The sequence below is a fragment of the Heterodontus francisci genome, chromosome 20 (assembly GCF_036365525.1).
Source record: "Heterodontus francisci isolate sHetFra1 chromosome 20, sHetFra1.hap1, whole genome shotgun sequence".
Taxonomy (NCBI): Eukaryota; Metazoa; Chordata; class Chondrichthyes; order Heterodontiformes; family Heterodontidae; genus Heterodontus; species Heterodontus francisci.
The window spans coordinates 48,994,198-49,066,286 of NC_090390.1; positions in this window are offsets into that span (position 1 = coordinate 48,994,198).

Here is a 72,089-nt window from a genome sequence, read left to right on the forward strand (position 1 = left end):
CTGAACTGGAGTAGCCATATAAATACCGTGGCTACAAGAGCAGGTCAGAAGCTAGGAATCCTGTGGCGAGTAACTCATCTCCTGACTCCCCAAAGCCTGTCCATCATCTACAAGGCACAAGTCAGGAATGCGATGGAGTACTCTCCACTTGCCTGGATGGGTGCAGTTCCAACAACACTCAAGAAGCTTGACACCATCCAGGACAAGGCAGCCCACTTGATTGGCACCCCATCCACAAACATTCACTCCCTCCACCACCGACGCACAGTGGCAGCAGTGTGTACCATCTTCAAGATGTACTGCAGCAACGCACCAAGGCTCCTTAGGCAGCATCTTCCAAACCCGCGACCTCTGCCAACTAGAAGGACAAGGGCAGCAAATGCATGGGAACACCACCACCTGCAAGTTCCCCTACAGGTCACACACCATCCTGACTTGGAACTATATCGCCGTTCCCTCACTGTCACTGGGTCAAAATCCTGGAACTCCCTTCCTAACAGCACTGTGGGTGTCCCTACCTCACATGGACTGCAGCAGTTCAAGAAAGCAGCTCACCACCACCTTCTCAAGGGCAATTAGGGATAGGCAATAAACTCTGGCCTAACCAGCAATGCCCATGAATAAATTTTAAAAAAAATACAGAAGTGAGTTGCCTCATTACCCTTCCATTCCATTTTACATGCAATGTACATTTTACAGCAAAATTATATTTTGGTACATACAGCCCGAGGGGTTTTCCTTGGGTTCCAGTTCCTCGGTTCATAATGGTGGAAGAACCTTACCCAGTGGTCTTTCCCCATTGAGCCTTTGCGGCAGCTGCCCCAAGCTTTAGTGCGTCCCTCAGCACATAGTCCTGGACCTTGGAATGTGCCAGTCTGCAACATTCGGTCATGGACAACTCTTGCACTGGCAGACCAGCAAATTTCAGGCAGACCAAAGAGCGTCTTTCACCGCGTTGATGGTCCTCCAGCAGCAGCTGATGTTTATCTTGGTGTGTGTCCCTGGGAACAGTCCGTACAGCATAGACTCCTGTTTTACAGAGCTGCTCGGGATGAACCTCGACAAAAACCACTCCATCTCTTTCCACACCTGCTTTGCAAAGGCACATTCCAGAAGGAAGTGGGCAACAGTCTCTTCCCCACCACAGCCACTTTGAGGGCAGCATGCGGAAGTGGTGAGATTCCGAGCGTGCAGGAAGGATCTGACGGGGAGGGCCCTTCTCACCACCAGCCAAGCTACATCTTGGTGCTTGTTTGAAAGTTCTGGTGATGAGGCGTTCTGCCAAATGACTTTGGCAGTCTGCTCGGGAAATCCTCTGACAGGATCCACCATCTCCTTTTCCCATAGGGCCTTGAGGACACTCTGTGCAGACCACTGCCTGATGGATTGGTGGTCAAAGGTGTTTTTCCACAGAAACTTTTCCACAAAGGATAGGTGGTACGGCACGGTCCAACTGGATGGAGCGTTCTGTGGCAATGTGACCAGACCCATCTTTCGCAACACCAGGGACAGATAGAACCTCAGCATGTAGTGACATTTGGTGTTTGCGTACTGGGGCTCTACACACAGTTTGATGCAGCCACGCACAAAGGTGGTCATCAGGATGAGGGAGACGTTGGGTATGTTTTATCCACCTTTATCCAGAGGTTTGAACATCATGTCCCTCCGGAGCCGGTCCATGTTGGATCTCCAGATAAAGCGAAAAATGGCACGGGTGACCGCCACGGCGCAGGAGTGGGGTATGGGCCAGACCTGCACCACGTACAGCAACAACATGAGCACCTCGCACCCGATAACCAGGTTCTTACCCACAATGGAGAGAGAACGCTGCTCCCACATGCTCAGTTTATGGTGTACCATGGCTACTCGCTCTTTCCAGGTTTTGCCGCATGCCCCGACCCTTCTGAATCATATCCCCAGCACCTTCAGGTAGTCTGACCTGATGGTGAAGGGGATAAAGGATTGGTCGGCCCAGTTCCCAAAGAACATGGCCTCGCTCTTGCTGTGATTTACTTTGGCACCCGAGGCCAGTTTGAACTGGTCGCAGATGCTCATCAGTCTGCAAACAGACGGCGGATCCGAGCAGAAGACGGCGACGTCGTCCATGTACAGGGAGGCTTTGACCCAAGTGCCTCCGCTGCCTGGGATTGTCATCCCTTTTATGCCCACATCCTTCCGAATGGACTCAGCAAAAGATTCGATACAGCAAACAAACAAGACAGGAGAGAGAGGACAACCCAGTCTGACTCCAGATTGGATTGGGAAACTTTCTGATTCCCACCCATTGATTGAGACTGCGCTACTGATGTTTGTGTAGAGCTGTTTGATCCAATTTCAGATTCCGTCCCGAAACCCCATTTTGGACAGCACGTCCATCACGTAGGTGTGTGATATCTTGTCAAAAACCTTCTCCTGGTCCAAGCTGAGGAGGGAGGTGTCCACCCTCCTGTCCTGTGTATAGGCGATAGTCTCGCACTACTCAGGGATACGATCAGAGATCTTCCTGCCGGGTACAGTGCGGGTCTAAGTCAGGGTGAATCACCAACTCCAGAGCAGACTTGACCCGACTGGCGATGCCTTTGGACAGAATCTTGTAGTCTGCATTAAGCAGTGAGATGGGCCGCCAATTTCTGATTTCCGCCCTCTCACCCTTCCGCTTGTAGATGAGGGTGATGATGCCTTTCCTCATGGATTCTGCTGGCCAGAAGCATAGTCTCGTATACTTCTAGAAGGTCTGGGCTGATCCAGTCCCGCAGATCCGAATACAACTCAACCGGTAAGCCGTCACTTCTGAGAGTTTTACTCGTCTTGAAAGACCTGACAGCCTTTGTCAGCTCGTCCAGAGTTAACGGTTTGTCCAGTGTCTCCTGCATGCTGTCATCTAAGACCTCCGTGATAGATGACAGGAAGGACTGTGAGGCCGTACTGTCCCTGGGCTTCACATCGTACAGCCCAGCATAAAAGGATTGGCTAATCCTTAGTATGTCGGACTGCGAAGACATGGAGGCCTCCATGACAAAGAGCGAGGCCTGTTGGCTCTTCACCTCTTGGAGGTCCTCCTTGACCACGACCTCCATCAACTGCAGCTGGAGCAGATTTTTCATTCTTTTCTGGAGTCGGGACATTTCCCTCTGTCTCTCTCTCGCCCTCTGAACACCTTTGAAGATAAAGAACCTCTTGATGTTCACCTTGATCGCTTCCCACCAGTGCGTCGGAGACTCAAAGAGGGGTTTCACAGTTCTCCAACCTTTGTAATCCCGTTTGAGTTCCTCAATGTTCTCTGGGGTTAGCAGTGTAACATTCAGCTTCCATGTCCCCCTGCCAACCCGCTGGTCATCCAGTGAGTGACAGTCGGCCAGTAAGAGGCAGTGGTCAGAGAAGAACACTGACTTGATGTCGGTGCATCTGACCGTGACAGCACGGGACACAGAAAGGAAACCAATCCTGGAACAGGCAGACCCGTCCGGTCTTGACCTGGTGAATCTACACTGCACTCCGTCTGCAGGTTTGCTGAAGACGTCGTGCAGCTTGGCATCTTTTACTGTTTCCATTAGGAATCTGGACGTAGCGTCCAGTTTGCTGTCATCACTGCTGGATTGTCCAGCTGCGTTAATGATGCAGTTGAAGTAACCGCCAAGAATGACCGGCTTGGATGTCGCCAGCAGCAGTGGGAGCTGCTGGAGGACGGTCAGTTGCTCACTGCATTGAACCGGGGTGTACACGTTGATTAACCGGAGCGTAGCATTGCTGTACATTACATCTGCTACGAGGAGGCGACTGCTCACCACCTCCTTAACTTCGGAGAGGATGGAGTTGCCTCCCCGCAGCAGAATACTCAGGCCAGAGGAACTGGAATCATTTCCCCCTGATCAGATCGATGGCCCGTGGGACCACCATTGTGACCAGTGCCTGTAGGTGCTGAGGTGTGGTATTGTACACTCCTGCAGAAACAGCAGGTTGGCTTTGACCTTGCCGAGGTAGTCCAGGATTGAACCACATCGCGTCGTGGATTTAATGCCACGCATGTTAATAGAAGAAATCTTTATACCCATTGTTAAAGTTGGGTGTTGCTTACCACACCAGGTGACCTGTTAGTCCCAGTCCTTGGGTATGTTCCTGCATAACCATAGTGTTCACAAGCTGTTTCACATTTGTTGGGCTCAGAAACACCTCCTGGTTACTCATGGGGGGTTTGTTCCGCTGGGCTGACATCGGTGGGGGGTGGGTGGGCTCTCGTAGGCAGCAAGGCTTGGGCAGTCCTCTGCTGGTGGTGTCTTTCCACTCTGTTCCTCCTTCAAGACTTCACTGCTCCCAGCTTCCTGAAGCTGGAGTGCGCCAGATGCTTCACTGCTCTCAATCTCCCGGAGCTGGGGTGCACTGGGTTCGGCGCTTTGAGGTTGGGCCCATCACAGCTTCCAGTGCCCCGGAGCTGGGGGGGCTTTCTCTTCCAGCTCCTTTGAGTTCTGCCGCTTCTTTTGCAGGTGCCATCTTTCCGGCCCTTTCTCTTCCAATGAGGAGGAGCTGCCTTAGTCTGTCTCAAAACGGTAACCTCCTCTTGCCACTGGTTTGGGTGGCGACCTGTTTCTTTTTTGGAGACTTCTTTGTGGTTTTCCTTTTTACCGCTTGCCACTGACCAGTTTGTCCATCTGATGCCTCCTCCTCTATTGATTCTGTCTGTAGAGGAGGAGTTTGTTAGAGGGTAGGTGTTGGGTCGTTGGTTGCAGCTGTCTCCCCTTTCTTTTCCTTCTCAGATTGACTTTCCTCACTGCAGGGAGGGTTGCTTGTCTCCTTCCCAGCACCAGACGCGTTCACCGTTCCTTCTCCCGGCCTTGGACCTTGCTGCCTGCATAACTGAGGCAGCGTTTGGGGCAGGTTTTGTAGAGGTGGCCTGCCCCACCACACAAGTTGCAACACTTGCTCTGTTTACAGTCCTTGGTCTGATGGCTTTCCTTCTTGCAGTTCTTGCAGACGACTATGCTGCAGTTGGCCGCCACATGACCAGATTTGCCACAGGTACGACAAACTCTGGGCTGCCCCGTATAGACCAAGAAGCCTCAACTTCCCCCGATAGCGAAGCTGGAGGGAGGATGGTTCCATTGGCATTGCCCTTCAAGGTCACCTCGACATACCTGGAAAGGAAGGTGAGTACATTCACGAAAGGAACATGGGGGTTGTGGAGGTGGATTGTCAGCACCTGATCGCATTGCGACAGCAGCATGAAGAGTGGCTCCACTGTGAGGATTGACAGCGGTGCCTGGTTTCCCCTCTCCTTGAACACCTTCAGGAACTTGATGCATTCCACCACATTCTTGAATGTCACGTCGAAATATCCACTGCTGGGGAAGTCCTGCAGGCAGTAGATGTCTGTAGCTTGGAATCCACAGCAAGCAATAAAGATTTTCTTAATGAAGAAGGTACGGTCAACCGGTGCACCTCCTTCATTATCCTTCACCACCACCCGAACGCACTCCCTGGCCTGAAGCTCTAGAATTGATTACAGCCATTTTGCTCAAAACTCATCTGGAACAGGATCAAAGGCCATTGATCATGGTCTCTCTCCTGCCAGGCAAGATCAGCACCTGAAAATTATCCGGCATCAGGTTACCATCCCAAACTGAAAACCAAGCCCCTCTTGTCAGCCAAGTCCAAAGGATTACTTTCTGTGTAACATGATATTCATCCTACCTGCAGTTCATTCTAGAAAGGGAATATATGGATATCAAAGAATACAACAAAACTGTATTTATCCTAAAATTCACAATCGTTAGTTAAGAATACATTGCACACAATTGATGAATGACCACCAGGAATTCACTGCATTTTAATGAAGGTAGATCATTTAATATTTCTAAAACAAAATCAAATCCATGCTTTGGCTTATTATTCTTCATCACACAAAGAAACACAATTAATATAGCATGTTTAAATTAAATATTTCACACTTTTCACAAATAATTATTTAGTTCATTGAGTTTTAAAAAATATATATATAAATGATTGAATTCTATGATTTATGTGAAATATTCCAGTAAACATCAATGCATAATTTCCCAGGAAAATCCTCTCTTCCTGTCACTTAACATTGATAGCTGAACTACTTTTTATCACAACACTTGTAAAATCCCTTTTCATGTTCTGTGGACATTAATGAAGACTGTGTGCTGACTGATAAAATAACTGAATTTGCTCATCGGCCACTAATATGTAACAGACAGCAGGGGAAATAGATGATGTACAGTGCAAGACATTCCAGCTTTCACCATATATTTGGTGTTCAAGTGAATATTCTTTATATAATTTTAAGATAGAAATAGATCTGTGTGGCATTGTGGTCAGGAACATTGTGCAATTTTCTGCTTTTGATGACCTTATAAAGCATTAAAGCAATATCTTTGGATGTAAGCTCTCTTATTCTAGTAATGAAATCTATCTGTTACTATGAGGAATGGGAGGAATGTGACTATTGTCTCCATTTATTCCTTTCTTAATTTTGAACATACAGATAAAATAATATTAACCATCCAAATCCAAACAGGTCATGCATACATATGTGTAATGAATACTTACTGCCTTGCATACTTTCCTTGCAGTTTATTTCACATATTGCTTCTGTTATTCTTGAATGATTTTTGGAATAAATATATATTTATTTTATATCTGGATAACATTGGAATTACTTACTTGAAATAACCCAATGTTATAGCACAGGGAATATAATTTTGTAGTCTTAATCAGCTTGAAATAATTAATTACTATACTTGACATATTCCAGAATGGCCATCTTATCACATACAATCAATGCTTGTACGCAAAATTAGAATATTTATGGCACATTGTTGACTTGCAACTTGCCATTGCTACCTTGTCAATTCTTGTAACTGTTACGAATTTTGTAACTATATTGTATATAATAACTGACACCACAGACGTTAAAGATGGTAATACAGTTTCAGATTCAGTTGGCATTTAGAAACCACTCACACTTTACTTTCATGGTTGAGAAGCTCCTTGATTTCACTAGAGTCATTGAAATTTCCATCCATTATTCCATATGAAAGTTGTATAGAATATTACTGAGAATAAACCGTCTCACTTCCAACCTTGTTAATGAAAACAGGCCACAGAAATCTTAGCTAAATTGGTGCGGAAAAGTACACAGGAATATAATAAAACTTACAATCTTTCATGGCTTAAAAGATTTGTGTTCAATATTAAAACTGGTGCAAGTGTTTTAACTCAAAACTATTAGAGAACATGATTGCCTGTGACTTGGCTATGTACATGTGCTTTGTTCCAATTCAGTAGTTATGGACATCCATAAAAGATTTTGCTGACCATTTTCCCACTGAGCCCTGCTGATTGTCCTCTGAAGTGAATTAATTTCCCACCAAGATGTTATGGCTCCTGACTGAGTGGTCTGATATCCAGCTGAGAATGAATGCTTCTTTATCAAGATGTGGTTACTGAGATGCACTAAATCTGCATAAATAAAAGCACTTTACCAGCACGATTGGCTGATTTCTTGTGGTGCTGGAGTTATTCAATTAATCAACTACACAAGCTGTTGTTTTCGATTCTTATAAACAAATTGTTATTAAATGTATTATGTTCTGTTTACAGTGTCATTCCTAACATGGTCTGTCATCTGGTGAGCTTATATTCCTAAGAGAATGAGTAATGGAGGGTTATTTCTCCAAAATCTCAGAGTTCACACTAGTGCATTAAGAATATGATAGAGCTTGCTAAGCTCAAAAGATTTTTGATATCCATAATATTGATTACTTAAGTAACAGATGGTTTTTGTTTAAAATTAATTAACTGCATTTGAGGAAAGGATGGAACTTCTAAAACCACATTTCAACTGTCAGTTATTGACTTCTTTGGGATTGAATTTTCTTTTGGCTGTCTGTGCTGTTACTGTGTTTTCAGTGTCCACCATCCTTAGCTCGGGAGGGCTGTAAGTGAGGATTTAAGGTGCAAGGTTCTGCCTTTGTGTTTCCAATGGGGAACCTTGTCCCCATGGAGCACATTGTAGAAATTCATGCACGCACCTCACAGAATTTTTGAACCACTTTACATTAATGGTTAGAAGATCTTATGTAGCGCAGTCCTAAATTTCTGATACATGCTCTCAGCAAGCAAAGTTTCCAGCTGGGAGTGCGAAGTGTAAAAATTGTCCCTTTACTCAACATTTAAGCCACAAAGCATCATAGGTTGGATTATATCTTTGTATACTTCTTCGGACCAATTTACAAAATTATTTTTTCAAAGAACTGTTTAAATGTCTGCACCATTACGCAGTTACTTCATAGAAGGCTGCAAATTATTGTGCTTGTGTCATTTGAAAGTTAATGATAGGTAATTTTGAAGTGTCAGGTCCTTACTGTTTCGCTCATGCTATTAAAGAAACGTGGCTGCAGTGCACTACAGTGATGAAGTGTTAAGCCAGCTGAGTTTAGTATTGTTACTTAAAGGGGAAAACACTCAGGAAGCACATCTGCATTCCATTTCTAATGTCCATAAATTGGGTGTTGGAGCAAAGATATATACAATTTGTCTGTTGTAACTGGTGAACTGTTGCATTCTAGAGCTTCAAGATGGTGGGGTGAAATTGATCTTGGATAATAATGCAAAAGGGTATTTATGAATCAGCATCCATTTTGCATTGGAAAACATAAATCAGGTGGAGCTTAAAATGGACTGTAGATTTGCTTTTGTGTTATCGCATGAGATCAATTTCACCACAAGAAATATCTGTCTAATATTGGCTATTGTATTTGTACTACACAACTACTTGACTTAGCTATGGAATAATAGGAAAGGGCTACAACACTTGTCTGGTGTACCATGTAGCCCTACTGCTACACTATTCCTACTGTCCCAGATACAGATATCTAGATTGACCAAAGATTAGTTCTCTAAAGGCTGAAGTTTAGCAAGGAGGAAGTGACAAAGCCATGTTATCTCCAAAGGAAGACCTTCACGCAAGATATGAAATCTGTATGGTAGTACGAGTGGATATCAAGGCTGTTGTGTGTGTACACCTTTTAAGAGGTGTGGCTACAAGATCACTTTAGTCATGGAAGAGCTATGATGTAACACACCACGTGATTCTGAGTGTTTAGCAGTCTTGAAGAAACACCTGTACAGTGAACATCTCAATGTACTAGCTGCCATACTTCTTTTGGGCCTCCTTATCTCGAGAGACAATGGATACGCGCCTGGAGGTGGTCAGTGGTTTGTGAAGCAGCGCCTGGAGTGGCTATAAAGGCCAATTCTGGAGTGACAGGCTCTTCCACAGGTGCTGCAGAGAAATTTGTTTGTTGGGGCTGTTGCACAGTTGGCTCTCCCCTTGCGCCTCTGCCATACTATTACTCAATAAAGAACCCACAATATTGCATTACTGATCCCATATGGAGTGGTCAGTCTTTGTGTACAGTCTCTACGAACACAGAGGTTCAAGGAACATGCAACATGTCGGCTGCGGTGAGACTTCTGAAGACCCAGAGATGCAACATGTTAGCACCGCTGGATCTAGACACATTACAAGCTGATAATGGTGTTAGCATTCTGAAAAGAACACACTTCATTTACTCCTGCAATATCAGACCACATTGCAAGCCGTTTTTTTCTCTCGAGTCTACTCAGCAATGATCTGCATCTCCAACACTTCAACTCTTCCAGCCTTCTTACCTTGGAAGCAGTGAGGTCAGCAGCAACTGGGTAAGCTTCCTTTCACTGCGGGCTGTGAAGCTGGGTAGCTACAGGCTCCTGTTGACTGAATTAACTGAAGGATTCTGAGTTTGGTTTCTCATGTCGAGAGGAACTTGAGGAAGTCTGGGCGAGTTGAACATTGTACAGAGGTAACAGGCCCCATTACTTTTGCGAGGTGCACCAGCACAGCAGTGGGCTACCGGATGAGCAGAAAATAAGCATAGTTTTGATATGAGGAGCACCGCGATCCGTCGGTGGACAACGGAATGGGCGACAGTCAAGATACAGAATGGGGGAGAGTTTTTCATCATTGTTGCAGGGGAAGCACTGCAATTGCTATTTTTTGAGGGAAAATCTGCATTACAGTTTTGGGCCTTTGATTTTTCTTCATGCCAAATCCACCATGGGCAGGGCTAAGCCAAAAGCACAAGAATCTGGCAACAGCGCCACAATCTCCAAGCCTGTTGTTAAGAGACTGCTTCCGTTTCTTTTGTAAAATATGTCTTAAGGACTTATAGTTGAATTCTGGACATTGAGTCATATGGAGATTGCTGACCTTCGTGTTTTAAAAAACAAAAAGGGAAGATCAACAGAAGCTTGGCTGTTGGGCAGGTCTTACTGGAAAGTATCTGTTTGCAAATAACCCAGCAGGGGGGTTCTGCTTGTGACTCCGAAAGGATGTTTGCAAGGAAATGACAGACCACGATTTATAGATGTCAGAAGATTGCTGCTGAACAGGTTTAGTTTCATTTTGAACTGTTAAAAAAGCCAGTTGCTGTTTGGCCTGAAAAAAACCCCAGAAAGGAAGGAGTTTCTGTGTGCCTGCCCGGAGAAGACAGCTGAGATTGTTCTCGCTTTGAAGAATCACTGCATCTTTAAAGAATTCCTGCATCAAGTTGTACTGTTGCCTCCGGTATTTGAAGGCATTCTGTATGTTTGCAGAAACCATGCACCTTTGAAGGAACTTTGCATTGAATATGTGGGCATTGAAACCTTTGTTGCTGCACATCTGATGTAAGACCTATGTGAAGCCTTCTGTCGCTGCATCTCTGAGAAAGCCTGCCCAGACTGATCATCAACATCGCCTGGAAAGAACCATTGACAGCCACCTATTCGCCTTTGGGACACCTCACCAAAATATAGCTTCTCTTCAGTCTAAGTATTTTTTTATTCTTTCTATTTCTTTGTAACAGCTGTAAACAAAAATCCTTTTTATTCCCCAGTTAACCAGTTGTGTATGTGTGTGTGTGCGTGAGGGCGAGGATAATTAAGGGCTTTAATATTCCAATTCGTACATATGTTTACTTCCTTATTGGTTAAAACTTGGTTTATAATAAATGCATAAATTTGTTGTTTATTAAAGAAACCTGGTTGGTGTGCTTTATTCTGTGGAAAATTAGAGTATATGAATGACTGTTTTGGAAGTGGGAAAATTTAAACATATGTTGTGACCTGTGGAGAAGTGGGACTGAATTAACAGTGCACTCCTCCCGCCTTGATCATAACACTGTTCATTTGTGGTACTACAAGAAGTCTCCACAGCAAGACACAATGTCACAACCTCCAAACCAGTTCACCAGTGGAACTGCAACTCTTATTTCATTGCAGAAAACAGCACCACACCATCCAAGTTTGTTCAGAAGTGGTACTGAAGTCTTTCTATTATTTGCCTTCACAGCTTATCTTTTCTTCTCTAGGTGCAATGACACAGAGTCATTGCAATCATGGTAACACTTTCTCCTTCTATTAATTGGAAAGCATCTGACCTGCTTTCAGAATTTCTTCTTTTCAAGAGAGAATCAAGCTCAAAGATTTGGTGAACTCTAGAAGACCAATTGTTCCTCAAGCTCAATTTTTGAGTACATCAATTCCAATTCATGTCTTTCAGACAACAGTCTATTGAACCCATCGACCAGTTTGCCATTCATTGTCATGCCAAAGGCTGAGAGAGTGATTTTACTAACACTGAACTGGCAGATCGTATCATCGAACTTGTGATTGCATCTACACCAATGGAACTCTACCAAAAGGATCTTTTGGACAAACCCAAAGAGTACACAGTTGACGACTTATTGAAGGATGGCTGCAAATTTGAGTCCATCATTGCGGATCAACAAACCTTCAATCTCTCTGTGTTATAAATACCGCAGGTGGATTGAATAGGGATTCCAAATTCACATACAGGTTTCAGGCTCTTGCATTCAGCTAAAGCCTGTCCAGCACTTAACTCCATATGCAAAGCATGAAGTTCCAAAGGCCACTGGAAATGACAATGTCACTAAAACAAGACAGACACTGCGGGGAAGAGTCCTGAACACAAACAGTCGAACGGCAGGACATCTTCGCGCCCCACAAGCTTTGCAATTTTCCGTCATGATACAACCGATTCATTCACAAAGTTACAGGTGACACGAGCATGACTGATCCTGCAGATCAGAGTACAAGCACAAGTGAGTGAGTGGAACAATTATTTCATGTCATCAATGTGACCGAAGACATTGAATCGATTACTTAGTTAGAAACATTTGCATCCATTCGTATTTCATGTCCAGGAAAAGAGGGCACATATTTGCTCTGGACAAACGTGGACACGGGTACCTGTGCAAACATTCTGCCCCTATGCAAATTAAATTGCATGTATCCGGGTAAATGGTATGCCAAGATAACTCCGGCCAACACTCAGCTAACTGCTTATAATGGGCCCCCGATCCCATGTGTCGGATCCGTTACGATTAAATATTGTGACAATGATTCGGATTGGAAACTCCAACTTTTCTACATTGTTCCAATGACAGGAGTTGCTATCACTGGACTGCCAACATACAGTGACCTAGCCTGAAGTGATTTAAGACTTTAACCTCTTATAGGGACTAAAACAAATCAGGAGTACACCCCTATGAATCTCCTTTAATTAAGTTCAAACCAGACAAATTCATATAGACATTTATTTGGGCCCAAAGAATTTAACTAGCTTTCCCTCAAAGAAAACTAACAGAGAACATTACCATCTTTCGGATAGCCTATTTTTAATGGCTAAGTGATAAATATCCCAGATATTATAAGAGTCTTGGAAACTCTCTTCAATACGTATCTCTCCACCTAAATAGACACAGAGCTTTAGTTAGCTACCTGTTTTCATCTATTCTTCTATCTGATCCTCTGATCAATTTCATGAACTTGATCTGTTATTTCTTGTTTCAAATCTAATCATTGCTGTTGGGTCAAGGATTCAGAAAGCACAGAGGCAATAAAAGAACCGTGAGTAAGTGGCGTATGCATTTCAACACCACACATTAAATACTCGTGTTCTAGGGAACACTGTCCTTGATGCACAGATGGGCACATTATTTAGTGATAACTGTGCCTCCGGAATGATGGCAGCCCACTTATTCCCTCTGATTCTCAACAATTTGGTCAATAGCTTTTTTACTTCCTGGTTTTTACGTACCACCAGTCCCGCTGACTGCGGATGACGTGGTGTGCTGTGCTCTAACCCAATACCCCTTTGCACACAATAGTCTTTGAAAATCTTGATCAGAGTGTAGGACTTTGGTGCACCAGCTACAGTAATAATGTCAGTAACAGCATTGACAAGTGCAGTTTCCAAAACAGTGTTTGTGGGGACCAGCCAGCAGAAAGAAGTGCAGCCATCAACACAAACAAGAACATGTTTATTCCCCATTGATGGGAGTAGTAGTCCAAGGAAATGAACAAAAAATTTCTCCATTGATTTATTAGGCTTCACAGGAGCCAATGGTGGCAGTTTAATAAGTAATGATTTGTTGATCAAATTACATGGCTCACAATTTGCCACATATGTTTTACAGGCTTTAAGCATGCCTGGCCACCAATATAAAGGAGTCAATTTGCAGAATGTTGTTCAGGCGCCATTGTGTGCCTGACCTATACCCTCATGAGCTTCTTTTACAAGCTGTTCTAGTTTGTGACTCATGGGGACTTCCCGGACAACCTTGGGCAACATAACCAGTACAATACCAGTCGGGTCTCCGAATAGAAGTACTTTGATGGATATTCTTTTGGATTCTCTTTCGTCGGGTCTAATAGCTGAATCAGTTCCTCATCCTGATTAGCTGCCCGTTCTGCCCTTGTGATTACATTAACTATGGCAGGCCCCTCTCGAGGGGGTGACATGCAGACTGAATGTTTTGCCTGTCCATCTATAAGACTGTTGCCCTTTGAATGTACTGAATCACTGGTATGCCTGGGTACATGAATTACCTGACAATTATGTTTCTCCTTTCGCAAATGGAGAATATCTTCCCATAACGACTTGTGTTTTATGGGTTTACCTTTATGATTGGTAAAGCCTGTTTGCTCCCAGAACACAAGGTCTTGGTTGTAAGTCTGTTTACAATAGTCACTATCTGTACAAATTAATGTGGGCTTAATAGGGTCTGCCTTTTCTAAAGCATACCGTAATGCTGCAGCTTCAGCATACTGTGCGGTCTGTTGGCCAAGGGGTATGCACAGTAATTCTTCTGAATAGAAAGAATAAGAATCCTGAAAGGTACCTATTACTATCCCCATCCCAGCTGAGGATTGTTGAGATGTCCCTTTTTTTTAATCATCATTGATGACTCATCACAGTAAGTAACCTGATGATAATCCGTAAGTGGTTTCAGAGGTACTCGTTTAACTCCCTCCTCGGTATCATCATCTTTCATAACAGGGAGGTGTTCTAAGTCCATGTCTGAAGATAGAAATTTAAAAATTAGGGTAGGATCATTCAAAAAGGAGGCCCATTTGTTGTATCGGATTTGAGTGGCTCTTCTCTCATCAGAGGCCATTCGCAAAATTGATCTCAAATCTGGTATTTCAGTATACATTGTAATGGGGTGCATCCCTTGAAGGGATCATGCTTTAATGAGGCACAGAACTATCATCGTCATAACTCTTTCCTTATTATTGCACCGTCTTTTAACATTGGAAAAATTTATAAGAATGAAACTGAACTGGCACAATTTGATTTTCATTGTAAAAAACTGCAACTGCTACTTTAGGAGATGTTTTAACATGAAGATTAAGTGGGACCTGCAAGTCCCTTTGCTCCAAATCTATAGCCTTCTGTACATCTTGGCACAGTTGTTGCGATTTCAAGTAATCATCTGGGGAAAAATGAATGGGCCTTTTACTGTCTCACCTACTCTAGCATACAGAGGTGCTGGCAGCTCAGCAAAGGTTGGTGTAAATGATCTAGCAAAGTTCAGGAGTCCTAAACTTGCCTGCAGATTTTTCAAAGTTCGGGGATATTGAATTATATCTAGTTTCTCTTTCTGATCCTGAATAGGCTAGTCTGCTGGGTTTGTGCCAGCCTGCATCAAGAGAGGGAGGTTCCATATCTCCCTTGCCACATTGATTCTGATGACGCTATAGATAAGTGTAGTACTTATTTAGGAAGTGTACCAAAAAACCCTTGTCCCCCCCGCCCCTCCCCTCTAGGCAAGTGCGGTCTAGCTGTGCCTGAATATATTTCTGTCGGTCATCCTGGTCCATGGCTGCCTCCACAGGCCTGGACATGATCTTAAGGAAGTATTTAATATCAGGCTGTCCTATAATAAGAGGGCAAACCAAATCAGGTACTAAACCCACCTCCAGGGTGGCTGTAATACCATAAACAGTAACAGGAATTGCATAAAAGGCAATCCGCTGTGTCTTTCACTGTGTAAATCCCCCTAATGATAACTGATAAAGTGGGCTTCCCAAAGCTGACCACTGAGTCTTTATAGTTACAGGATCCATGACTGAGTAATCAGCTCCTGTATCAAAGAGTGCCTGTACCTGTTCAGCAGTGGGCAGTGTTGCCAGGGCATAGGGGAATTCGAGAGACCCTGACTGGGTGCCAGCCCTTCAATGTGGAGAGTCAGATGCTTCTTAGTCCTATCAGCCCTGCCGTGATTGCTGATGACTTTAATTGAAGCCCCTCCCTCTTAGGAGTCTCATGTTTTCCCGATCCTTAGGTGGTCTATCAGAAGTGTACAGTCACAACTATCGCCCCCTTGGGATGGATGCCGATCCTGTTGGGAGTCTTTCTGATCCCTGCCTCTGCCAACCCTGGAACCTCCCATTACTCTATGATAAGAACAGCCAGTGTAAAATTCATCCCCAGAGGGATCCCAGCTGACTCTGCTATCTCTATGAGGTATGATGCTCGACCATTCCCACCGTTTTGGGGAAATATGCCGTGTGCGCTCCTGGCGAGCTGGTGGTGTAAACCAACCAGAGCGCCCATCCGGTGGCCAAAAGGAACGAGTTTGTGAGCGACTGGAACAAGAGAGAGTCCCTGTTCTATTCTGTCCCTGTCAGTGTGAAACAGAGACATTGTCCATGTTACTTTTAACCTTAGGATCCAGTTGGACAACAGCCTTAGTATGGGGCAGACCCAGCAAGGCATGGTTCAAGCAGATAATGCATTCAACATTATCCCACCTCTGCTGGCCATCAGGATGAGCAGACAATGCCCTTCACAGGCTAGTCTAAGTGCAGAATTCTGATACTGATTAGCCAGAAAACCATAAACAATTTCCCAGCTGCCATGTGTAAGGTCGTTACCGAATCGATAGGCGGCTACCAAACCATTCGACTTAACAGTATTTTGAAGGATTTCTTTGATTGTGCCCATTCCATGCCCTCCCTGAGTTGTGATCAGGAGGTGGGAATATATTTGTATCCGGCTGTTGCACTTATTAATTGGGGGGGGCTCAATCAGTGTTTAACATCGTGAGGAGGAGCTGCCGTAAATGTGCAGCACTCCAGCCCTGACAACGTGTCAAGTCTATCAAGGTTGTTTAAAATCTACCTTGTTTTATCTTGGTTGCTGAAACCGGGCTTGCCACACATGGCATATGTAGAGTTAAGATTCACATTGCCTAGGGGTGTAATTTGACACTGCACTGGCTGTCCCACTGACAGAGGAAAGCCTGCAGCACCATGATCAGCAAAAGCCTGAACAAGGGCCTGTTTCATTTGAAGGTAATGTACCAGTAGCTGTCTATAATCCTCCTGCAAATTCTGATCACAAACCTTCCTGTGAGGAAGCCATCTAATCTGAAACCCATGGCCACCACGCATGGGACACAGCGAGAGCGGAGCCAGAGCACAAAGAGACCAGGAGAGAGAGCGGGAGTTCACTCAGTCAACGGGACACAGCGAGAGCGGAGCCGGAGCACAAAGAGACCGGGAGAGAGAGAGCGAGAGTTCACTCAGAGAGTGGGACACATCAAGAGCAGAGCCGCAGCACAAAGAGACCAGGGGAGGGAGGGAGGGAGAGAGAGAGAGAGAGGGAAGGAGGGAGGGAGGGAGGGAGTTGGGGGGGGGGGAGTTGGGGGGGGGGGAGAGAGAGAGCAAGAGGTCACTCAGAGAGCAGGACTTACCTTCCGGCAGCAGTCCAGGCGTGCCAGAGTTTTGAAAAAAAAATCAACAGTGACATCACAGGAAAGCTGCAAGGTGATTGGTTGGTGAGTAACAGCTGTTAGGGAATAACTCTAAATAGCTTGGTAAGTAACTAATAATATAGTAGGTAGTGTTATTTTTAGGGAATCAAGGTTCCTAGAGTAAATAATCTAATTTTTGTGCAATTTAAAGGAGCAAAAACAGAGCGGAAAAAAAAACAAAGAGTGACATCACAGGAAAACTGTAAGTTCATTGGTTGGTAAGTAACTGCAAATTTGAATTACCTATTCTAAGTTGATTTCAGATTGAAGGTGAATAGGAGAAATATTTTACAGATCAAAAACAAAAGACCAGTCGGAAATTTAAAAAAACAAATTAAAATCTAATTAAATAAAATAGAGCTGCAGGGCCAGGCGATGTGTTGTACCTGCATGATGTGGGAGCTGGTGAACCCCATTGTGGTTCCTAGTGACCACATCTGTAGCACATGCTGGCTGCTCGAGAAACTCCGGCTCAGAGTTGATGAGCTGGAGTCTGAGCTTCCGACACTGCGACACATCAGTGGGGGGTGGGGGGCGCGGGGAGAGTTACCTGGATGCTCTGTTTCAGGAGACAGTCACATTCCTTAGATTAACTACCTTGAATTCGGCCAGTGGTCAGGGACAGGATGAGTGCGGCAAGTAGAGGGATCCAGGAGGTAGTGTTGCAGGAGCCTCAGCCCTTGTTCTTGTACAACATGTTCGAGATTCTTGCTCCCTGTGTGGACAAGAGCAGGGACTGTAGGGAGGATGAGCAAACTGACCATAGCACTGTGGTACAGGGAGCCATTCAAGTGGGGGGAGAAAAGAGAAATGTAGTCATAATCGGGGATAGTATAGTTCGGGGCATAAACACTGTTCTCTGTGGCCAGGATCGAGAGTCCCGAAGGCTGTGTTGCCTACCTGGTGCCAGGGTTCAGGATATCTCATCTGGGCTGCAGAGGAACTTGGAGTGGGAGGGGAAAGATCCAGTTGTCGTGGTCGACGTTGGTACCAACGATATAGGTAGAACGAGGTTAGAGGTTCTGCTGAGGGAATATGAGCAGCTAGGGGCTAAATTAAAAAGTAGAACTAAAAAGGTAATAATCTCTGGATTGCTACCTGAGTCACGAGCTAATTGGCACAGGGTCAATAAGATTAAAAAGGTAAATGCGTGGCTCAAAGATTGGTGTGGGAGGAATGGATTCGAATTCATGGGACATTGGCACCAGTACTGGGGAAGGAGGGAGCTGTTCTGATGGGACAGGCTCCACCTGAATCATGCTGGGACCAGAGTCCTGGTGAATTGCATAACTAGGGCTGTAAATAGGGCTTTAAAATAAATAGCGGGGGGGGGGAGGGTTCAGTTGCATAGAAAATTAGGAAGTCAAAGTTGAAGGAGAGGGTAGGAGTGCAGATTAGTGATCAGGCTGATTATTACCAGAAAATATAAGATAGGGACAGAACGTGTGAATGCCATATTGCACCAAGGAATCATACAAGAGTAGGGAAATTTGATAACAAAACAAACTTAAAGGCTTTGTATCTGAATGCACGAAGCATTCGGAATAAAATAAATGAGTTAACAGCACAAATAGAGATGAATGGGTATGATTTAGTGGTGATTACTGAGACGTGGTTGCAGGGAAACCAGGTTTGGGAATTGAATTTCCAAGGGTACTCAGTATTTCGGAAGGATAGGCAGGAAAGAAAAGGAAGTGGTGTAGCTTTGTTAGTAAAGGAAGAGATTAGTGCTGTAATGAGAAATGATATAGGCACTGGAGATCAAGACATAGAATCAGTCTGGGTAGAATTAAGAAATAGCAAGGGAAAGAAGACCCTGGTGGGAGTAATCTATAGGTCCCCAAACAGTAGTTCCGCAGTTGGGCACAGTATAAACCAGGAAATACGGGAGGCTTGTAAGAAAGAAAATCATAGGTGATTTTCATATGCATATAGACTGGATTAATCATATTGGCAAGGGTAGCCTCGAGGGAGAGTTCATTGAATGTATTAGAGATTGTTTTTTGGAGCAATATGTTGTGGAACCAACCAGGGAGCAGGCTATTCTAGATTTGGTATTGTGTAATGAGGTGGAATTAATTAATGATCTCATAGTTAAGGATCCTCTAGGAAAGAGTGATCATAGCATGCTAGAATTTCAAATTCAGTTTGAGGGCGAGAAGCTGGAGTCCCACACTAGCGTTCTGGAGTTAAACAAAGGTAATTACATAGGCATGAGGACAGATTTGGCCCTAGTGGACTGGGTAGGAAGACTAAAAGTTAGGACAGTTGATGAGCAGTGGCAGATGTTTAAGGAGATATTCAATTTCTCCCAATTAAAATATATTTCAGAGAGGAAGAAAGATTGTAAGAGGGGGAAAAACATCCATGGCTAAGCAAGGAAGTTAAGGGTAACATAAAGACAAAAACTAAGGCATACCATATTGCAAAGGCCAGTGGCAGGCTGGAAGATTGGGAAACTTTAAAAGATCAACAAAGGGTTACTAAAAAAGTAATAAAAAGAGCCAAGGTAAATTATGAAAGAAAACTAGCGCAAAATATAAAAACGGATAGCAAAAGCTTCTCTAAGTATATAAAAGGGAAAAGAGTAGCTAAAGTGAATGTTGGTCCCTTGGAGGATGAGACTAGGGAGTTAATTGTGGGAAACACAGAAATGGCAGAGACACTAAATCAGTATTTTGCCTCAGTTTTTACGGTGGAGGACATTAGTACCATCCCAGTAGTAACAAGTAATGCAGAGCTTATAGAAAGGGAGGAACTTAGAACAATCATCATCACTAGGGAAAAAGCACTGAGCAAACTATTGGAATTGAAGGCAGACAAGTCCCCAGGGCCTGATGGCCTACATCCTAGGGTCTTAAATGAAGTGGCAGTGGAGATAGTGAATCCATTGGTTATAATATTCTAAAATTCCCTGTATATGGGAAAGGTTCCAGTGGATTGGAAAAATGCTAATATAATGCCCTTATTCAAAAAAGGATAGAGGCAGAAAGTAGGAAACTATAGACCAGTTAGTTTCACATCTGTGGTTGGGAAATTGTTAGAATCCATTATTAAGGAAGTAATAACAGGACATTTAGAAAGTCAAAATGCAATCCATCAGAGTCAGCATGGTTTTATGAAGGGTAAATCGTGTTTGACCAATTTGCTAGAGTTCTTCGAAGATGTAATGAGTAAAGTGGATAATGGGTATCCTGTAGATGTTGTATATCTGGACTTCCAGAAGGTGTTTGATAAGGTGACGCACAAAAGGTTAATACACAAGGTAAGATCACATGGGGTTAGGGGCAATTTATTAGCTTGGATAGAGGATTGGATAACCAACAGAAAACAGATTCGGAATAAATGGGTCCTTTTGTGGCTGGCAAGATGTAACTGGTGGGGTTCCACAGGGTTCGGTCCTCGGGCCCCAACTATTTACGATCTATATTAATGATTTGGATGCAGGGATAGAAGGTACTATAGCCAAATTTGCAGATGATACGAAAATAGGTGGGATAGTAAGTTGCAATAAAGAAATTAGAAATTTACAGATGGATATGGATAGGTCAGGTGAATGAGCCAAAATTTGGCAGATGGAGTTTAACGTGGATAATTGTGAGGTTATCCATTTTGCTCAGAAGAATAGAAAGACAAATTATTATCTAAATGGAGAGTAACTTCAGAATGCTTCAGTGCAGAGGGATCTGGGTGCCCTCGTGCATGAATCGCAGAAAACTAGTATGCAGGTACAGCAGGTAATAAGGAAGGAAAATGGAATTTTGGCATTTATTGCTAAAGGAATAGAGTATAAAAGCAGGAAAGTGTTGCTGCAACTGTACAAGGCATTAGTGAGACCGCACCTGGAGTATTGCGTACAGTTTTGGCCCCCTTTCTTGAGGAGGGATGTAGTTGCATTGGAGACAGTTCAGAGGAGGTTCACTAGATTGATTCCGGAGATGAGAGGTTTGTCTTATGAAGAGAGATTGAGCAGTTTAGGCCTTTACTCTCTAGAGTTTAGAAGAATGAGAGGAGATCTAATTGAGGTACATAAGATGATTAAGGGGATTGACAAAGTAGACGTAGAGAGGATGTTTCTGCTGGTGGGGCAATCTAGAACAAGAGGTCATAGTTTTAGAATATGGGGTAGCAGATTTAAATCAGAGATGAGGAGAAATTACTTCTCTCAAAGGGTCGTGAGTCTGTAGAATTCACTACCCCAGAGTACGGTGGATGCTGGGACATTGAGTAAATTCAAGGAGGAGATCGACAGATTTTTAATTAGTAATAGGTTGAAGGGTTATGGAGAATGGGCAAGAAAGTGGAGTTGAGGCCGAGATGAGATCAGCCATGATCATATTGAATGGCGGAGCAGGCTCGAGGGGCTGAATTGCCTACACCTGCTCTTAGTTCTTATGTTCTTATGTAGGGAGACCCAGGACCTATAATTCTACCATGGATACCCCACCCTGTCATGCACCAGTCATTAGGCCACCCAATTGTGGAGGCATGCACATCATCATTAAAGGAATCTTGTGGGTCTGTGGTATCAGTCTGATTATCACACTGGATATGTGCTATCCCTTCCTCCTGGGGGACAGCCACAATAGTACCATGAGCTCTAACTGAACCATTAGCATGAAGATTATCAATCTCAAAGACTACCACTCGATGTGCCTGAGGCAGCTGAATGGAATTCTGTAATCTACTAAAATAAGTTGATGGATCATCCAAGAGAAAAATTAAGCCAATCCCTTCTTCATTAGACATTATATCTCAACGGAACCTGAACTAGGAATTAAAATACATCAGAACTTTATCTCGACTAGGATTTAAAGTGAACTTTAAAGGAAATTTCCAAACCTCAGAAGTAGAATGAGGGAGTTCTGATTTAAGATCCACAAACCATGATCAAGAGTTTGCCATCTCTGGATTCTTAAATCGGGGTCTTAATACCACTGACAGTAAATCTTCCTTCCGTACTTACAAATCTAAAATAAACATTAAAGACTAACATATAAATACAGGATTCTATTAACAAGAAGACATGTTTTTGGGCGCCAACTGAAGTGATTTGAGACTTTAACCCCTTATAGGGATTAAACCAAATCAGGAGTACATCCCTATGAATCTCCTTTAATTAAGTTCAAACCATACAAATTCTTATAGGCATTTATTTGGCTCCAAAGAATTAAATTAGCTTGTCCTCAAAGAAAGAAAACAAACATAGAATATTGCCATCTTTCGGATAGCCTGTTTTTAATAATTATAGCTAAGTCATAAATATCCCAGATATTATAAGGGTTTGGGAAACTCTTCAATATGTATCTCTCCACTTAAATAGACACAGAGAGGGGGTTCTTGTAGTTGGATACAGAATGCTACATGAGACGATTTATTAACTTTTATATATTTATTAAAGAATTTAACATGCAATACACTTTTAAGTGGATAAGTATATCACAATATCAAATATTACTAAGACATGTAACACATAATCTTATTTCTAACATATAATCCAAAAGTTTAACCTTGCTAATGTTACAGCAAAATATCTTAGAATATCCATCAAAATTTAAAGTAAACCTTTACCTTAAATTCCCCGAGTACACCATGGGGTGAGAAGTATTGTTTGAGGAATTCAACTTCTAATTTTTTACTTCATATATCCTCATGTTTATACTGTTTCTAAGGTGTCATATGACCTTTTAGCATATAGGTGTTAACTTTCTGTGTGTTTTTCTTGCTTTCAAGATCCATATTTGGTAGTATAATTAACTAACATCTCCACTTAATGTTTTACTAGAATTCCCCTGCTCTTGAAGTTGTAAGCATTTATCTGGTCAAAATGTTTATAATTGTGTTTACTTAACCTCTTGTTCCTGTAAGTCCAATTTATTGATGTATTATCTATAATTGTGTTTTATGATAGGTTGAACCCTCTTTGTGGGTTAATCTGCCTACAGTTACCAATATGATCAATTAATTATATTTATAGCTACCTTTACTGATGTCACACAGGATATTACAATGTATGTGTTTATCTTCCAATTCCCTGGCAACAGAAGTTCTATTCTAACAGGGACTTTGAAATTTTTTAACTCTACCTTCTTAAAGGGGAATGTCAGGGAGTATTGACAACTGACCATTTATTCATCTTTAATTCTAAAAGGTATAATATATTAACTCTATCTAAATTCTACCTAATTAAGCCTATTATACCTATGTTCCATCACAAACATTGATCATCATCCACAGCATTGGGCAACACCAAGCACTATCTCCCTCCAGTCTTCACACTGTGTCTAGAAGGAGCCTTGCAGCGAAGAAGTGCAATGTAGGCTGTTGTTTCCCAGGTTTTCCAATGGTTTTCCAATTCTGTCCATACTATGGTCAGAAGATAGAAGCAAATTTCAACTTCTGCACATCCTGTGCTTTCAGAATGTCCAAGGGTGAGAATGAGGATGAGAACAGCCTGTTACAATAAACATACAGTGCCTCCAGTGTGAACTGTATCCAGTGCATGAAGTTAGAAATGTTCTTCTAGAACAATGCAAGAAAATGAAAGAAACACATGACAATCATGCTGGGAGTGAACTTCCCAAATCAACTATTGGTCAACAAATTACCATTCAAAATCCTACCACTAGAATTCTGCAACAGTATCCAAAGACAAACCAGAACAACATTCTTATGAAGTAACTACACATACTGGCGCTACATTGCTTCGTAACTGAGGTCAAATCAGAGCTGTTCATAATTCCAAGTCCCTGGAAGACTCCATTGCAACTCGTACAAGATCGAAGACTCTGGGCCGGATTTTGTTCCTAGCCCCATGTCAGGCTTTGTGGTGGTGGGGGCGGAGGGGTGGGGGAGTGGTGGAGGGCCGGAGAATCGGAGCGGCATTGCCTGCCATGGAACCCGATGCTGGGATTGCCAGGCCCGATCTTCCCAGCGACGGGGATATTCCGTGGCGTTCTCTCTGCTGCTCTGCGACAGAACCCGAGTTTATGGCATCAAGGAGCCTGAACAAAACTGAAGTCAATGACAATTAGGGGAAAATTCTGTTGGTTGGAGTCATACCTAGCACAAAGGAAGATAGTTGTGGTTGTTGGAGGTCAATCATCTCAGACCCAGGACATTACTGCAGGAGTTCATCAGGGTAGTGTCCTCGGCCAACCATCTTCAGCTGCTTCATCAATGACCTTCCCTCCATCATAAGGTCAGAAGTGGGGATGTTTGCTGATTATTGCACAATGTTCATCACCATTTGCGATTCCTCAGATGCTGAAGTAACCCATGTCCAGATGCAGCAAGAACGGAACAACAGTTTGGGCTGATAAGTGGCAAGTAACATTCACACCACACAAGTACCAGGCAATGAGCAGCTCAAACAAGAGAGAAACTAATCATCTCCCCTTGATGTTCAATGGCATTACCACCACTGAATCCCCCACTATCAACATCCTCGGGGTTACCATTGACCAGAAACTGAACTGGACCAGCCACATAAATACTGTGGCTGCAACAGCAGGTCAGAGGCTGGGAAATCTGCGGCGAGTAACTCACCTCCTGCCTCCCCAATGATTTTCCACCATCTCCAAGGCACAAGTCAGGAGTGTGATGGAATACTCTCCACTTGCGTGGATGGGTGCAGCTCCAACAACACTCAAGAAGCTCAACACCATCCAGGACAAAGCAGCCCGCTTGATTGGCACCCCATCTGCCATCTTCAACATTCACTCCCTTCGCCACTGATGCACAGTGGCAGCAGTGTATACCATCTACAAGATGCACTGCAGCAACTCACCAAGTCTCCTTCAAAAGCACCTTCCATACCCATGACCTCTATCACCTAGAAGGACAAGGGCAGCAGATGCATGGGAACAACACCACCTGCAAGTTCCCTTCCAAGCCACACACCATCCTGACATGGAACTATATCACCGTTCCTTCACTGTCGCTGTCTCAAAATCTTGGAAATCCCTTCCTAAGAGCACTGTGAGTGTACCTACACCCCAAGGACTGCTGCGGTTCAAGAAAGCAGCTCACCGTCACCTTCTCAAGGCCAATTTAGGGATGGGCAATATACGTTGGCTTAGCCAGCAATGCCCACATACCCCGAATGAATAAAAAAACTATTTTAAATACCTATCTGCATACATTACCATGTTATCCACCATGATCTTCCCATCTGTTCCCGATCTTCAGCATGACGTGCAACAATCATGTGCCTTCGTTTTCCCATTCAGAAGAAGTTGGTGCCACTGAGGAGGGGAAGAGGTCAGTTCCGGATTGTGTGTAAGGATAAGGGGAGTGGGGTGAAGGGGTCAACTCTTCATTATGTGTAAGGATAAGGGGGAATGAGCAACTCTGCATTATTTTGAAAATGGCAGCAGCACCTTCTCCAGCATCAGGTGATGCCATGAATTGCATCACCAATGCCGCCCCCGCCACGTGATTGGGGGGGCAGCCGCTGTCAATATGTTAAATGGCCGTCTGCCATGTAATCACGGTGACACGGGTCCTGTGCATGGCGGCCGCCATTTTCTGCACCCACTGGGCCAACAAAATCCAGCTCTATATCTCAGGCAGCATCTACACATTCTTCTTTCACAAAATCCAATTCATAAACATCTGTTCCAGCATCTGAGAACTGCTACCCTGGTTTGAAATCTGGCAGAGTTATCAAACCACCTTTCTGCTTTTGCAATTGATGTGCTTGCATATTCTTATTGTCCTTTTTGTATTATCTCATAATACTTTGTTGTACTTGTATATAGTTAACTTCTATATGTCTAAAAGAGGTGTTCAAATTTGTAAATAGGTTCCTCTTTTCTATTTGTGAAAAGGGGGCTGTTCTGTGTGTACACCTTTAAGAGGTGCGGCTACAAGGTCATGTTAGTCATGTAAGAGCTATGATGAAATACACCACGTGATTCTAAGTGTTTAGCATTCTTAAAGAAACACCTGTACATCTCAATGTCCAAGTGAACATCTCAATGTCCTAGCTGCTCTACGATTACTCAATTAAAGCACACACAATATTGTGTTACTGATCCCATCTGTAGTGGTCAGTCTTTGTTTACAGTCTCTACTAACACAGAGGTTCAAGGAACACGCAACGAAGGCTATCATGGCTTTCAAACTTCCAGGATCGCACTGGTGATGTGTAGTATCATCCAGTTTGCTACCCATAGATGCATGAAGGAGGTGAGAGATACATTGCTTAGTAAGGACAACAGAAGAGTAGAATCCCAAAGATATACAAGAGCGGGAGTTAACAGAGCCAATGAGGGAGTAGCTGCTGAAACACCAGTGCATCAAGTAATAATACAAGATGCATTCCAATGCACAGCCCTATTCCAAAAATCCCTTGACCACATCTACAAAATAAACTGCCCAAGATACCTTTTGCAACACTTTCCAGTGTAATTTCTCATCTACCGTCAGTTCCCATCTTGTACCTATTATGCTGGGACTAAATCTGGATAATCTCCTGTTGCAGTTTAGTATGAAGTTGTTCGCAAAGATGAGTTTCTTGCATCCTACTTGTGACAGGTGCTTGTCATACATAACAGTACAGTTGGCTTACTTTAGCAGATTTCTTCAGGTCTGATATGTTCTTCCTGATCCTGAACATATGGGAGGCAGCATTGACTCTTTCAGTGATTTTCTCCCAAGGCTGCTGTACTAAGCCCCTCTCGGGGTGAAGGGGATACTCTGTGTACTCTCCGTCCTTCTGTAACCTTGGCTTTCCTGCGGTTGAATTGTTGGCAAAATTGCAATAATAACATTAATCTGCGTTTCTCTGCACTATTTCACTATTTAAATGTCTCATTATAACCATAACATCTGCAATTGTGCTTTAATTAATATGGCTTCCCATTTGATGGCCTAGTGTGTTGGTGTTAAAGCACATTTTAGTGCAGCTACTAAACTCAGCAAGATCAGGTGGTCAGCAGTTTTATTTGTACAACTAAAAAACATAAGCTCAGTTAGCTCTTCAATATTGCACCAGTTGTAATTTCCAGGCAATGGTATGCTTGATGCACCAAATGCAAATCTGAATTTCTTTTCTTATTTATGCTTCTTGTTTGTACTGCACCTAAGGATGTGGTAACTCGTCGTGGAAGCAATAGGTCACCTGTAATGAAAAAGCAGTACTTTAAAAATGTTTTGTGGCAATCTGCGATGGGCCATTGGATCACAGGAGAATAGCGTGGAGGATAGGAAAAACTAAATTACTGTAGCAAAAAGCTAGAGTCAGGAACATATGGCACAGTGGTCTATTAACCTATATTCGCAACACCTTGCCTTACGCAAGAACAAAAATTGCAGTTCATCATTATGTGATAGTTGTGAAAACTGTAAATAAGCAGTCTTGATTACAATTAAAAGTGTGTATAATTGGAACACTGGCATTGAATGTAGATTGTGGTAGGAGGGTTGTTGTGGGGTATTTCAGCACATGTATTTCCCACATTACAACATTAACTACATTAAAAAATTACTTAATTGGCTGTGAAACACTTTGACACATTCTGTGGTCATGTAAAGCGCTGGAAAGATGTAAGGTGTTTCTTTTCTTTCTTTAAGATAGTGACGGAGGAATGTGGAAGAGTTGAGGATTTTTTGGGGGATGTGGGAATACTGGATTGAAGGGTGATGCAGATTTTCCTGTGCCGGGTCAGCACCAGGGAGAAAGCCACATGCAATTGGGTAGCTGGGAGTGGTGAGTAGTGGAAAAAGACCTGAAAAGGAAGTGGAGGAGCAGGAGAGGAGGGAGGATACCCAGGATGGAGTTGTCCTATTGTGGTAAGGGGAACAGTGACAGTGGGGAATGAATGATAGAGTTGTGGAGCAATGGGTTTTCCCCAACAGAGCCTTGGAGTAATCTGTATTATTTAAAGTAGAGACAAGTATTTATTTAAAATAATATAGCTTTCATAATCTATTGTGGGAGGGAAACCCTTTAATATTAATCACCCCGACTGCTGCTGACCAACTATGCTATAACCATATCCTATCTTATGGTGATGCAACTGGATTTTTATCTAGTTTCAAAGTCAACTATGGGAGCTTCATTGTGATGGTAGGTGCAATGAGGAGGGGAGATCTGGTTAAGTTGCAGTGTTTCTGCAGTAGTGACTAAGGAAATCTCTCTATACCTCCATCCCCCATCAGGATGATTTGAGGGCTGTCTGCTTCTTCCTTGAACAGAGGTCCAACTTGTCCCCATCCACCACCACCCTCTTCCGTCGGGCTGAACTTGATCTCACATTAAACAACTTCTCCTTCAACTCCACTCACTTCCTCCAAATAAAAGTTGTTGCTTGGGTCCAAGTTATGCCTGTCTTTTTGTGGGGTGTGTCGAATATTCCTTCTTCCAGTCCTACTCAGACACCCTCCCCCAACTCTTTCCTGTAATTGATGACCGTATCGGTGCTGTTTCCTGCTCTCGCCACAAACTGGAAATCTTCATCAACTTTACTTCCAATTTTTACCCTTCTCTCATCGTTACATGGTCTATCTCCAATACTTGCCTTTCCTTCCTTGACTTCTCTGTCTCCATCATTAACCAGACATCATTAACCTAAGGGTAAGTCTTGGCCAGAGAGCTCAGCCCCGTGATATGCTCCTCCTGCTCTATGTGGGAAATCAGGGATGCTTCCAGTGTCCCTGACAACCATGCGTGCAGGAATTGTATCCAGCTGCAGCTACTGGCTACCCGCATTACGGAGCTGGAGCTGCAGGTGGATTCACTGTGGAGCATCCACGATGCTGAGGACGTCGTGGATAGCACGTTTAGTGAGGTGGTCATACCACAGGTAATGGCTGCACAGGCAGAAAAGAGGTGGGTGACCACCAGACGCAGTAGTAGGTGCCAGCAGGTAGTGCAGGAGTCCCCTGTGGCCATCCCCCTCTCAAACAGATATACCGCTTTGGATACTGTTGGGGGGATGACCTCCCAGGGGAAAGCAGCAACAGCCAAGTTTGTGGCACCACGGAGGGCTCTGCTGCACAGCAGGGGAGGAAAAGGGTTGGAAGAGCTATAGTGATAGGGGTATCTATCGTAAGGGGTGCAGATAGGCGTTTCTGTGGCTACAAACGAGACTCCAGGATGGTATGTTGCCTCCCTGGTGCTAGGATCAAGGATGTCTCGGAGTGGCTACAGGACATTCTGAAAGGGGAGGGTGAGCAGCCAGAGGTCGTGGTCCATATTGGTACTAACGACATAGGCAGGAAGAGAGATGAGTTCCTGCAAAGTGAATATAGGGAGTTAGGCAGAAGGTTAAAAAGCAGGACCTCTAAGGTTGTTATCTCAGGATTACTCCCTGTGCCACGTGCTAGTGAAGGTAGGAATAGGAGGATAAGGCAAATGAATACGTGGCTGAAGAGCTGGTGTAGGCGGGAGGGCTTCAGCTACTTGGATCATTGGGATCTCTTCTGGTGCAGAGGTGACCTGTGCAAGAAGGACAGGTTGCATCTAAACTGGAAGGGGACCAATATCCTTGCGGGGAGGTTTGCTAGCACTACTCGGGAGGGTTTAAACTAGTCTTGCAGGGGGGTGGGACCCAAAGTAGTAGTCTCTCCAATGAGATAGTTGAGGCAAATGTAGAGGTTAAAGCAAGCAAGTCCAGTAGGCAGGCCGGGCAGGAGCAGGACAGGGAGCGTGGAAGGTCTGATAGGCTGAACTGCATTTACTTTAATGCAAGAAGCCTTACAGGTAAGGCAGATGAACTCACAGCATGGATCGGTACATGGGATTGTGATATTATAGCTATTACGGACACGGGATTGAGGGATGGGCAGGACTGGCAGCTCAATGTTCTGGGGTACCGATCCGTCCGGCGTGTCAGAGGTGGAGGTAAGAGAGGAGGGGGAGTTGCACTATTGATTCGGGAGGACATCACGGCAGTACTTAGAGAGGATATCCCGGGGTGGGGGTGTCCAGCAAGGCCATATGGGTAGAACTTAGAAATAAGGAAGTGGTGATCACTTTTATGGGATTATACTATAGGCTCCCCAATAGTCAGAGGGAAGTGGAGGAGCATATATGTAGGGAAATCACAGATAGGTGTAGGAATTATAGGGTTGTAATAGTAGGTGATTTTAACTTCCCTAATATTGACTGGGACTGCCTTAGTGCTAAGGGATCAGATGGGGAAGAATTTGTTAAGTGTGTCCAGGATAGTTTTCTGAAGCAGTATGTGGATGGCCCTACTAGAGAAGGGGATACACTCGACCTCCTCTTAGGAAATGAGGATGGGCAGGTGGTTGATGTGTCAGTGGGGGAGCACTTTGGGACCAGTGACCATAACTCTATTAGCTTCAAGATAGTTATGGAAAAGGATAGGGCTGGTCCTCAGGTTGAAGTCCTAAATTGGGGGAAGGCTAATTTCGATGGCATCAGACAGGAACTCTCAAAAGTTGAATGGGAAAGGGACGTCTGGCAAGTGGGAGGCTTTTAAAAGTGAGATAGGAAGAGTTCAGGGCCGGCATGTTCCTGTTAGATAGAAGGGCAAGGCTGGCAAGTTTAGGGAACCTTGGGATATTGAGGGTCTGGTCAGGACAAAGAAGGAGGCATATGTCAGATATAGGCAGCTGGGATCGAGCGAGTCCCTCGAGGATTATTGGGGATGTAGGACTACACTTAAGAAGGAAATTAGGAGGGCGAAAAGGGGCCATGAGATTTCCCTGGCAGATAAGATAAAGGAGAATCCTAAAAGATTCTGTAGGTATATTAAGAGTAAAAGGGTAGCTAGTGAGAGAGTAGGCCCCCTTAAGTATCAGTGTGGCAATATATGTGTGGAGCCACGGGAAATGGGCGAGGTCTTAAATGAATATTTCTCGTCCGTATTTACCGTGGAGAAGGTCATGGAAGCTAGTGAGTTCAAGGGAGGGAACAGCGATATCCTGGAGCATAGCAACATTACAAAGAAGGACGTGTTGGAGGTTTTGAAGCACATTAAGGTGGATAAATCCCCAGGGCCTGATCAGGTGTATCCTAGGATGCTATGGGAAGCAAGGGAGGAGATTGCTGGGGCCCTGGCAGAGATTTTTGTATCATCGTTAGCCATGGGTGAGGTACCGGAAGACTGGAGGATAGCTAATGTTGTGCCTTTATTTAAGAAGGGCAGCAGGGATAAGCCACGGAACTACAGGCCGGTGAGCCTTACATCAGTGGTGGGAAAGTTATTGGAAGGGATTCTGAGAGACAGGATTTATATGCATTTGGAAAGGCATGGTCTGATTAGAGATAGTCAGCATGGCTTTGAGCATGGGAAATCATGTCTCACGAATTTGATTGAGTTTTTCGAGGAGGTGACCAAAAGGATTGACGAGGGCAGGGCGATGGACGTTGTCTACATGAACTTTAGCAAGGCCTTTGACAAGGTCCCACATGGTAGGCTGGTCCAAAAGGTTTGAACACATGGGATCCAGGGTGAGCTCGCAAATTGGATACAAAATTGGCTTGGTGATAGGAGGCAGAGGGTGGTAGTGGAGGGTTATTTTTCAGATTGGAGGCCGGTGACCAGTGGTCTGCCGCAGGGATCGGTGCTGGGCCCTCTGTTGTTTGTCATATATATTAATGACTTGGATGTGAATGTCGGGGGCATGATTCGTAAGTTTGCAGATGACACCAAAATTGGTGGTATAGTGGACAGTGAAGAAGGTTGTCTAAGGTTACAACAGGATATAGATCAACTGGGAAAGTGGGCAAGGGATTGGCAAATGGAATTTAACGCAGACAAGTGTGAAGTGATGCATTTTGGGAAGTTAAACCAGGGCAGGACAGATACAGTGAATGGCAGGTCCATGGGGAGTGTTGTTGAGCAGAGAGACCTTGGGGTGCAAGTACATAGTTCTCTGAAAGTGGCAACACGGGTGGACAGGGTGGTGAAGAAGGCATATGGCATGCTTGCCTTCATTGGCCGAGGCATTGAGTACAAGAGTTGGGACGTCATGTTACAGTTGTACATAACGTTGGTTAGGCCGCATTTGGAGTACTGTGCGCAGTTCTGGTCGCCACACTACAGGAAAGATGTGATTAAGCTGGAGAGGGTGCAGAAAAGATTCACAAGGATGTTGCCTGGTTTGGAGGGCTTGAGTTATAAAGAGAGTTTGGATAGGCTGGGTCTGTTTTCCCTGAAGTGAAGGAGGCTGAGAAGGGACATGATCGAGGTATATAAAATTATGAGAGGCATAGATAGGGTAGATAGCCAGAGTCTGTTTCCCATGGTAGGGGTGACTAAAACTAGAGGGCATAGATTTAAGGTGAGAGGGAGGAGGTTTAAAGGGGATCAAAGGGGTACATTTTTCACACAAAGAATAGTGGGTATCTGGAATGAGCTGCCTGAGGAGGTGGTGGAGGCAGGAACAGTAGCAACATTTAAGAGGCATCTGGACAGGTACTTGAATGAGCAAGACATAGAAGGATATGAAATTAATGCAGGCAGGTGGGATTAGTATAGATAGGCATTATGGTCGGCATGGGCTTGGTGGGCCAAAGGGCCTGTTTCTATGCTGAACAACTCTATGACTCATCCCTGGGGATAGGCTGTCCGCTAATATTCATTATACGCCCACCGACTTCCTCACATCCTTTCCTGTCAGGACTCCATTTCATTCTCCCAGTCTCTCTGTCTCCACGCATCTGTTCTGATGATGCAACCTTCCACTACAGTGCTTCTGATATGTCTTCCTTTTTCCTCAACCAAGGATTCCCCCCCGACTGTGGTTGAGAGGGCCCTCAACCGTGTCCGACCCATTTCCCATACTTCTGCCCTCACCCCTTCCCCACCCTCCTAGAACCGCGACAGGGTTCCCCTTGTCCTCACTTTCCACCATACCAGACTACACATCCAAAGGATCATCCTCCGCCATTTCCGCCACCTCCAGCGTGATTCCACCATTAAATGTACCTTCCTCTCCCCTCCCCTGTCAGTATTCCATAGGGATCGTTCCCTCTGCAGCACCCTGCGCCACTTCTCATGGCACCTTCCCATGCTGTCGCAGGAGATGTAATACCTGCCCTTTTACCTCCTGTCTCATCACACCCAAGGTGCCAAATACTCCTTCCAGGTGAAGCAGCAATTTATTTATACTTCTATCAATTTAGTATACTGCTCACAATGCGGTCTCCACTACATTGGGAAGACCAAACGCAGATTGGGTGACTGCTTTGCTGAACACCTCCACTCAGTCCGAAAACATGATCCCGAGCTTCTGGTTTCTTGCCATTTCAATTCAGCACCCTGTTCTCACACCCAAATTTCTGTCCTTGGTCTGCTGCAGTGTTCCTGTGAACATCAATGCAAGCTTGAGGAACAGCACCTCATTTTCTGATTCAGCACTCTGCAGCCTTCTGAACTCAACATTGAGTTCAATAATATCAGAGCATGACTGGCCTATTTTTCACTTTTTTTTTTGCCATGTGCCTGCTTTAAACTTGGCTTTTCATGTTTGTGCTTTTGGACAGAGCTGTCTATTATTCTGTCATTAACGCCCTCTCTTGATTAATTCTTTGTCTTTCACCACATCATGAGCACTCCGTTTGCCTTTGTACCATGACATCTTTGTCATTTAATCTCTAAATGCCCTGTGCCCTATCACACACCGTTCCTTTTGTTCTCTTCCCCCACACCCACCCCACTGCTTCACTTGCTTAAAACTTATTACATTTCTAACCTTTGCCAGTTCTGATGAAAGGTCACAGACCTGAAACATGAATTCTGCTTCTCTCTCCACAGATGCTATCAGACCTGTTGAGTATTTCCAGCATTTTCTGCTTTTATTTCAGATTTGCACCATCCACTGTATTTTCCTTTTATTTTAAATAAATTCTGATGAGTCATATAGGTTTCTCCACTGCTGGATAAAGAATTTTGCTCCTCGACTCTTACCCACCTACCCCACCACTTTCCCCTCCCACTATCACCAGTCCGTGAGGCAGAGATAAGGTCTGGACTCAGAGTCCGGTTTATGCCAGGTTGGGGGAAAAGTCTTATGAGGAAAGGTTGGATAGGCTAAGCTTGTATCCACTGGAGTTTAGAAGAGTAAGAGGTGATTTGATTGAAACATATAAGATCCTGAGGGGTTTTGACAGGGTGAATGTGGAAAGGATGTTTCCCCGTGTGGAAGAATCTAGATTGAAGGGTCATTATTTAAAAATAAGAGGTCACCCATTTAAGGCAGAAATGAGGAGAAATTTTTTCTCTGGGGATCGTGAGTCTTCGGAATTGTCTTCCTCAAAAGGCAGTGGAAGCAGAGTCTTTGAATATTTTTAAGGCAGAGGTAGATAGATTCTTGATAAGCAAGGGGGTGGAAGGTTATCGGGGGTAGGTGGAAATGTGGAGTAATGAGTTCAGCCATGATCTTATTGAATCGTGGAGCAGGCTCGAAGGGCCGAGCGGCCTACTCCTGCTCCTAATTCGTATAACTGCAGACTGGAGACTGTGGAGGAGGGATCCAATTGAGCTTGGGAGAGATAATTTCAGTAGTGGGGATCCTACGTATGATTTACAGTGAAGCATTTTTTTAAAATAAGGTTTCTGCCCTGCTAGGAAAGCCACAACTAGACCTCTTATACTGCAAGCAGACCATAAACCACACCTCTTACTCAGATCCCAAGACCCAACCTCTGGCTGTGACATTGAGCCTCAATTACTTATTATCCCTCTGTCAGAAGATTTAAAAATCTGTAGGGTTTTCTCACTATAATCTACAGGGCTTTTCCCACTGTTAATAATATTTGAAGTGCTTACAGTAGTTAAGAAACTTAAAGCTGGTTCCTTTTGACAGTGCGCAACTTTGTCAGTAGGACCTTAGTAGCCTAAATTGAGGATCACAGCCAATGAGTGGGTGGGTCCAGAGTTCTGAATGGTAGCAGCAGGATTCTCACATAAGATGGAAACTTCCTGTAGGGAATTCCATCCTGCACTTCAAGCACTTTATTAAAAACTACTATATTAATATAGGTCCAATGCACCAACCAGTAAAACAAAATTGCATTCATAGCAACTGCAAATCAAAAGTAACCCCATGGCTGCACTTGGGACATTCTCAGCTTTTGTTAAAACACTAGAATTGTTTTATTTTTACTTTAAAAAGTTGCTGGTTCCACTCATAGTAAAAACTGGTGGTGAGGTGAGAGTGACTGCCCTTGATATCAAGGCAGCATTTGACCGAGTATGGCATCAAGGAGCCCTAGCAAAACTAGAGTCAATGGGAATCAGGGGGAAAACTCTCTGCTGGTTGGAGTCATACCTAGCACAAAGGAAGATGATTGTGGTTGTTGGAGGTCAATCATCTCAGTCCCAGGACATCACTGCAGGAGTTCCTCAGGGTAGTGTCCTAGGCACAACCATCTTCGGCTGTTTCATCAATGACCTTCCCTCCATCATAAGGTCAGAAATGGGGATGTTCGCTGATGCTTGCACAATGTTCAGCACCATTCATGACTCCTCTGATACTGAAGCTGCCTGTGTTCAGATGCAGCAAGACCTAGAAAAAATCCAGGCTTCGGTTGATAAGTGGCAAATAACATTCATACCACACAAGTGCCAGGCAATGAGCAGCTCAAACAAGAGAGAAACTAATCATCTTCCCATGACATTCAATGGCATTACCACCACTGAATCCTCCACTATCAACATCCTCGTGGTTACCATTGACCAGAAACTGAACTGGGCCAGCCACATAAATACTATGGCTACAAGAGCAGGTCAGAGGCTGGGAAATCTGCGGCCAGTAACTCACCTCCTGTCTCGCCAATGCCTGTCCACCATCTACAAGGCACAAGTTAGGCACACTTGTCTGGATGGGTGCAGCTCCAACACTCAAGAAGCTCGACTCCATCCAGGACAAAGCAGCCTGCTTGATTGGCATCCCAACTGCCATCTTCAACATTCACTCCCCTCACCACCAATGCACAGTGGCAGTTGTGTGTACCATCTACAAGACGCACTGCAGTAATTTACCAAGGCTCCTTCGACAGCACCTTCCAAACCTGCAACCTCTACTACATAGAAGGACAAGGGCAGCAGATGCATGGGAACATCACCATCTGCAAGTTCCCCTCCAAGCCACACACTATCCTAACTTGGAACTATATCACAATTTCTTCACTGTTGCTGTCTCAAAATCCTGGAACTCCCTTCCTAACAGCACTGTGGGTGTACCTACACCCCAAGGACTGCAGCGGTTCAAGAAGGCAGCTCACCACCACCTTCTCAAGGGCAATTAGTGATGGGCAATAATTGCTGGCTGGGCCAGCGATGCCTGCATCCCATGAACAAGTAATAAAAATGTGGCTGTCACTGTAGTGCTGTGCACCTTATTGGTGGGATTCCTCACAGGTTTCAAGAGCCAAGACTGAAGGGGATATCCCTTGTCTTCCAGGAGCAAGTCCTTCAGTCTGCTGCCTGGAATGTTGCACTGCTGCCACATAAGGCATCATAATGGCTCCCAGGCAATCTGATGCACACCTGTATGAACCTTTTTGTGTGGTTGTACACTAGAAGTGCAATGATGATCTCTTGTAGTTGATGAAACTCCTGGTTGCTGCGCTAGTGCTCAGATTGCCATGTGTATGCAGTTGACAGCATCTGTCGGTCTGGTAATCCAGCCAGAGAGACCAATTCGAGTGCCCACTCATTCTAGCTATTATCATCACAAGGGAAGTTTATATAATTCCCAATCCTGGCAAACAATCCATCTGTCACCTTTCTTATACATTTCTGTGTAGTCCAATGCAGGACCCTCTATGTCTCTGGTAACACCCTGGAAGGAACCAGAGGCAAAATTATTAAGGGCAGTGGTAATATTCACAGCCACCAGTAATGTGTGGCTGCCATGCCCAGTTTGTAGCAGGTCTTCTAGGGAGGCTATAGATGTCTGTGGCTACCTGGCATGACAACCTCAGCCTACAGAAGCACTGCTTTTCTGAGAAGTCAAGGAAACTGAGCTTTTGTCTGTACACCATGTTACATGTGCCGGGCCTCTGTGACCTCTACATGCATCTGGTGATCTGGGTCATCACTGTCGTGGATGGTTGTGGTCTTCCTCTTCTGATATACTGTCTAAAAAATCCAAGGCACCTCCTGTACTGATGGTGCTTGTTTGAAAGACTGCAATACCTGTATGGTGACAAGAACTCTCTACTAAACATTTGCTTGAGAGAACTGACAAAACAACTGCAAGAACCAAGTATTTATTAGGTTCAGGCTATCTGAAGTTTACAGACCACCGTGAAGTGCACCTGCAATTGACCCCCTTCATACTGGTTAGTTTCCAGAGCCCCAGGAAACCCATGCTGGAGTCATTAAATTTAAAGGTTAGGGAAATTGAATTTAAAAAGACCTAATTAATGTCTCATAAGGATATTAATTGCTATGATAACTACCCGCTCATCTACACTAATTAAGGTCATGGCTGCAGCGAGTTGGTTACTCGCACACATCTAAATGCATCTCCATTAAACCCGCAAGTAGGCGCATTGAAGATAGGTTACAGTCGCCATCGAAAAATCAATTATTTTAACTATCCACCCATTCTTGAGGGTTAAAATTCCCTCTGATCTGTTTCTCTCTCCATCTATCTGTCTTAAAGCTTGGCTACCCGACCCAAACCCAACCAAACCCAATTATATGTGTTAAGTCGGGTCTGTATTCTACGTCCAGCATTCGGACTCAGGTCAGGTCAGGTCGGGTCGGGCTGGACTGTACTGTTTTGTTTCATATTGTTTTCGTTTTAATCTATGATTTTTTTCTGATTCATTAATATGTTTGTTATTTTCGAGGCGGATCAGGCATTTAAAAAAATTAAAGGACTCGGGTCCGGGTTGGGTTCGGGTTAGCTGTTGTCGGGTCGGGCCAGGGTCAGGTTTTAATTTTATACCCGATCCAGGCTTTAATCTGTCTCCCTCCTTGTGACTGTGAATAATTAGAATTTACAAATCGGCTAAAATTAAACTTTAAGAATTCGAAGTCCAGTCTCTTTGAAAAGTCTTCTGGAAGAAATAAAGAAACTCCTATAGGCTTTCAAGATGTCGGAGTACTGGGACATAGCCTTTAAATCAAATCAGAGACCTACTGGGTGCATGCTGGAAAATTCTGAAAACTGCACATGCCCAGAATGCACAGACATGGCAGGAAACTCTCCAACAATTCTGGGGAAAGATATTGGGCAGGATTTTCCTGGTGGGCTTCAGGACCCTGCTGTCAGGCTCAAATGGAGGTCAGAAGCCCACATTGTGTGGGCAACAGTCATTCACCTGTGATCTCCCCAAATTGGCCAATTAATGGCCAGAGAGCAAGCTCACCATCCAATTAAGGCTGACAGGAAGGCTGCTGAAGCTGAAGGGCCAATAGGAGGCCCTGCAGCTTTGAAGCAGCAGCAATATGCCATGACAGGTAAGAGGTTCCCTCTCTCCAAATTATTAACATTTTAAATAAAAAGGTTGCAGCTGGGCCGCCATTGTGTGTGGGGAGGAATTCCCTCCACAGGGCAGCCTGCAGCTACAGCTGAACCAAGGCAGGCAGAGAGGGCCTCCAAGGTGCCCTTACGCACTGCCTGCTGAGAGGTCTGCGGAGATCTGGAGACCAAGGGACAGTCCCAGTCGGCCTCCGACAGTTGGCCTTAAGAGGCGATTAACCTGTGGGCGAGTAGCCCTGCCAACATCCTGCCCCCCTGCAAACAGCCATCCCACCTCCAGGAAAATGGCCCAGGGCATGATGGAACCTGGGCGGCGCAGTGGTTAGCACCGCAGCCTCACAGCTCCAGCGACCCGGGTTCAATTCTGGGTACTGCCTGTGTGGAGTTTGCAAGTTCTCCCTGTGACCGTGTGGGTTTTCGCCGGGTGCTCCGGTTTCCTCCCACAGCCAAAGACTTGCAGGTTGATAGGTAAATTGGCCATTGTAAATTGCCCCTAGTATAGGTAGGTGGTAGGGGAATATAGGGAAGGTGGAGATGTGGTAGGAATATAGGATTAGGATAAATGGGTGGTTGATGGTCGACACAGACTCAGTGGGCCGAAGGGTCTGTTTCAGTGCTATATCTCTAAATAAAATAAATAAATAAAATAACTGAAACACTGGCCGGTGTTGCTATTTTTAGTGCCTGCCCACCTCCTTGCCTGCCCTGGGTGGGGCCTAAAAATCCAACCCATCATGTCAAAACTCAAAGGCAGGACTTACCTTCCAGGGTCAGGAAACTGACGTTGGGATTGTTTCCGGATCCCGACCCTGCCCCGGGGGAAAGCAGTCACAGCTCCCGATTTTCACGGAGGTGGACTGTTAATTGCTGAGAGGGCAGGTAGGGCAGCCAATTGGTGGCCAAGGGGGTGTGAATGCAGGTGGGACTGAGCGAGTGTGGGCCCAATTTAAACAGGCCACTGCAGTCTTTACTGTAGCTGCTGTCTAACTTCAAGGATGCCAGCACCAGGGCGCTTAAAGAGAGGCAAAGGTCCACCTTGAGGCAATGAGGGAGAGGAGGGAGGTCCTCTTTCTGTAGGGTGGTAGGACAGGGCCAACCTCCCAAACCAATCAGGCATAGATAGAGATGGTTGAGAAAGTGAGCAGACGGCATGTGGTCAGAAGGAACTGGGACCAGTGCAGGTTCTCGGTGGTCTTTCCCCACCCTGATGAAACACACCAGCAGCGGGAACGGCGTCATGAAACCGGCATGCCCGCCAGCGCCACTATTTTCAGCAGGCACCTCCCTCTGTTGGTGCCACTGTTGGGACCTAAAAATTCAGCCCTAGGTATTTGAAACAGAGTCTGGTGTTGAAGTGAAGATAAAACTTCTGCTTTGTATGAAAAGGGCAGATGACATTTTTCTTGAATACGTTTTTGAGTAGTTTCACGGTTACATTCTTTTTCCATTGGTACATCCTTCTGGCTGCTCATTCAAGATTAGTTGTTGCCATAAGTCCTTAAGTAGCTCCTCCACACCCCATGAAAGTATTCCCAAACAAATTTTTGGTCATTTTCTGGAGTCACCTCCAGCAGATCTATTAAAAATGGCTAATTAAGCTGCTCATAATCTGATACAAATGGAGATGGTTTGCCTGGCACATGCTCCATCCATTTGTACCAGAAAATTACAAGTGTAGGTTAGTTACTGTCCAGGAGAAAAATTTATGGGCGTAGTTTACAATTTTGAGACTGGCTGAGGACTTCAATTAAAAATTTTAATCATATTTTTGTGAAATGTGTAATTTAAAAAAATGTTTGCAACATTCAGAAATGAGAAATTTCAGGTATTGAAAAAAAGGCTGAATTTTTTTCATAAAACCTTTTGATTGATTCAATTCATTCATCTATGAAATGTAATGCTAAGAGGTTGATATAAGGGTTTTGCCATATAACTATTAGCATAGGAAGAATGTAAAATGAATATAATACATTGGGAATGCTAGTCCAGTAGTTATGATACTGGACGAGTAACTCAGAAGTCATGAGTTCAAATCCCATCATGGCAATTTGTGTAAATGGCATCAGAAAAATTACCATTAAAGCTGCCCAATTGCTATATAAAAAATAAAATTCTTCAAGGAAGGAATATGCATTAAATGTTGCCTTACTAGTATTACCGAAATTAAAGAAGTTACTACTCAGTGTAATAACTTCAATAGCCCATCTCTCCCTTGTGACTGTTAGCACGGGGAAGGACAAGAACAGCAATGCCATGGGAACACCATCATCTCCAAGGATGAACACCATCTAAATGAAGATTAATACCGTTCCTTCATCACCATTGAGCCATTAGCCTGGATTTCGTTACTTAACACCATTGTGGGACCACCATCACCACATGCACTGACATGGTTTAAAGAGAAGTCTTACCAACACCTTTTCAGTGCAAGAAGGTATGGTTCATAAATGCAACTTTTAGGGAAATGGAACAAAATAGTAAGTGGCAGCTACTTTCAATCAATAAACAGTTTATTAGTATTTATGAATTTCCCAGTCAGCTTTTCTTAACAATTCTTTGCATCTCTTCAATCATCAATGTTTCTAAATTCCCTGGTTATTTTCAGAATTAGCCATGCCTACTTGTAGTTGGCAAGCAAAATTTGTAATTGATTAGTTCCCTGTATGCAGTTCTTGCCTGGAATCAAAAGTAAATAAGCCTATTGGTAGATTTAGAGGCTATCCAGTTAGTCAGCATCGACTGCGGAGCAATCGTTTAATCTGTAACTTGAATTTCCTCGGTGTGTTTGTCTTTGCTGAACTAGTGGCAGCTGGTTTGCTACTCAAGAATCCCAAGTAAGTATTTCATCCATTATGTGTTGTCCAGCAATCAGTCTTTTTATATATATTTGCAAAAACGTACCATATAATTCTAAAAGAAAGACATTTCAGGGGAAAAAAAACATTTTTCTATCCCCTAGACAAAGATACCTTCCTGGTTTTTCTGAAGATTAACTGATTTTATGCGGTCAACATGTGCTTACTGCTTGCCTGGATACTAAATTAAGGTCATCAAGCATGATTAAGAGATATTGTGAATGTACTTTTTATTGGCATAACCTGCTTTAATTTGTACTATGTACCTAACATTGAGTCATTATTGGTTGTGTTTCAAGATACAAGAATCTTGTAAATAAACTAAATTCTACATCATTCTTATCTGCATCCCATGGGTGAGATTGGAAAACATATGGGGAAAATCACAAGTGAGGCTTGTACTTCTAAATTATTTTTACCTATCACCACATGACTTCCTCTCCCTCTGCCCTATGTAGTATATGGTATTTCCATGTGAGCATCTTCAGTCCCTCTTCTGTTATTAATATCAGTCATAAGGCATTACATTATGAGTAAGAAGGAAAAAATAATCGGAGTATATAGCACATCTGTTTTTGCCCCCTGGGTTCAATTGTGCTTTTTTATTTTCCTATGTTTTGAGTATTAGCTTAATATTTATATTATATAGAATGGCATTTCCTGTAACTGCTAAGTCATAAGAATATAACTCTCCCTGCACCCTCCACCACCACCCCCCATCCACCTACCATCCCCCTTGTCTTGTCTGCATGTCTGGTTTCCTGAGTTGTGCAGTCTTTTCCTGCAAGTAGATATAAACAGAACTTATGTAAAAAGTATTCAAGACCATAAACCACCTTATAATGTGTGACCTTTAATGAAGTAATGGAGAGAGTGGGTGAGGGTAGTGTGGTTGATGTTTTGTATCTGGACTCTCAAATGCCTTTTGATAAAATATTACATGATAGATTTCTGATCAGAATTGAAGCCCGTGGGATTAACAGGGCAGTGGCTGTGTGGATCCAAAATTGGCTGAGGAACAGAAAGCACAGAGTAATGGGGAATGGTTGGTGTTTTTTCAGGCTGGAGGGCAGTATGCAGTGATGTCCCGCAGGGGTCAATGTGGGACCATTTGGTTTTTCTCATATTTATTAATGGCCTGATCCTAGGCATACAGGACATAATTTCAAAGTTTGCAGATGACACAAAACTCAGAAATGTAGTTAACCGTGGAGAGGATAGTACCATACTTCAGGAGGACAAAGACAGACTGGTGAAATGGGCAGAAATATGGCAGATGAAATTTAATGCAGAGAAGGATGAAATGATTCATTTTGATAGAAAGAATGCAGAGAGGCAATATAAATCAAATGGTGCAGTTTTAAAGTGGGGGGTTGCACAAACAGAGAGACATGGGGTACATGTACATAAGTTCTCGAAGGTAGCATGACTGGTAAAAAGGTATATGGGATTCTTGGCTTTATAAGTAGAGGTACAGAGTAGAAAAGCAAGAAAATTATGCTAAACCTATATACTGGTTAGACTGCAGATGGAGTATTATTGCCAGTTCTGGGCACCACACAGGAAGGATGTCGAGGCCTTAGAGAGAGTGCATAAGAGACCTACGAGAATTGTACCAGGGATGAAAGACTTCAGTTATGTGAAGAGACTAAGAAAGTGGAGATTTTATTGAGGCGTTCAAAATCTTGAAAGGCTTTGATAGCATATTAAGGAGAAACTGATTCCAGTGGTGGAAGGACAGGTAACCAGAGAACATAGTTTAAGTTAATTGGCAAAAGAACCAGAGATGAGATGAGGGGAAAATGTTTACATAGCGAGTTGTTATGATCTGGAATGCATTGCCTGAAAGCATTGTGAAGCAGATTCAATAATAACTTTCAAAAGGGAATTGGATGAATACTTGAAAAGGGAAAAAGTTGCAGTTTTATGGAAGAAGAGCGGGGGAGTGGAACTATTTGGACAAATCTTTCAAAGGACTGGCACAGGCAAGATGGGTGAATTGCCTTTTTCTGTGTTCTATCATTCTATGATTCCATAAAATGTAACTGTAAGGAATATTCTACTGCTGTTGTGTTTGCCGTTTGTTACGTTACCCATTTAATGGTGTGGATGGGCCCATTGTATTTTTGGAAACATGGTCTGATGAAGCAGAAGACAATTAGTATGCCTGTATGTTTACAGAGATCACACGTTGGAAAACCAAATTTTCCCCTCTGTGAGGCTATACCAACTCTACACTGAGATCTCATAAACAAGAATGGCAAAACAACCAATTAAGATCTTGTGATGTGTAAGCTTGTGTTGGCCAGAAAATTCCTTCCTCATCTGTTTTGAGGTTGGAGTCACAGATGAGACAGCATTGATGCATTTTATCCTTGACTGACACCCTTATTACTGGGTGCTCTTTCTTCCAGACTGGGCCATCCTTCAATGCAGGACCCCTCAGCAGCAGGATTTCCAGAAACTGATCACTGAATGGGTATTTAATGATAATTCCATCTTTAAGAGTTGCTGGCAGCAGAAATGTTTCCCTCACGCTGCCCGCCCATCTTGGAGCACTCCTAATGCTCAATATGCTACATGTTGGAAATGCTGTTAAACTATACAAATGAGTTGGCCTTGCATTATAAGTTTGTCAGCTTATTCATGCATGGGCATATTATGTACCTGTACAATGTTGGCGCTGGCAACATTGCTTCAATAATTGTCTGCATGATACAGCTCTATGAATTGACCCTGCAAAGTAACTGTCGTGATAGTGCAGAAATGGGATTACTTTCAAATAGACTATTTGTGCATTAATCACACGAATGAGAGTTTTTTGTTCCATGCCTTTTGCACACTTTAAAATGGAAGTTCCTCCATGTTTCCTTCTATTCCCTCCATTTTTTAAACTATCACAACGGCAGGGAATAAAGAACAGGGATGGTTCCTGCATATTAGCTGTTAAAACCATGTGTCTCAGACCTCCTGTTTGTCATAGATTCATCTCTTGACATTAATACTGATGGAGAATTGTAATCTCCAAAAGGTGAAGGGAGGGTTACACAATTTCCAGATCAGTTTATGTCTGATGGTCTGGTTATTGAAAAGGACAGACTGGTTGTTAAGATCTATGGCTGAAAATGATTCATATCTTTAGGAGATTAAAGAGCCTACTTCTCAAAATACTTGTAAAAGAGAATCATACTTTATTCTATGTGCAAAATCTATTAGACTGTAGCTCCTAAACCCGATTCCAGCAGTATTTACCTTGTAGTTGTGTCAGAATTCCAACCATTACTAGGTGAACAACACATATTAGATTGCAAATTTATGAGAGACTTGTGAAAGTCTAAACTACTCTCAAATCATGTGTTTCAGATTGGGTTTTCCACCAATTATATCTTTGGGCCACAGCTGGAAGCATTCTTCCTTAAAAAGACCAAAAGGGTGATTTTAACCCTACCCACTTTGTGGAAAGTGGGTAGGGGACTTGGGCCATTAAAAACAGCCAGGGATTCACTCACTGATTTTAACCTGCTTTGTGGCCTCTCACTTTGTCGTAAGCTTTCTATGATTCTGATGATATCAACAGGAACTGACTGCCATTGTAACTGTGGGCCTGAGGGGGGGGGGGAAGCTGTTTCCACTATTTTGTAAGGTTAGCCTAGTGAAAAAAGGAACTGCGGCTTGAAGAGGTTCCACAAGGAAAGCCCTGGGCTCCTCCCCACCCTCCCCAGATTGCGAGGCCTTCCAAAAACAACCCCACCCCCCATGATGAACTGAGTGTCAGAATGTGTTGTGTTGCTTTTAATAGTGATGTCCCTTTAAGATCTAAGTATGCTAATGAGCTATGTGCCAGGAATCAGTCATGTGACGACTTGCCAGATTCACTCTGTAACTGTAACACGAACAGGCAGGTCCTGTAAATAGATAGCTCTGCACTGTATATACTTGTTAGTTGTTAATAAATCTCTTTGAGATCTTCAATCAACTGAACTCTACAAATCTCATCTATGTTGCGTCAGACAACATAAAAAGCTTCTCATTACAGAATCTTTTTTTTGGTCCTCAGTGATGGCCTCCTGCTGCCTGACATTGCAAGGGGACTGTAGCATAGTGGTTGTGTTACTGGACTTAGTCCAGAGGCCTGGACTTATGACGTAGGACATCAGGTCAAATCCAACCATGACAGCTGGGGAATTTAAATTCAATTCATTAAATAAATCTGAAATATAAATCGAGGGCAGGATTTTCCTTCCAGGGGCAGGATACTGAAGTCGGGACAGTTTCCGGGTCCCGCACCTGCCAGTGGAGGGAAACAGTCATGGGGCCCTGATTTTCATGGGAGTGTCCTTTAATTGGCCAGGAGACGGGTTTGGCGACCAATTAGTGAGGGCAGGAACAGAGGTGGGACTGCGCAAGTGCAGGCCTGATTTAAACAGACCACGGCAGCCATTACTGTGGCTGCTGTTTTAATTCTTTGACTTCAGTTTGTAAGATCAAAGAATCATAGGATTACAGAATGTCTCGGGTGAGGCAGAGTCCTGAAATCTGGGGTAGGGCAGCCCCTCGATTCATTGATGCAGACCTGGAGATCCTCCTCGAGACATAACAGAAGAGGAGGGATGTCCTCTTCCTGGAGGGTGGCAGGAGGAGGCCACCCACCCAGAGGAGTAAGCAGGCCTGAATGGAGATAGCTCAAACAGTCAGCAGAAGGAGTATGGTGTGCAAAAATTGGATCCAGTGTAGGAAGAGGTTCAATGACCTGATCTGATCTGACACGGTGAGTGCAACCCCCAACCATCAGGACAGGCCTCTGGCTGTTCACCCTCCAGCAGACATACCAGCTGAAAAGACTGAGGCTGCATGTTGTTCCTGAATATAAGAACATAAGAAATAGGTGCAGAAGTAGACCATAGCGCCCTTCGAGCCTGCTCTGCCATTCAGTACGATCATGGCTGATTCTTGACCTCAACTCCACTTTCCAGCCTGTCCTCCGTATCCCTTCATTCCCTGAGAGACCAAAAATCTGTCTATCTCAGCCTTAAATAATTCAATGATGGTGCATCCACAACCCTCTGGGGTAGAAAGTTCCAAAGATTTACCACCCTCCGAGTGAAGAAACTTCTCCTCATTTCAGTCCTAAATGATTGGCCCCTTATCCTGAGACTGTGCCCCCATGTTCTAGATTCCCCAGCCTGGGGAAACAACCTTTCAGTGTCTACCCTGTCCATCCCCTTCAGAATCTTGTATATTTCAATGAGATCATCTCTCATTCTTCTAAACTCCAGACAGTATAGACCCAATTTACTCAGCCTCTCGTCATAGGACAACATTTTCATCCGAGGAGCCAATCTAGTGAACCTTCGCTGTACCACCTCCAATGCAAGTATATCCTTTCTTAAATCTGGAGACAAAAACTGCACACAGTACTCCAGGTGTGGTCTCACCAAAGTCCTGTACAATTGTAGGTAGACATCTTTACTCGTACTCCAATCCCCTTGCAATAAAGGCCAACATGTAATTTGCCTTCCTAATAACTTTTTGTGTTCCTTGTACAAGCACACCCAAGTACCACTGAACATGAACATTTACAAGTTTCACGCTTTAAAAAAAAATTCTGCTTCTCTATTCTTACTACTAAAATGAATAATCTCACACTTCTCCACATTATACTGAATTGCCACCTTGTTGCCCACTCACTTAACCTGTCTATATCTCTTTGCGACCTCTTTGTGTCCTCCTCGCAGTTTACATTCCACCTAACTTTGTATTGTCAGCAAACTTAGATACATTACTCTTGGTCTCTTCATCTTAGTCAGTAATATAGGTTGTAAATAGCTGAATCCCTAGCACTGATCGTTGTGGCACTCCAATTGTCACAGCTTACAAACTTAAAAATGCTCCATTTATCCCTACTCTCTGCTTCCTGCTTGTTAACCAATCTTCTATCCATGCTAATATATTACCCCCAATTGCACGCTTCCCCTATATTAACCTTGTGTGTGGTAGCTTATTGAATGCCATTTGGAAATCCTAGTATACTACATCAATTGGTTCCCCTTTATCTACCCTACCAGTTACATCCTCAAAAAACTCAAATAAATTTGTCAAACACGATTTCCCTTTTGTAAGTTTATATGTTCATATGTAAAACCATATTGACTTTGTTTGATTATACTATGATTTTCTAAGTTCCTTAATAATATATTCCAGCATTTTCTTGATGACTGATGTCAGGCTAACTGGTCTGTCGTTCCCTATTTTCTCTCTTCCTCCTACTTGAATAGCAGTGTTACATTTGCTCACTTCCGATCTGCTGGGACCGTTCTAGAATCTAGGGAGTTTTGGGAGGAGTGTGTGCCCAGGGCATGTAGTGACTTCTACAGAGCCCTAGTGCTGCTGAGGACCTGTGAGCATTGAAACATCAGCTACTAATGAATAAGAACCGTTGGCATTGGCCATGAAGGCCAGAAATGCCTTATCACACTCTTTTTTATCCATGTAGGAGAAACAGCTCATAATGTCCGCGAGAGGGCCCAGAGGGGAGCAGGGGTTCGCTACCTTTATCACCACCATGGAGGAGGGAGCCATGGACATCTAGAGGGTTGCGGAACACGTGGATATCAGGCGAGCCAAAATGGGCATCCATGGTGGAGATAGTGATTAGAGGTGGGGGGATTTCCACTCCATTCTGCCCAGCAACATATCAAAGACTGAGTTGTATTGGGAAGTTTCAGCACCACAGAGGCTTGTGCTCTCCAAGGCTAGTTCTCATGATCTCTTCTTGTGTCTCTCACACGTGCAGATGTCAAGGATATTAGACCAACTCCCTCACCATCACTGGGCTGAGCACAGCAACAGCAGAGCTCTGAAGAGGCACCATCACAGCTTACAAGTGTACCCTCCACCAACACAGATATAGTCACCTCAGTGGGTCCTTGCACACGGTTAGATAGGATAGCACTGGGGTGATGAACACGGTGCTAGTGTGCAAGAGGAGGTACCAGAGGCAGAGGCAGCTATGGGCAGTTCCCATTGCAAGATGGAGGACAGACACAGCCCTGTTCAGCTGGGCACAGGTGCAGAGCCTCAGAAGGTACAGCAAAAGAGGCTCTACCTAGATCAATAGCAACAGATGTGCTCCCACATGTCGGAGTTCCCTGAGGCAGTGTGGAATCATAGGCTGAGAATGAGGAGTCTGTCCACAATGGCTCAGGGCTTTGTGCACATGAGCTCCTCTATTGAGACTGGCCAACCTCATGGAGAGCCATATGAGGCAGCATTTGGAGAGCAAACAGGAACTGCGCACTGACGTACACAGGATGCATGCCACACTATGTAGCCTTGACCATTCAGTGGCACTGACTGTGCAGGGGTATTTGGAGGGGATGCCAGTTGCACCCCAGCTGGTGCTCCCCTCTAGCCATCTGGAGTGCCATACAAGGGCTGAGGCATTCACAGAGGAGGATGAGGCTGCCACACCATCATGGGCCACCATCATCATGATGAATTTTATGCTCTCCCCCACAGTGGTTTTGGAGGTGGGGAAAGCATAAAATCGGGTGGGATGGTGGTCGGGGGGTGAGGGGGGGTTCCTGCCACCATTCCACCTCTGCCAAAATTTAGTCTGGGGCGGGAAGGCCTGTGCACAGCCTTCCACCACCGCCACCAATTGAGGCCCTTAACTGGGCAATTAACACCAATTAAGGGCCTTATCCCACCGCTGCTGCACTTAGCCATGCGGCGGGCGGCCCTGTCGCTGCACAGGAAGCATAGCTCAGTCAATCATGTGGGTTGCTTCCTGCTCCGGAAGTTTCCCTCATTAAAAGGTACAGTGCCTGAATAATGGACCTGGCATCGAGAAAGGGGTGCCCCCTGAAAGGCACTCTTCTCCCTTGCTAACAAGCTCCTACAACCCCCTCCCTGTGACCCCCACCCCATGAGACCCCTCCCGCCCTGACCTTCTGGTGGCCTGGTTCCAGCACTGCTCTTGGGCCTCGGGTAAATGCTCCTCCGGCAGCAGCCACTGCCTCCGCGTTGGTGCTGCTCAGTGGAAGAGCTGCTGGCCTCTGATTGGTCGGCAGCTATCCAAGGGTGGGACTTCTAGTGGCAGGCTCCTTGATCCTGTAGAAGGCCCACCGCTGTCCACTTAAGTGCTTGTTGCCATTAGATTCGACGGGCCTTGGGGAGGCAAAGCAACGTGGGGATCTCGGCATCGGTTTTTCCGGACAAGCAAAAAATCCTGGCCATCATCATTGGTCCATTTTTCCCCTCTGATAGAGGGAGCATTTGTGCAGCAGGGCCCAATGACAGAGGCTGTCCTGCAATGATGCAGGTGCAGCAGCTTCTGGACGTGCCCCCATGAGCACCTCCATGACAAGGATGACCACCATGTGCATCTCCGCTGCAGGCAGAGACAAATCAGCAGGCTGCCTACACCTCTTCCGAAGCCACAAAGGGGGCACTGTGTAGAAATGGCCGAATGCGAAGGCCACCACGTTGGGCAGAGCACTGAGTGGGTCACTGGGCTGTCTTCTACCTGTAACTGTGCACTGTTTTCCTTAATGAGCACGATGTAAATATTGATCCATGAAACCAGATGTCCTTTTATTAATGGCGGGACAAGAAAAGAGATATGAAGTGATGAAGGCAAACAAGGGTCTGTCTATGGTGATGAAGAAACATTTGGGAAGATGTGCATCCTTCATTGGCCATAAGAGTTTATATGTTCCAGGCTGCATCTTCAATAGAAACGTTAGCACAGGCAGCTCAGAGTGAGTTCCATGCCATGGCATTCCTGCTGGTTCAGAGAGGTTCACTTGAAACAAGCCTGGATCAGATAATCCCTGACATTTATGGCATTCCGATGCGACTCTTGAGCCAGCCACTTACCTGTGCATCTGGGACAACTCGGTGTTCTGCATCTTCCCTCTTTTCCTCCTCCTTTTCCATGTCTTGCTGCTCCTCTTCCTCCGATGAGCTGTGTCATTCCAGGGCCTCACCCTCTTCATGGTCCATACCTCTCTGGAGGGTCATGTTATGAACAGTGCAACAGACCACCACAATGAGCAAAAGTGTACTGCAAGGCTCCACCCAACTGGTCCAGGCACTGGAACTGCATCTTCAGAAGCCTAATTGCCTGCTCAATGGTTGTCCTAGTGAGCTGATCACTTTGGTTGTATTGCCTCTGTATCTCTGTCTGGGGCTCTCATAGAGGGGTGAGTAGCCATCCCTATAAGGGATACCCCTTGTTCCCTGGAATCCATCCACAAAGTTTGGGAAGTGGAGTGAAGAGCTGCAGCAGCCTGTACTGATGGAGAATGAAGGAGTCATGACAGCTGCCAGGAAAGTGAGCACACACATGGATGAAATGCTTGTTTTTGACACAGACCAGATGTACATTGAGGGAATGGAAGCCCTTTCTGTTGATGGATCTTACTGGCTAGTCACTGGGTGCCTTGATGATCACATGATACAAGTAATGATGGCCTGTACCTGGGGGAATCCAGCGATGGAGGTGGGACCCATTATCTTCTGTGCCTCTGAGGCTGCGACTGTCTGGAATTGAATGTACTGTGCAGCTCTCGCAATCAGGGCATCAGTGACCTGCAAGATACAGTGGTGTGAAGCTGGCCACTGTTACGGTCAAGTGAGGAGGGGTTGAAGGGCTTCTCTCTTTTCCCTCTCCTTGTTAGACTACAACAGGTTTAATTCTTTCTTGAAGTGGATGTACTGAGCAATTCAGTAAGTGTTTGATTACTTACTTGCTATGATCATAATGAGACAGGTTTTCTTGAGTTAACAAAGAAAGAGGTTAACTTTATTGTACCTAAACTGAACTAATAAAATAATAAACAACACGCATGCACACACACTAAAGGTTTACACACACACAAATAGGTTACAGAGTGGGGAAAGGTAGATTGGTTGAGTTAGAGTCCATAAAAAAGGTATACAGTCTGTGGAAATTGGTGATTCAGCTGGCTTCTAGCTGAATTCAGTGGTCCTGAGGCTTTTAGTTTGAAGAGGTAGATGACTGGTTTGGTGAGTCTCTTGGAGATAATGATGCAGATGATTTCCTCCAACAGGGTTTCTGATTGTAGCTGGAGTGTGCAAAGGTGGTCAGTCAATAAGCAGGATTTGAAAGCTTTCAAGCTGGAATGGAGAGAGAGAGAGAGAGAGAGAGAGACCTTCACTTAGGGTCTCTTCATGTCAGAGTCCAGTTGCTTCTCCCCTGCTACAGAGAAAACATGAGATTAAAACCACTGATGGGAAGGGGCTTGTCACATGACAGTCACTCAGTCATTCAAACATAGCAGTTAGCAGTATTTCTCTGCTTGCTGAAAGAACAGGTAGTTCCTTTAAATTTCCTGGGTCTTGGTTCATCCTAGGGACTTAGCAGACATTTTGGCTCTCTCCTCACAAACATTGGATAGGATACAGTGTTGCAAACCAGCTGATCATATTCAGCTGAAAGGATGACTTTGCTGGCAGCTTGTCTTTTAAAAATGTATTTTTAAAAAATATATAAATTCAGATCTCCAGTCAGTGGATTAAAGAAAATTATCATTCAACAAAACATATTGGCGTAACAGCCACCAAGATCCACAGGTGATCCCTGGAAGGAGCAAGAAGCAAAGAAGTTCAAGGCCACGGTGACTTTGACAGTTACTTGCAGGGCATAGCAAGCAGTGCTGCAAGGTGTGAGGTCTTTGGCAATGAGGGCACAGACCTTTGTGACCACTGCCTGAAGAGTCGCAGTCTCCCGCGGCACTGGTTCTCAGTCATCTGCATGAAGCTCCTTTTTCACCGGTAGATCCTATGACTAACTGTATGGCCTCCATGTTCTTCGTGTCCCTCATCCCTCTCCTCTGCCTTCCTGAAGCTGGGGGCTCTGTCCTACCTGCAGATGATGTTGCTCCTCATCACCACTGGACCCAAAATCTGAGAGTCATGCCCCTGTTGCCAGCCGCTACCTTCCTTGTGCTCGGGTGCCCCTCCCCATTTATGTTTGGCAGCCTTGCCCCACCTTCTTCTGTTCCTGCAATATCAGCAGGGTGATGACCCCCCCCCCCGACCAACTCCACTGCCCGAGCGCTCACTGCCCACTCTCCCCACAACCTCAGCTGACCCGATGTTACCAGTATGCCAATGGCCAAATCCCCCTCTGTGCTGTTCACCCTTTGCTGAGGTGGTCATGACTGGCTCCCCGCTGTGTATCCGCCTCCATTCACCTGGCCTGCCCCAGACAGCCTGTGTGTACCAGTCAAAATCAGAACATGTCCCTTAACGAGCTCTCAATGAGCTTTTTAACAATCTTGATTGGTGCTGTTAATGGACCGGGTGGGATCTTGGGCCTGCCCTCCCCCTGCCTTGGTGAAACTTGCCACCGCCTGGAACAGCATTGGGAAACCGGCACATCGTCTGGTGCTGGTATTGTTGCCCCTTGCCTACCTCCATTCCCGCTCCCAGTGAGACCTGAATATTCAATCTCTAGTGTCAGTAATGGTGACCCTGAAACTGTCAGATTATGGTGAAAAACCCATCTGGTTCAATAGTGTCCTTTAGAGAAGGAAATCTGTCGGTATTACCCATTCTGGCCTGAATGAGATGTCAGACTCATTGCAATGTGATTGACTCTTAACTGCCCTCTGAAATGGCTTAGCAAGCAATTCTGTTGTATTCAAGAAGGCAGCTCACTGCCATCTTCTCAAAGGCAATTAGGGATGACCAATAAATGCTGACCTTGACAGCAACACTCAAGTCCCATGAATTAATTTTATAAAAATATCTCCTGAGTTTTCCAAACCTCCCGCTGCCAAGGTGAGGGCAGTTTGATATCTGCCTAGATTCCCACTCAGCTGATTCTTAGTCTACATTAAAATCAGTGCTCAAGTCTCCCATGAGTAAAAATACTTTGCCCAAGATACATGCTCAGGGTTAACAATTACCCTTTTAATATATTAGCCAATGGAGAGCACATGCATTGCCCAACGCTTCCTCCTATCTTCTCCACGACTAATCGTTACATTTATTTAATAAGATAATACACAGAAGCAGTCAGACAGTAAGAACCCAAAAGTACAATACTTAAAATAATAAAAGCAAAAGTGATTTAAAATCAACAAAAGTTCTTTTTTTGAGTATCATTTACATTTGGCTCAAAAAACAAAATCACACCATTTAAATCTGAAACAGAAAATAGGTTATGTTGTCTAGATTTGAAAGGTAACTGAATGCAAATGGAATAGATCTTCCATCACATCATTCATGGTAAGTTAGAGCACACAATGTTTTCTAATATGTTTTCTAATAAAAGTGAGAATTATCTATCTGGCTCCGAATTGTGTTAGCACTCGGGATGGTTCTGGCCTTTGCGAGAACTAGAGGTGGCCTGCACTGGGGTGGAGTTCTGGGTTTTGGTGGTGAGGGACATTCTTTGGTTTGCCATCACCGTGAGAAGGAATTTGGAGTTTAGAAGAACTGTGGAGGGAAAAGCTGAAGATTGAAATATGGGATTTGGTTTACTGATGGATTCCTGATGTCAGTCAGTAGGGAGGCGAAGGGATGAGTGTGACAGCACTGGAGGTGGAAAGATCCTGGATCTGACCACAGGTTTCTAAATATCCTTGCAAAAATTAAATTCAGTATTTTGTGATTAGTTCCTAGATGTACCTCCTTCTATGCTTGCCTGCCCATGTATGGTGCTTTTCTCTCTATATATAATTTGAACATAAACAAAAGTTACAACAATCATTTAATCTGTCATGTTTGAAATAATTTTTTCTTCTTCCACCTCTTTCTCATATGGTCTTTCTATGCTCTTTTAGATTGCCAAAAGTAAAATCACCTGACTAAAGCTTTTGAAATGTATCCTCCAGCAGTTTTCTCAAATAATTTTGAAATAAGCAATCAAACAAATATGGTTGGAAAAGAGAAGCTTTGCATCATTTGGGCTTACTAAATGCCACTGATGCACCCTGAGAAAGTTTACACAGTACACATGCTCAGACTGCAGAAACTGAGTCATTGCTCTAGACCGAAATATCAAATACAAATTTTTGTGAGAGCCTGCAGTCTTCAACCAAAAAAACTTTGACAGAAAATACTATTCATTGGTTAATTTAACCATGACAATGTGAAATATTTAATGTTCCAATTTTATTTAAATCCTTATTTTCAATTTTAGAAATTTCAGTTAATGAGGAAAAATGGTGATTGAAAACTCTCTCAAAAAGCACTTTGAATAATTCAATTAGTTATCTTTTTTAAAAAAGCATTATTGGTAGGCTCACCTTGTTTGGATTGGTTGTTTGCCATTGGGGTTCTAAAACTTAAGACCACTTAATAGCATATTCAAGGCAACTAACATCTGTTTTATGCCAGGTCCATTGGAGGTTGCTGGTTATCAATTTGGGAAATTGTGTCCAGAAATTGGTGTCCCCAACTCAAAAGTTTTGCCCAGACTTTGGGTGTGGCAGGGACCAATTTATCCGCCATATTCTCTATGCTCATGGAAAGGTACTACATTGGAAGACTTAGTCATGGTACTTGGACTTTGATACATAAAAAGATAGATTATTCACCCTTTGCTATAATATTGCTTACTTGTTGAATGATTTTTCCTTCACTTATCAAATTTCCTGTTTAGTTTTTTTCGCACTATATTTGATCATTGGTTGAGTAGACAGTACAATTCAGGTCATTTGGTTTGCATTGGAATCCAGTTGACATATTTCTCTTAATCTAGTGTACACAGCTTTAGTAGATCAATAAAACTTCAGCAGTCTTTTCAGTCAATAGATCATAATCAAATTCTTAGCCAAAAGTCTTACTACAAACTTGTTCAAGCCTAAGATAAAATGTTCATCAAGTCATTTATCCTGCCTATTGGCTCTTTGCATTAACCATGTTATGAAGTATAAATCTTTGGGGATTTTGGCATTTTAATACTCAATAACAAAATAAAATTTAAGCATCATAAGGCCATGATTAATCACTTAATTAAAAGATAGAACCAACAATGTGTTCTTTCTGCTTTATTGTTCAGGCTAGATTGTGCAATGCATATTCTACAGTGGATTGTGATTACTCCATTTGTTTAAATCAGCAGATCAAAGTGTGGGTGTGCACTCAAATTAAATAGAATCTCTCTGGATTCAATATTTTTATTCTACAACCAAATCAATAGATTCTTTTCCACAGATTTTTCCTGTAACCTCAAAGTGTTTACTTACAAAACAATGACGGATGGGAAACAATCCACTGGTCTATCCAGCCTGTCCCACACAACTGCAATGCCCTGTGCATCACAATGTGTACACATCCCATCCCACCCAAAGTCCAAGTAATCTCCTGGGATAGGCACAAACAAAAATCCAAGCCAATTAGGGAGAAGAAATCTGGAAAATTAATCTCCGACCCCCTTGGGTATTTAAAACGAGTCGAGCAGACAACTCCGGCTTTCATTAATCATATTCATATACAGTGCCTACCTTTTGTACGAGGTGATCTTTGTCCCAGCCAAAAACTGGTCCAACTCTCGCTTAAAAGAATTCAGCGTTCACCGCACAAGCTGGCAGCCTGTTCCACAGGTCCACTGTTCTCTGGGGAAAAGAATCAGCTCAGTAACAACAACTTGTGTTTACATAGGGCTGAATTTTACCAGTCCTCCAACATCAGGGGTCGTGGCAGGGGGGGCCCATCAAATTCTTCCGGGAGAGGCCCACCATGACCCCCGATGCCAGGAAGGCCCCGCCGCATTATACCGGAGGCGGTGAGGCCTCGGTGCGCGCCCACCCCTCCCCTGCCACTCAGCAGCGGAGCTGCATCTGAATATGCAAATGAAATTACAATTAAAGAATAATGACTAACGTGGCCATCCCACGCCGATATTCCGGCCATTGGCCGGAACTCCCACCCTTCAGATCTCCGTTCAGGGACCCAAGGAGTGACACTGGTGGGGAGGGGGGATGAATGCAATTTTCAGGGCAGTGGGGCATTGGGGAAAACTGTTTGCATTTGCCGAGGGGATGGTGGAAAGGGGCTGAAGGGCAAAGATTGTAAAGTTCGGGAGTGAAAGGTCAGGACCGGCAAAAATGTTTTTTTGGCGGGGGGGGGGGGGGGGGGGGGCGGGGGAGATGGAAATAAATATCTTGTTTGATCATTGGTGGAGGGGGGTGGAAGAGCGGCTTTGATGATTAATTAACTGTTTTTATTTAAATAAAATATGTGCTGTTCTCTTTAAAAATTTTAATTATCAGTCAGGGCTTGAAGCACTTTAAAAATGGCGCTGGACGCCATTGCCGGGGATGGAGCGGCTGCCCCTTCTAAGTCATCAGGGGCAGCCGTTCCGCACCCTTCATTTAATTAAGACCCCGTGCGAAGTATCATGGGGGCTCAGCGGCTGACAAGTTACACGTGCATCGCACCTTCGCTGAGAACAGTGGCGAGCTTAGAAAATTCAGGCCATAGTGTCTATAACTAGTAAAAAAATGTGCTTCATAGGAGTGTTATCAAACAAAATTTGACAGTGTGCCACAGGTGACCAAAAGCTTGGTCAAAGATGTGGGTTTTAAGGAGTATGTTAAAGCAGGAGACATCGATAGAGATGGGGAGAGATTCAGGAGCTTATGCCCTATGCAACTGAAGGCATGGCCGCCAATGGTGGAAAGTTTAAAATCAGAGATACTCAAGGGGACAAAATCGGAGGTGCACAGATTATTTCAGAGGGTTGTAGGGCTGGAAGAGGTTAGTTACAGAGATAGGGAGGGGCAAGGCCTTGGAGGGATTTGAATACAAGAATGAGATGTTTAAAAGTGATGCATTGCCATTCTGTACGCCAATGCAGGTCAGTGAAAACAGGTGATGGGTGAATGGGACTTGGTGTGAGTTAGGATCCAGTCAGTGAGATTTTGATGAGCTAACCTTATGTGGAGTGCAAGATGGGAGACTGGCAGGGAGAATATTGGAATAGTCAAGTCTAGAGATAACAAAGGCGTAGATGAGGGTTTCAGCAGTAGATGAGCTGAGGCAGTGTCGAAGTGAGGCAATGTTACGAGGCAGTCTTGGTGATGGAGTGGATATGTTGCAGGAAGCTCATCTCTTGGTCAAGTATGGCACAAAGTTTGCAAATAATCTGGTTCAACCTCAGATAGTTGCCAGGAAGAAGGATGGAGGAGATGGCTTGGGAACTGATTTCGTGGAGGGGACCAAAGACAAGGCCTTTTATCTTCCCAATACTTAGTTGTAGGAAATTTCTGTTCATCCAGTACAGGATGTCAGACAAGAAGTGCGACAAATCAGACACTGAGGGGGTCGATAGCGGTTGTGAGAGAGCTAGAATCTGGCATGCTTTTGGGTGTTGTTACTGAGAGGCAGCATGTGGATGGGAAACAGAAGGGGACCAGGGATATATCCTTGGGGGCTCTAGAGGTAACGATGCTGGACTTGGAAGAGAAACCATTGCAGGTGGTCCTGGCTACAATTGACATCTAACTGAATTCTGGCTTTTCATAACTTGACATAGTAATCCCCTGGGACTCCATATTGTCTATCAAGAATACAAAAATGCCTCCATTCTCCACTTGTACAAATGGAAAGGAACTCGCCAATCTTGTGATAATCACAGAGGAATCTCACTCCTCTCCATTGCTGGCAAAATCTTCACCAGAATCCTTCTGAACCGCTTAGTGCAACACTTCGACCAGGATCTGTTGCCAGAGAGTCAGTGTGATTTCAAAACAGGTCGAGGAACCACTGATATGGTATTTGCAGTTAGACAGCTTCAGGAGAAATGCCAAGAATAAACATGGACCTTTCTTCTCTTCTTCTTCTTTGGCCTCCTTGTCTCGAGAGACAATAGGTAAGCGCCTGGAGGTGGTCAGTGGTTTGTGGAGCAGTGCTTGGAGTGGCTATAAAGGCCAATTCTGGAGTGACAGACTCTTCCACAGGTGCTGCAGATAAAATTGGTTGTCGGGACTGTTACACAGTTGGTTCTCCCCTTGCGCTTCTGTCTTTTTTCCTGCCAACTGCTAAGTCTCTTCGACTCGCCACACTTTAGCCCCGCCTTTATGGCTGCCCGCCAGCTCTGGCGATCACTGGCAACTGACTCCCACGACTTGTGATCAATGTCACAGGACTTCATGTCACGTTTGCAGACGTCTTTAAAGCGGGGACATGGACGGTAGGTGGGTCTGATACCAGTGAAGAGCTCGCTGTACAATGTGTCCTTGGGGATCCTGCCATCTTCCATGCGGCTCACATGGCCAAGCCATCTCAAGCGCCGCTGGCTCAGTAGGGTGTATATACTGGGGATGTTGGCCGCCTCGAGGTCTTCTGTGTTGGAGATATGGTCCTGCCACCTGATGCCAAGGATTCTCCGGAGGCAGCGAAGATGGAATGAATTGAGACGTCGCTCGGCTGACATACGTTGTCCAGGCCTCGCTGCCATAGAGCAAAGTATTGAGGAAACAGGCTTGATACACTCGGACTTTTGTGTTCCGTGTCAGTGTGTCATTTTCCCACACTCTCTTGGCCAGTCTTGACATAGCAGTGGAAGCCTTTCCCATGCGCTTGTTGATTTCTGCATCGCGAGACAGGTTACTGGTGATAGTTGAGCCTAGGTAGGTGAACTCTTGAACCACTTCCAGAGTGTGGTCGTCGATATTGATGGATGGAGCATTTCTAACGTCCTGTCCCATGATGTTCGTTTTCTTGAGGCTGATGGACCTTTACACCACATTTATTGGCCTGATCAAAGCCTTCGACACAGTCAGTCATGAGGGCCTTTGGAATGTAATGGAGATATTCGGCTGTCCTGAGAAATTCATCACAATGGTTTGACAGTTCCATGATGGCATGCTCGCTCTCAAGCTGTCTATATTGATGACAAGATACATGCAAGAATTGCCAAAACAAGCATTGCCTTCGACAGACTTTGAACATCAGTCTGGGAATGAAGAGGAGTAAGTCTGCCTACCAACTGAAAGTCTATAGAGCAATAGTCCTGCCCACTCTGCTCTACACATGCGAGACTTGGACTGTGTACTAGCATCATGCCAAGAAGCTCAACCACTTTCACTTGAGCTGCCTTTGGAAATTTCTGAAGATCAGATAGCAGGACAAAATACCAGTCACTGAGGTGCTCAGCCAAGCTGGCATGCCAAGCATCCACACTATATTGAGACAGTCACAACTGAGTTGAGTTTGTCACATAACCAGAATGCCTGACACTCACTTAACAAAGTGAATCTTCAATGGAGAGCTTGAATCTGGGAGGCGCTCTCATGGCAGTCAAAGGAAGAGCTACAAGGACACTCTGAAGGCTTCGCTTAGGAGTGTTGACATCGACTCCAAGTCTCGGGAGAAGCTCGCCCAGGATAGCTGCACCGAGCGCAACCAAATACAAAAGGGTGCAGCCTTCTTCGAAAGCAAGCGCATATCATAGTGTTATGGTCAAGTGAGGAGGGATCGAAGGGCTTTCCTTTTTCCCTCTTCCTGTTTGACCACGGCAGGTTTAATTCTTTCTTAAAATGGATGTACTGGCCATTTCAGTAGGTGTTTGATTACTTACTTGCTATGATCGTAACAAGAACCAATCAGACAGGTTTTCTCGAGTTTAATAAGGAAATAGGTTAACATATTGGCCGGAATTTTACAGTGGGCGGACGGGAGCCGGACTCGAACGTAAATGTCGGTGACAATCCCACTTCCGCCCAGCCTGGGGATCCGTCCCCTATTTTACGGATCCCCAGGCTTTAATTGGCCCGAGGCGGGACTTCCACCCACTTGAGGGAAGATGTCCCGCCTCAGTGAGCTACCGGCCAATCAGCGGGCCGGCAGCTCTTAGTCTCAGCAGCGTCACCGGGAGCGGTGGTGACTGCTGGGACTGCAGATCAGCCAACCTGATGGAGCCGAGAGAGTGGGTAAGTAGGGGCATGCCTCACCAGGGGGATCGGTCGTGCCCTGGTGAGGCTAGGATGGTCGTTTGGGGGGAGAGGGGCGTTTGGATCCCGGGAGTGGGTTGGGAGGCAAGGGTGGTCCTCAATCGGGCACCCTGTGCCCGACTTAAATGCCCCCTCCCCCGGGGTGCGGAAAGGCCGGCAGCTATCACTGGGTGGCTTTTCACATCACCGGCACATCTGCTTGCCATGGGTAAAATACCCGTGGATGCTGGCGAGGGCTCTTAAGTGGCCATTAAGTGGCCACTTAAGGGTTTTGATTGGCCTCGGGTGGGCGGGCAGTTTCCCACCCCCCGCTGGCCCTCCATAAACTCATTCGGAGGTGGAGTTGGGGCGGGTAGGCCTCCCGGAGCATGCCACCATTTGGCCCGCTGAGGTGGCGTAAAATTCCAGCCATTGTACCTAAGCCAAACTAATAAAAATAATAAACAACGTGCCAACTTTCACTCACACACACACACACACACACACAAAAGGTTTACACACATACAAACAGGTTACAGAGTGGGAAAAGGTAGATTGGTTGAGTTAGAGTCCATAGAAAAAAAAGGGTACACAGTCTGTGGCATTTGGTGATTCGGCTGGCTTCTAGCTGAATTTGGTGGTCCTGAGGCTTTTAGTTTAAAGAGGTAGATGACTGGTTCAGTGGGTGTCTTGGAGACAGCAATGTGGATGATTTCCTCCAATGGGGGATTGTAGCCAGAGTATGCAGAGGTGGTCAGTCAATGGACAGAGTTTGAAGCATGTAAGCTGGAATGGAGAGAGAGAGAAAGAGAGAGCGAAAGAGAGGGGCCCCCACTTAGGATCAGCTCATGTCAGAGTCCAGTTGCTTCTCCTCTGCTACAGGGAAAATACCAGCTTAAAACCACAGATGGGGAGGGGCGTGTCACATAACAGTTACACAGTGATTCAAAACATAGCAGTTAGCAGTACTTCTCTCTTGCTAAAGACAATGGGTAGTTCCTTTAAACTTTCTGGGTCTTGGTTCTTGCTGGGATATGAGCAGACAATTTTTCTCCCTCCTCACACTATTGCAGTGTAGGATACAGTATTGCAAATTAGGCAGCCATCTTAAGCTGCCAGCAAAGTCAACCTTTTAGCTGGTCTTTTAAAAATATATTTTTTAAATATAAATTCAGATCTCCAATCAGTGGAATAAAGAAAATTATCATTCAACAAAGCACATTGGCATAACACCTCCCCACCACGCGAAATGAAATGTGACAACAAGAACATTTCATTATGAGGTCACAAACTAATTAGAAACCGTACATGCACACTCATCAGTCTCACTCTGGTTCACTTTCTTTTTTATGTGGGATTGTGCATGAGCACAACTGGGGAACACCACCTGACTGGGCTCAATCAGCTTGTGCTCCAGCATACACGGAATTTCCTTGTGTATTTCTACAATATCTTCCTTTTCCAGTTTCTCTGTATCAGTGAACTCATCCCTGGATTCAAAGTTATTCATAACTTTGTAAAAATCATCCAGTGTTTTTTGTATATGTTTTTTGCCGTGCTCCACCAGGCCAACAGCTAGTAAAACAATGACTTCATTTGTGTGGATTAGCTGTCCTGGCATAAATGCAAATGGGTCAAATGGCATCATAACATCATAAGACACTCTGTCGGGCAAAGTTTTAAGCCTGCCTTGAAGTGCTTCATAGTCATTTTGTACTTTAACCCAGTGCTGGATTATTCTCCTTGCAGCTTGAGACCACCTATCAATTCCATCCTGCATCTCTTCCTGTTGTTCCAGTTCATCCAGCCTGGCCCACAATTCCTCCTCAGTTAGGATACTTCACTTGCAGTCACCACCACCATCACCACCCTCCAAATCTGCCACAAAAACCTTTTTGGTCTTTGGGTTTTCCTTTGGCTTATGAGCTTTTCTGTGTCTGCCTTCAGAATTTAAATCTTTAATTTCTAGGTCTTCAGTCTGAATTTCCTCCTGAACCTGGGTCAGTTTCCTGGGACCTAGGTCATAGGGATTTTGTTTTATGGGAGGGGTCTCTCTGACATCCACATAGTGTGGAGTTAGGGTTGTGCACCCTGGTTTGTCCCTGCAGATCCCTTTAAATGCTGTGAGCAGCCTTGTTCTGTTCTCTGTTCTGCGTTTAAATAGGAGAGTGCAGTGTCTAATTTCCCTAACATTTCAGTGTTAGCTAATCGGACGGTAGGGGGTTCGATTTGGGAATCCTGCAGGCCTCCCTCTATCTCATCCTCCCTTTCACCCTCCTCTTTCCTGACTACCTGACAGACCTGTGCTTGTTTGTCCCCTTCCTGGCTGTGATACCATTTTAACATATTAATGTGGCACAGCCTTTGCTTTTTCTTATGATCTTATATAATTCACCTGGCTAATTCTCTTTACTACTTTGTACGGGCCACTGAACTGGGCTTTCAATGGTACTTCCTGTATTGGTAATAGCACCTACACATGGTCTCCGGGCTGAAATATTCTGGCTTTGGCATGTTTATCCGCCTGCATTTTCATAGTTGTCTGGGAGGTTTTTTAGGTGTTCCTGAGCCACCATACAGGCTCTTCTGAGCAGTTCTCGGAGCATGGAGATGTAGTCTAATAGGGAAAATTCGTCCCTGTGTCCCAAAAACCTCTCCTTGATTAATTTTAGAGGACCTCTCACCTTGTGTCCATAAACTAATTCAAAGGGACTAAAGCCAGTGGACTAATTGGGTGAGTCCCAGACCTTTGTCCTAGTTATGGGGGTACTCATAGCAGTATGCCCTGATCATTGGCTTTAGGCTGTGGTGACTGTGGGAAGTAGGCTGAGGACTTTAGCTGGGTTATGCCCAGATTACTCATGACCTTTTGAAAATACTGGACATAAAATTTGTGTCCTGATCCAACTGGATCTCAGCGGGCAGCCCATATCTGGTAAAGAATTGGGTTAGCCCCTCCATCACTAAGATAGTTCTTAGAGGGATAGCCTCTGGAAATCGAGGAGCCACATCCATAATGGTGAGAAGATACTGGTAGTCCCCTTTTGTTTTCAGCAGGGATCCTACACAATCTACCAGCACTCTGCTGAATTATTCCCCAAAAGCTGGTAAGGGAATTAGGAGTGCAGGTTTTATTGCAGATTGAGGCATCCCCACAACATAGCACGTGTGCCAAGTCTTACTGAACTCCACCACATGCCAGTGAAAATGCTGTCTGATGCAGGCTTGGGTTTTTCTGATACTGATATGTCCAGCCATTGGAATCCCGTGGGTTATTCTCAATATTTCCCAATGGTACCGCAGTGCCAACACTACCTAGTGAACTACTGTCCACTCTTCATCCGCAGGTCTGTGAGGTCTCCACTTCCTCATCAGCACCTCATCCTTTAAATAATGGCACACTGGAACTCCCTCTTCTTCAGCTTCAGTTTGGGCAGTCTGTGCTAACTTTTTTAACCCTGAGTCGGCTTGCTGAGTCTTGACCAAGGAAGACCTGTTTAACCCATCCTCTGGGTCCTCTAACTTACCAAAGAAGGTTTAAGATAACCAGATAGTAGGGTCAGCTGTCTGCAGGGCCAGTTCAGCCTCCTGTGATGGAGCTTGTTTGGCCATTGACCAGATCACCACACAGTCAGGAAAAATGCCAGGGATCTTTTCCTGCAACTGCTCTGTCTCCCTGACCTCTTTCAGTCTTTCTAAAACCACTGGGGAAGCTACCACCTTCGTCCATGCCAGATCATTACCCAGGAGCGAGTTGACTCCATCCACAGGTAAACTAGGGACAATCTCCATGGTTACCAGTCCTGAAACAAGGTCACACACCCGGTATAAATGTATGGGCATATTACCTTCCCTGGATACCATTTACTAGCAGTCTAGCATTCAATGCACTCTCTGGGAGAAAGGTCATGTCTTTTCCCAGCAGAAGGGATTGGGTGGCCCCTGTATCCCTACTGTCTCACGCGAGGGATTATGGGGTCACCTTTCCTCTGGACACAAAATCCTGGTAACTCTCAGGGATTTTGTTACATTTTTCCGCACTCTCAGCAGTAGGTTTATGGGGTTTTACTGCCACAGTTAAAGCCACGCCTGGTCTGCTGTGCTTTTCATCAGGGCCCCTTTTCCTGCACTGTTCTGGTGTACCCTGACTAAACCTATGGATTTTCCCTGTAACTTCCAGCAGTCAGCTCGAAGGTGACCTGCCTTCTTACAATGGAAACATATAGGCTTTAGGATGTCACTCCTGTTCTCAGCACCGTCCGTTTTGGCCTGAGGAGGCCCCCCTGTGTTTCCAGCTCCTCCTTCTCGCTCCTGGCTGTTCATCTTCCTATCACCCTCCCACTTTCTATCAGGTCTTTGGAGGTGACTAGGGAAGGGTTTCCCTTGGGGGCAGAGGCTTGTGAATAAGTGTATAATTATCAGCCAGGATTGCTTCTTGCCTGGCTCTTGGAACATTTTGTTCCTCCACGTGGTCTGTTATTGAAAGGGGAACTGAGTTTTTGAACTCCTCGAGGAGGACCACCTCTCTAAGGTTTTCATATGTGGATTCTATCTTAAGTGCCCATATCCATCAGTCAAAAGCGATTTGCTTAACCCTTTCAAACTCAATGTAAGGTTGTTCTGGGTGCTTTTGGAGGGTTCAGAGCTTTTGGTGGTACGAATGCACTCAGGATAGCTTTTTTAGTCATCTCATAGTCTGAAGAATGCTCATCAGGCAACAGTGAATAAACCTCATGGGATTTTCCTGTTAGTTTGCTTGGCAGTAACAGTGTCCAGCTGGTCACTTCAACTGTTTGCAAGCTTTTCAAAACAGATGAAAAATGCTTCCACGTCCCCCTCATTGAACTTTGGTATCAACTGGGAGAACTTTAAGAGCTCAGCACCCAGCCTTGAGCTAGGGGTAACTCCCTCACTAGCTCCCTTCACTGGTTGTATTGGGTCCTCCCCGAGTTAGTTCGAGCCACCTGCACTCCCTTTTCTCCTTTTCCTTCTGGAAAGCTCTTTATTTCTCTTTCCTGAAATTCTAACTCTAATCTCCTCTGTTCTAGTTGTATCTTAGCTAATGTTTCTTTGTCTATTTCAGATTTGATGCCTGTCTTCAATTCTTCAGTGACAATTTTAAAATGGTTGGCCACGAGTTTTAGGATTTCAATCTTCCTAGCTTTTAGACAGATAGTAATCAGCTACATTCCTCAACTCTTCAACAGATAGAGCTTTTAACCTGGTACAAGTTACTTCACTCTCTTCTCGGAAGGTATTGGCCTCGAATGTGGACATTTTAGTACTCTAGCACTGAAAATCATTAGAAAACCTGTAGTGACATTTTAAAATTATTGCTAGGGATCAATTTGGTTTCCCACTCCCAATTTCCTGTTTGTCTTTGAGTTTGATCCCAGACGTGAGCCCCAAATTTCTGGAACAGTCAGGTGAGGAGGGGTCAAAGGGCTTCTCTTTTTTCCCTCTCTGTGTTTGACCACAACAGGTTTAATTCATTCTTAAAATGGATGTACTGGCCAACTCAGTAGGTGCTTGATTACTTACTTGCTATGATCATAACAAGAACCAATCAGACAGGTTTTCTTACGTTAACAAAGAAAGAGGTTAACTTTATTGTACCTAATCTGAACTGAAAAATAATAAATTATGCACCAACTTTCACTCACACACACACACACACTAGAGGTTTACACACACACAAATAGGTTACAGAGTGAAGAAAGATAGATTTGTTGAGTTAGAGTCCATTGAAAAAAAAAGGGTAGGTATACAGTCTGTGACATTTGGTTATTCATCTGGCTTCTCGATGAACTTGGTGGACCTGAGGCTTTTAGTTTGAAGAGATAGATGACTGGTTCGGTGGGTCACAATGCGGATGATTTCCTCCAAAGGGGTTTCTGGTTGTAGCCGGCGTATGTAAAGGTGGTCAGTCAACAAGCAGGATTTGAAAGCTTTCAAGCTGGAATGGAGAAAGAGAGAGACCCCCACTTGGGTCTGGACGTGTCAGAGTCCAGTTGCTCTCTGCTGCAGAAAGACACAAGCTTAAAACCACGGATGGGGGAGGGGCTTGTCACATGACAGTCACTCAGTGATTCAAAACATAGCAGTTAGCAGTATTTCGCTCTTGCTAAAGAAAACAGGTAGTTCCTTTAAACTTTCTGGGTCTTGATTCTTGTAAGGATATGAGCAGACATTTTGTCTCCCTCCTCACAGTATTGCAGTGTAGGGTACAGTGTTGCAAATTAAGTAGCCATATGAAGCTGCCAGCAAAGTCATCCTTTTAAAAATGTATTTAAAAAACATTCAGATCTCCAGTTAGTGAATTAAAGAAAATTATCATTCAACAAAGCACATTGGCATAACAAGAGGCAGAGAGAAAACAAGAGGCAGAGAGAAAATGCAAGGACAGAAAATCCCGAGCCAGCAGCTCATCCAAAACTCAATCGTCTGCGGTATCCTGCCCTATTTGCAGCAGAACCTTCCGAGTGCAGATCAGCCTCAGCAATAACTACACACCCACAGGAACCCTACCAAACACCCCAGACGATGGTCATGATTATCTACGCCTTGAAGGACGAACAACATATTATCCAGATAATAAAAAATGGTATTTTTTGTTTCTACTTGTTATGTCGATTTTTTATTGCTATGTACTACTGTGTTTTCTGAGATTGCTAGGTCTTTGTGGGGAGCTTTCTTCAAGATCAACAGTAATTCTAAATTTCAAATTTGGAGGAAGCCAAACTAATTGGGTTATTGATGGATCCCAGAAACTTGGAAGAGCTAAATATGGGCAATGCCTTCTGTCTAGGATTTAAAATCAAAATCAAATAAGCATCAGATTGATTCATTCTGACATCGGAAACATTCTTTGTATCCTTTATATTCTTTTGAATATTAAATTGATATTTTTCTGAATGTATAGAATCATAAAGCCCACAACTTTGCAGTAGTTAAAACTGTGAAACTGTCAGTGTTCACTCTCATTGCTGCTCTGAAACTGACAGCAACTTCTAGAGTCTGCACATGCGCAGTTAAATATGGAAATCCAACAGTTACTGTCAGTGATTCTATATTTCCCCATAGGGCACACTGTTGAAGTCCCTGTAGACTGCAATCAAATAGAAATCACTGAACTTATGAAAATTTGACTATTAGTCTCGCTGTAAAAAACCTTGAAAAGGTTACACCATGTTGAATGAGGTGTAACTAGGTTTTGAACAATGTATTAAGTTCATAATTCTCTTTGGCCTCCTTGTCTCGAGAGACAATGGGTAAGTGCCTAGAGGTGGTCAGTGGTTTGTGAAGTTCATAATTACTGCTGAGAAAACTCTCTGGTCCTGGAAAATTAACTTTATATTTATGGAATGTCAAATTCCTCCATTATGATAAAATTCACATTTTTTTAATGTTTGTTTAGGATCTAATTCAGCTTCTACCTTAATACCCTGTGTTCATCGCAATCATTTATTTCACTCTCTGCAAAATGTGATTAACAGTGAAGGATATCAGTGCATTTAACTTCCTGGTTTGCTGACTGAGTATACATCAATGAGGTTGGCTGCTTACACTGCTTGATGACATCGCTGTTGCTGGATGCCTGAAGATCCCTTTGACTTGGTGCCAGATACAAAGTGACATTAGGAAAGGGAAAATCCACACTGCAGAGATCGCGAGGTCTTTGTGGGAGCTTTCTTCAAGGTCAACAGTGACTGCTGTTGCTTCACCACTGACCATAAAATCCATGCCCTTGAATTTACAGCACAGAACCAGACCATTCATCCTACCTGGTCCATGCTGGTGTTTATGTTCCACATGAGCCTTCTCCCATCCCTCTTCATCTAAAGAACATCACTCTATTCTTTTCTCCCCCTTGTGTTTATTTTTGTAGAAGTTAGAGAAAACATGTTTGTGAGCTTTAAAATGCAGAAGGAAATTAGGACTACAAGGAATGTACCATAAACCTCATAGAAAATGTGATGACTAGGTGCTATGAAGATTTGAGGAGTTTTTGGCTTCTTGGCCCCATTATTTTCAGATTAATTCTTTTCAGATAATCAATTTTGCTTTTAGGTAGACTGCTGAATGACTGCATAATGTTTTCAATCTTTTGAGATGTGCAAGTTAATTTTATTTTCGTCTTGTGCAACACTATGGCATAAGGCCTCCCACAATACTGGCATGGTAGTGGCTGTAGTACTAAGCAGGTGGAGACTTTCATGTTCCCTCTAAATGTTTGCATGTTGACATTAACCTGAAAGGAGCTTGATGAAACCTGTCCTTTGGAAATGTATGCCAACACTTCCCAACACCCTATAAAACAGACTTTCAAAAAAAACTATAATGATACTTATCAGTCACTAGCATTCGAAGTAGCTGTGGGGAAAAAAAAACCTTGCTAGTATGCTATTGGAATCTAGGAAGCATAGATCTTTGGCTGCAGTGGTAATTCACTCACAGCCAGAGATTGATGACTATATGAAGTCCATAAACGATGTTACCACTACATTTTATTTTTATGATTTATTTTATCATGTGTCAAGGTCTGCTGAAAACAAGAAACAAATCAATGAATGTCTGACTTAAATATTAAAGAAAGTCATAATACACATCTTTATTCAGACATCTTATTCAATCTTGTGTTCTGAATCAAAGTAACATTGTTTTTATTTCACTTGTAACTTCAGAAACTCAATAAGCCGAGACATGAGAAGGGACATGTTGGCTCTGTAATTTTTAAAATGGCAGGGTAGAACGTACAAGAGATTTAATCTACATTCTAGATTTAAGGGTAACATTAATATTACGATAACATTAGACAGAAATATTTTTTAAAGGTTCATTATGGGCAACTTTGTTATTCAGTGAGCAGTGTTCGGTGTTTGACTTGTGATATCTTGATGGATAAATAAAATAATTTCACTGTCACATGTCACAAAGTGAGGTGATCAGGTAGATGAAATGACAGCACTTCACCCACTTCAGCACACTTTGGAATTTTTAGTAATTTATTTAATCCAGTATAATTACACAATGTCAATCAGTAGATATGTGAATAGGCAAAATCTACTGCAGCATGGTGTACAAGTAGTGCAGCAGAGACTAGGTAAGGAATTATTTTTATGGAAAATAAAATTTACTCTGTTACATTTTTGCTGTTTGTTATAGCTTGCCAATAAGTTAATTATGTGATGTTTCATCAGGTGGCTAATGTTGACATTCAAAATTGCATAATATGTATATATGATAGGCATAGAGGATATTCAGAAAAGGGCGAGAGGGCGTTGTGGAAATTTATTGTATGAGTGACCCCTGCTGGTATAATATAAATTATTGATAGTATATTAGTGCAGGATTTTTCTTTGTTCGAACAATATTTATGTTCTTTAAATTTTGTTTCTATGAAAAGGTTGAATTCTAGCAGTAATATCATCTGAATGCAAAGTAAACAGAATGAACAACTGCATAATAGTCACCGAAACAGTTAATTTTGTAGAATGTGCATTTTAAAATGTTGGAAGATAATGGTGGACAACGCTGAGAGATAAGAAACACAATGGATGGTCAACAATGTGTGCATAGGGGAGGCAAATGTTCAGGCCCCTAGCTAACTCAAAGAAGGTGTACCGACTTTGTGTGGATTGGTGCTTAGGGAGGTCTGGCAGGCTGGGCCTGAGCCATAAAGGGAGCAGATGTATCAGAAGAGAAATGTACCGGTATGGGCACCCTTGTTAGTGTAAAGACAGCATAGAAAAAAAGAAATGATAAAAATGATTGGGCAGCTGTATACGTTAGTTCAGCAAGCTGTGAAAGGAATGAAAGGTAGATAGAGGATTAATTTTTAAATCTCAGTAATGTGGTCAGTCTTGAGTAATGTATTGATGAACTGTGAGCATTGCTAAATACGGTAAAGATCTTTTTTCAATATTACCCAATAGTAGCTTTGGAAAATAAGCGTCATGTTTAGTTGACATTAACAAAGATAATTTGTGTTCTTTGATTCTCCTTTCTTTTTTTTTCCTTTGTCAGTTAGTTGGGATTTCCACCCGGTCTCTACATACTTTATGATATGTAATTCATGCAGGTGTGAGAATAGCCCCTACTGGGTTACCGAAGGCCATGTCATGGAAGTTTCCTGTCAATTGATTGTACACTGTACCATAATGAAGCATCTTCCCTCAGCTACTGTTGATATTTATAAATTGATCAACTTGATTGGGGACTGTCGAAGGCAATGTGGCATCTTTGTTTATCCTTGGATTCCTTTAATATTGCTCCCTTTCCTGGTCTACTCTCTTCTTGGTGAGTCTGGTAACTCGTCATCGTTCGTTATTATTGTAGTGTAAGGGTCTGAAAGGGTTAATGTTTGAGACAGTGAGTGTAACCCCTCCCACTGTAGTGATGATGATGAAGGGAAGGCGGTGGCATACTGGTAATGTCACTGGACCAGAGACCCAGGCTACTGCTCTGGGAACATGGGTTTGAATCCCACCACGGCAGATGGTGAAATTTGAATTTAATTAATCTGGAAATAAAAAGCTCGTCTAATGGTGACCATGAAACCATTGTCAATTGTTGTAAAAACCCATCTGGTTCACTAATGTCCTTTAGGGAAGGAAATCTGCTGTCCTTACTTGGTTCTGGCCTAGATGTGACTCCAGATCCACAGCAATGTGGTTGACTCTGAAAATGTCCTCTGAAATGGTGAAATGGCCTAGCAAGCCACTCAGTTCAAGGGCAATAAATGCTGGCCTAGCCAGCAATGCCCACATCCCACAAAAGAATTTTTAAAAAGTCACAAGGGTATTAGGCATGGAAAAAGCTAGAAGCATCATGAGAAGCGCTAGTTGGAATGCTTAATGAGAGTGTAAATAGTTATGCATACAAAATAAATGAGTTACTATTTAGACATACAAAGACTCTGAGACACCTGTAAACAACACTCGAACTACGCTAACAACAATATACAATATGGTGGCAATGGTGAACACATCCTGAAATTATTGGAAGACCTTATCTCGTACAGTAGCACCAAGAAGATGGCAAATCTCGAAGGGAGAATGCGAAGAGCTCCAGAGCCTCACTGTAGCTGAAGGAAGATACAGACAGTTGGTGAGTCAGCCGTGCAGGCATTCAGGCTGCACCACAGAAACATGCTGCTCTGTGAGCAGAAACCAGGTCCAGCGATTGGGCTACAAGTCACAGTACCAAGCGACAGTCAGGGAGCAGGTCAGAAACCTTTTAGAAAGAGTGCATTTATTATTTAACGGCGCACTGGGTCGTGAGAGGGGGAAAAAGTCAAACCCTTGCGAGGATGAGTCTGGAGTCGGCAGCCATTACTCAAGCAGACAATGGAGGAAAAGCGTAGGAACACCTAAAAAGAGCGGGAAACCTCAGAAAAGCATGGGAACACCTCCATTAAAGCAAAGAAAAATTTCTTAAAAGAAAGAGAATTCTTTAGGAGTTCGGAAAAAAAGGATTCAAAATACACCATGCCTAAAAGCTTCTAGAATTCAGAAGGACCCAATCAGATAAAGAATTTGTCGATGGGAAGAAAAAGATTTCTAAGAGTTAGAAAAGCTTCTCAGCTACACACCAAATCTGAAGTGGAGCAAGTAAATACTCCATTATACTCCATGGGTGCAATTGCTGTTGATGTGATTGTAGGACAAGGCATCAACGAGGCTTCAGACAAGTTTGATGATGTTTTATAATCCTTCGATAAATACTTTAATTTA